Here is a 64012-nt window from a genome sequence, read left to right on the forward strand (position 1 = left end):
GAATGACCTGATCCCATCCCTCAAAACATATAGATCACTGGCTTCCTTTAAAAATGCAACTCTGATACATTATAACTCTCTTGCTTTTCAGCAGTGGCGTAATTTACATAGGGTTGCTGGGTTAAAACAGTGAAACCCCCCCCCCGTTGACAAAACGCCCGCCCCGTTGGCAAAATGGTCCGGGGGGTGGTGGACCGGTTCGGACCAACTGCCAAGGCTGGATTTTGGTCCCAGTCCGCCCCGCGTTATTATGATTCCCACACCGCGTCGTGGCAAACCCGCTGAGCGGGCGCTGTGATTGGTCAGTAGTCGCTGTGATTGACAGTTCTCGTTTTTGCTACTATGCCTAAACCTAACCCTAACCCTAACCCTAACCTCAGTAAAACTATGCCTAAACCTAACCCTAACCCCAACCTCAGTAAGACTATGCCTAAACCTAACCCTAACCCTAACCCTAACCTCAGTAAAACTATGCCTAAACCTAACCCTAACCCTAACCCTAACCTCAGTAAGACTATGCCTAAACCTAACCCTAACCCTAACCCTAACCTCAGTAAAACTATGCCTGCCGGGGAGCCAATCAGACACGTAAGGCGGGTCTAAATCCAGGACGCGGCGTGGGATTCATAATAACGCGTCCGCCCCTGCATAGATCACCAGTAAACATAGATCTACAACACCAGTAAACATAGATCTGTAGCACCAGTAAACATAGATCTATAACACCAGTAAACATAGATCTATAGCACCAGTAAACATAGATCTATAGCACCAGTAAACATAGATCTATAGCACCAGTAAACATAGATCTATAGCACCAGTAAACAGAGATCTATAATAGATCTAGGTTTACTGGTGCTACTGTAGATCTATGCTAGATCTTATTATTATTAAACGTGTTCTGTTCAAGAGCTCCAGTTGCCATACGTTCATACAGATTTGTCAGTAAAAGAAGCATGATGAATATATAAAATGCATTACATCAATTGAAATAGAATGCAGTGAAAAGCTATACGTTATAAGAAGATAAAAACGACACAGTTAAAAAACACAGCTATAACTACACTATAAATTAGCTGGCCACCCTCTTCCCTCATTTTCCACCGTGGGTTGAACCGTTTGTTTCCTTTTTCCCGCCTAAAAGTTTTGGACCGTTTCCACCTGACAGAGACCACATATAATGTTCGCTTTTCACAAAACTGTTAGGATTTAGAAGGTGTTTTTACAATCGGCCTCAAGGTCTTACAGCAGAGGAAACCATGCAAGTTAGGGGTTCAGTGTCTTGCTCAAGAACACGTAATAATATGCATTATAATAGCAATTTTCTAAGTACCCAAAGCCGCATTACAGTGTGTGTGTGTGTGTGTGTGTGTGTGTGTGTGTGTGTGTGTGTGTGTGTGTGTGTGTGTGTGTGTGTGTGTGTGTGTGGTGGGGGGAGAGAACAGCTTCATTAGGAAAAAACTCAGATAACCAAATAAGATGAGAATTAAAAGCAATAAAACACACAAAAAAAAACTATAGTTGAAATCAAAGGCAATTCTGAACAGGTGAGCTTTCAGGCGTCTGATATGTTTGGGGAGTGCATTCCAGAGGGAAGGGGAGGGGGGTGGGGGGCAGCCAGCAGTCACAGAGAAAGCCCCTGTCGCCCCAGCTAGCCTTGATACAAGCCTGTCATATAATATGATTAGGATCTTCAAAATAGTGTTTGCACTTTCTCCCTTGTTGGTCCGTACATCTACATAAATGTTCACATTTCAAATATAAAGAGCTGACCTCATGGCCACGGATGTTAACATGATGTACAGCCCCTCAGAAGTACCCGTATGTTCCGTATCGTTCAATAAAAAGTCATTTTAATCCGCTTTCTCATAGTTATAAATGTACCAGAGTGCAATACTCCCAACCGAGGTTGCATAGTTGAAAGCATACAGTACGGAGAAAATGGCCACCGATCGGATTTAAATGCTTTTTATTAAAGAATACGGAATATACGAGTATGTCTGAGAGGCCGTACATAATTGTAACATCCGTGGCCATGAGGTAAGCACTTTATATTTGAAATCTGAACGTTTATGTAGATGTACGGACCACAAAAAAAGGAGAAAGTGCAAACACGTTTTTGAAGATCCTCCAAGACTGTCATGACAGACGACCGTCTAGTGATCGAAGAATAGGGGGAGGAGCCAGCCTGCTACATACTACAGTATCTTTGCTCCTACCTCGGTATTCCTAGTCAGTGATGTAAAGTAACTAAGTACATTTACTCAAGTACTGTACTTAAGTACAGTTTTGAGGTTTTTTTTCATTGGAGTATTTCCAATTTTCAGTACTTTTACTTCTACTCCACTACATCTCGGATCCAAATATTGTACTTTTACTGTACTACAATTATTTGAAAACTTTAGTTACTTTGTAGATTTTGATTATTATTACACAACATACATTAACCACTTCAGCCCTATATACAGCTATTTTCAAAAGATTTTTATACATTTGAAAACCTGAAATGGGACATTCTGCATAAGAGTACTTTTACTTTTGGTACTTTTAAGTACATTTTGATGCCAATACTTTTGTACTTTTACTCAAGTCAATTTTGAATTCCGGACTTTTACTTGTAATTCTACATTGCAGTATTGATACTTTTATTTAAGTACAACATGTTTGTACTTTTTCCACCACTGTTCCTAGTCAATAAACCCTTTGTATTAGACCTGGCCTCTGCCCGACACTCGGTGTCCCACACCTCCCTGTCTAGAACCCTGTCAGTTCATCCTTGAGTTCCTAATCATAACAATATTACTTTGTAATCATTTACTGTCCAACACTGAGAATAAAATTACTGTAGCAAGTTTAAATTGGAACGACACAGAGGAGCGAAGCAGAAAACTGTTATGAGAGAGGTAGTACATCTCACATCCAAAGTGAAGGAAGACAAGACCTCATATTTCACTCATTTATTCGACTTACATCACAATATAATTGATACAAGTGTTTGTGCCACGTTTGGTGTGGAATGGAGTAACGGTGCACCTGTGACCCCTTAAGGACCCCTTTAGGGACCCCCTGGCTATTCTGATGGCAGACCCCTGAACAGGGTTGGTGCCACGTTTGGTGAGAATCGGCACAACCGCAATACAGTATAGGATAGCAGCACAGTTCAACAAGGCAATGAAACGGTTTCACATAAACCATTACAGTGATTCATTAAGACACAGAGAGTGATAAAGATACACATTATAAAAGGACAGAAAAATAATAAAATTACAGCATAGAATAAATTATGTTCTTTTTTTAAATCATCTCTGTAAAAGGGCATATCGATATTGAAGACACAGCAAAATAAAAGGCAATACAAAATTAGTTTTGGAAACAGTAAAAAAAATTAAAAGACGTACAGTTAAAGTATGTATCTCTAAAGGGCTTGTTCATAAAGGTACAACAGAATCTTAACCCTATGCTTACTGTAACTGTCTATGAGTCCTGCAACAGTGTAAACAGTTGTTACAGGTCCATGGGTTCTGAATCGTCTTGTGGACAGAAGAATTGTATGAATTCCATGATTTTCTCAGAGTCTCCAGCATATGTTTTAAGCTTGTTTTCAAATGCACTGAGAATCTGTCTTTCCACTATTCTCCTCACATCCTCCTTCACTTGGTTAAATGTGTCATTCTTGTGAATGGGCTCGGAGGTGTAGTGGAGGTATGCCTCCAGTACATCAAACCTCTGTCTTTCCACTAGTTTGATGATGATTCTGGGAAGAAAACGTGACAGGGGTTGGGCGTACTCAATGAAACTCTGGGGATGTACTTTCTGGGGCTGTCTTCCCTTGGTCTTATAGGCATAGCCCGCTGTGTGCATTGCAACAAGCTTACAAAACTCATCAAAGATAGGAGAGCCAGATGCTCCATAGGAAAAGCATGTATCATAAGCTAAACATGGGCTTTGATTAACCAGGTGAAAAAAGTTAAAGTGTTGACCAGTAATGAGCTGCATTGCAACCTCTTCATACCGCTCCTTTAGAACCTTTTTACGGTCATCAACAGGAATGATAAAGCATGGGTCTGTCCTTTTAACTCCTCCATCTGGGTGTCCAATAAGACAGATTCCACCCCTCTGAAGAGAGTTTGCAATGTCTTCTAACAAACCGCTTGGGATTGGGGTAGGGACTGAGTCAAGCTCCAACAAAGCCCAATCATGATAACATCCTGATTCATCCGTAAGCGTTTCAAAGACAACAACCTCAGGTTTCACAGGCACTGAATCCCTCTGGCTCTCTAGATCTTCTAAACAGAAAGAGACTGCGACCTTCTGCGTCAGCTGTTTAGTACCATGGTCATAAATGTGTTCAATCACATGAGCACATGTGAGGACGAAGTTAGCAAACAGGAGAAAACCACTCCCTGTAGGAATCCCCGCTACTCTCACCTGACAAACAGAGTCAGCCCGGACCATTAACTTCTTCTGCATTTTCACTGTATTGCATAGTTCGTCATTCTTTCCAAATCCCACACGGAGTAGCTCTTTGATAGGAAATGATTTTCCTTCTCTGTCTTTCTTGTGCTTTTCTAAATCTGGAAACTGTTTACGCAGGAGAGCTAGGATTTCCATAGTATCTGCAATTGGACGTGGTTTGGCCCGAGTAGGAGGGGTATTTTGTCTTGCTGTGTGCTCTGACATGTAAGTATAAACTGGCACATGTGTTGCTGACTGCTGTGCAGAACTGGTACTGGGACTAGTCATACTGGTATTGGTACTATAACTGGGAACTGAACTATTTGACTGCTTCTCCAGTGGAATGTTTTTTGTATCCAATACGACCTTGAATGTTTTGCCATCATGGTCGTCAACAAGACTGGAAATGTTAATGGTTCTGTTATGTTCTTTTACATCTTTGAGTTTAGAGAAAACATCACCTTTGAAGCGTCCGTCCCGTTTCAGAGCTTTCTCTATCGTTTCTCTTTTGTATGCATAAACACTAAGGAACTTGGCTTGTTTTGCTGTCAGGGCCGTGTTCACCTTAATTCTACCATCTTTTTCTACATGAAAAACGACGAGGTTGTTTCGGGTTGTCCCTGGACGGACACTTACACTGTTTGGGTGTTGAGGGTTTCCCTTAGGTTTTATGAATTTAATAATTAGATGCTCCTTCGGATAAATTAAACAACATGGACAGTGTGTGCTGATAGCTTTAAGACTTCCAGGTTTACCTCTCACAATTACAAGTTCCTTTCCTTCATTGTTTTGTGCAATAACTTTAAATATCGGGCATGTCATTAGTGTGTCCATGATGGTCTGGCTCCTGTCACAGGTTACCATCACCTCTTCACCTGTATGACTTCCACAGGTATAAAAGAAGGAATGTGGGGCATCATGTAGATTCTGTGCACAGTAGAGAACAGTCTTACAGTCTAATTCATTTAAGTACAGCTAAAGTACAGACACAAATACACAAAAAATCTGTCCACCTGCAACATCTGCCCTTTACCAAAAAGGCACATTGAAATGAAAATGCATATTAGCAAGAAACGTAAATGACACTTAAAGGACGACTTCACCCGTTTTCAACCTATCTTCATATAATTGGTTCTCACTAATGCTCATTACAATATGGTACCATTTGTGTCTACTCACTCTGTGTCTCAGAGGAGGGCTGTGGACAGTTCAGAAACCTGTCTTCCAGTGACCTCATCGATGGGGAATCCAAGCTAATAGAAACTGCAGGCTTTCTATTCATAAAAAGTTAGCATGCTATAATAGAAGCTATTGTTCTCGTGTTAATAAAAATCTAAATACAAAATGTGAAATATTGTTTGAAAAAAAAAACCCTGTTTAACGATGATGTTACTGTGTGTAGACAGATTTCTTAAGAGTCCACAGCCCTCCTATGAGACACAGGCTGAGTAAAGAAAAATGGCACCATGTTACAATGAGCATTAGTGAGGACCAATTATATGAAAATTGGTGAAGTCGTCCTTTAATGGGTGTTAAAGCAATGTTGATATTGCAGTATTAAATATAGTTAGCTACGCTATAAAAAAATAGTTCGAATCAACAGCATCGACCAGGAAAGTTCAGACGCTAGGCCAGGCCTGGATTTTTTTTTTCATTTTAGGGACAAGGCCACTTGGCCTTTGGTGTTGTACATTTTTGACGGCACAAGGCCAAATGCCAGGCAAGGAAAGACATCAAATAAAACAATGATTTTTAAGTCCACGGAGATTTTTTATTTAACTTGATGGTTAAGGATGATTTAACCTATGAATGATGCCTTGACTTTCAGAGAAGGATGGAACCAAAAATATAACCCTGTCGACTCCTATGTTATGATATTTAGAAAACATTTCTTCTTCCAGGCTGCGTTTTATGGCGAAAGCGAGCCGAATTCAACTACCGATAACAACAGAACGGACGAACGTGGTAAAAATGTTTTTGTTCCGGTGGAAAGAGGAGAGACTGTCAGGTTTATATAAGGCCTATATATGGTTCTGTACCAGTATATGAGTCAGTTTTAGCAGCTCTCTCTCTCTGGTCTCATCAGTAGGACATGAAACCAGGGCTGCTGACCTAAGAATTTAGAATCTCAACCAGACAACTGGAGTATTGTATTATATGGTTCTGTTATGTTTTTTTATATCTTTGAGTTTAGAGAAATCATCAGTTTTGAAGCGTCCGTCCCGTTTCAGAGCTTCCTCTATCGTTTCCATTTTGTAAGCATAAACACTAAGGAACGTGGCTTGTTTTGCTGTCAGGGCCGTGTTCACCAGAATTCAATATATACGGTTATATATATTGTTATATATAACTGTATTGACAGGAAGACAGAGCAGAGGGGAAACTGGGGCACCACGGCCACTGTGGCCGTAGGTGTAGGGCATATCATTTTTCAAGGGGCACACGGCCAAAGGGAGGGGCAACGAGGGCCATGGCCGTCGAGGCCGCTGTGAAATTCCTGCCCTGCGCCTAGTAGAGGAGAGTAGGCCTACATAAAGGTTCGTCATCATGACTGGAATACTTTTTGAATAACTTTTAACTGATCGCTGTGATCGGCCGAGGAAATGCTTCTGAATTGCACACAGAGTGTGCAACAAGTTACAATAAGTATTATCCTGGACCCACATGATCTTAATAATGCTAATGAAGAGTTTTGGATCATACTATAGAAAAAGATTACCGTGGAATATTGAAAAACTATTTCAGACTTACAGTCATTTTCTCTGCGTCCATTTTGATGGGAGGGGTTCCACCTGTAGAGGTGAGAAAATGTGGATTGTTAATTTAGATTAATATATAAATCCTCCAATAATTTACCAAAGCTCTGTGCGTTGCCTGTGCGGTGTGCCCAAACACCGGTTCTCCTCAGTAGCTGGAGCAATTCATCTGCATTTGCACACAGCCATTGACCATTACCATGTGCACTTTTTTTGCTTTCCCCAAATGTCAGCTGTTCATTGGCGTTTTAATGTAAAAGAATGTCACCATGGTTACGGCTGCCACGACTGTGGGATGGCCCCGCGACCTATGGGATGAATGATCAAACTGTGCATGTTTCAAATACATACTGTAGACCCACTGTGTTACACTGTTGCCGTCTGCCACAAGCACACACAGGGAACGGGCTTAAACCAACGTGTGTGGGGGTCCGGCCGTGTGTGTGTGTGTGTGTGTCAGGAAAGTGCTCATGTGGCCCATATAGTGTGGCTTCTTGTGGGCTTGATGTCATAGGCCAGGGGCCTGTTTCCCGAAACCTAGATTGGAGAATAAGCCAGGATGTATCAGATATCCTGGATTAATTTATCCAGGATCAGCCATGAATCATGAAAGCTGAGTTATCTCGCCAGATTAACTTAGCCAGTAAACCTGGATATGTTTATCCATGACTGGGCCCAGACCAGGCTAACAGCCAGGTTTAACTGATCCTATAGCCTTTACTGTTTATTAAGCATCAATCTGATCACAAACCAATATGTTTTTCCACACTTATTCAATTCTTATGCGAAAATCGAAGATCTACAAGCCCCAAAAAAACTTGCCTTTTGGCGGCCAGGGGTCACCAGGGGTCTGTGTGGTGGTCGAGGGTCCACAGGGGTCGCCGTGTTCACGGCGGTACCTGGGTGGGTCGGCGTGGTGCCGGCTGCCAGTCTGTGGGTCGCTCCCCGGAACAACTGCGGCCGAAACACAGAGGTATCAGAGAGAGAAATTAGAAAATTATTCAAATGTTTCAGCAAATCTACCTAGTAACAATTCTAGCCCAATGATATGTTTTCAAAATACCAATCGCAGCTTGTGTAAACATGCCCACTTGTGACGGCACTTGGTGTGAACATGCCAATTGGTGTAAACACGCCTATGTTCCAGCACCATCTTTGCCTGCAATTACCCATGTCTCCATTTCAGGATCAGTAAATCTGTGCTCGACCTCATGGTCTTTTAAAGAAATACGAGAACGTGCATTCAGCCTGGCTTGACCATCCTGGCTCCACAAAGTCACTCCTTCTCAGCCTGGTTCGTGGAACAGAATAAACCAGGCTGCACTGAGCAGGCTTTGTCAAACCTGGATTTGGCTTTATGTGCAGGATGATTTAATTCTGCCTTTGTGAAACTGGTTGCTTAACACATCGGGTGCCGAACACGGTCTGAACCGTGTTTTCACAGAGTAGCGCTTTGGTGCCGAACACGGTCTGAACCGCGTTTTCACAGAGTAGCGCTTTGGTGCCGAACACGGTCTGAACCGCGTTTTCACAGAGTAGCGCTTTGGTGCCGAACACGGTCTGAACCGTGTTTTCAGTCTTTTTTTTCTTTCTCGTTTTTCTCCACACGGGCGGGGCTGGAGCAGCTCTGGGAGTACTATACCAATTGTGACCAATTGAGAAGGAAGGGCCAGATAGATCACCGGAAACAAAAACATGGCTCCCATCCGCTGTCTGTCTATTTCCTTCTTTAAAACGCCTATATCTCCGAATCTGTTTCCGGTGTGGAAAACCGGTCATGCGCGATCCGTCCCCGTTGTAACTTGCGAGTGAAATGTTATCGTTCCAGGCTGTAGCCAGAGTCATGGCGCTACATGAATGGATGCTTTTTTTTTTCGTGGATTTGCTCGTGGCGGAGTCTAGAGCTTTAAACAGCAAAGCGCAGTCAATGGGGAGAATGCTGGCAGCCACGGTAAGTTGTTATGAAAAAATGCTGGCACCCGATGTGTTAATACTCTCCCAACATTTGGCAACACTGGTTTCCATGTACCTGTGGGTTCCTCTGAGCTGTCACTGGGTAGAGTGGTCTCTGCCTGCACCTCTATCCCGGAATCAGCGCCACCTGCTGGTAGTGCTGCTGGACAGGAAGAAATGGTGTCATCATTACATTAACAAAGGAAGTAATTATGAACCCAAATGGTCCCATAAGGTATGCTCAAGAGTGTACAAATGGAACCACATGGATGTTGTTAATAAAACTGCTTATTAACAACAAATGTAAACAAATCACAGCAAAACCCATGCAAAACACAACACATTGAGTACAAATCACAGCAAATCCAGCGCAAAATGTATACAAACTAAGTGTTCATCGGAGCACAGGTCTCGGCAAGGTAAGGTAGGTTTTTGTGGCCTCCTGGTGGCGCTATAATAGGCCAATGTGAAAAGGGTGGTATTTCTTCTGAGGCCTTTCACGGCAATCGGACACTGCATTCATGATTTGAGGCATTTTGTTCCAAAATTTTTTTTTTGCTAAATTAAACCTGCTGGTGGCGCTATAACACGCCGAGGTTAAAAGGGTGGCATTTCTTCCTCGGCCTAGTGGGAATGTGTGTGCAAAATGTAGTGGAAATCGAATGCTGTGTTCATGATTTGAGGCATTTTGTTCCAAACGAAACAATCCTGCAAACTTTGGAAGCCAATCTAATCAGGATGGAATATGGAAAAACGCACTGCTCCGTGTTGATCACATGACTATAGAGATACTGTGTACAGATTGGCGTGATGTATGGACAAAATCTGTAGGAGTAATATCAAAAAAAATGTTTTGCAAAAATCTGCTCTGTACAGTACCTGCCAGTTCCTCTGAGCTAGCACTGGGCTCTCCTGCTGAAGCAGCAGCTCTGGTATTATTTCCACCTTTACACAGGAAACATAGAACAATATGAAGGAACATATTCCATTTTACAATGTCTACCGGGCTGGTTATTGGAACTTATTATAGACTAGCAGAATGAAGAGGGTTTATAGTAGTTGTGAACACACACTTCAGACATTACACATATTTAATATTAATGAGTTAATCAAAACAAGCATATGAACAGCACAACCAGATGAACACACTGACAAAGAGCAAGTGTTTAAAATGGAAGCAATTAAGTTGTGTTCATAGTGGCCCAGTTATACATAAAGCTGCCTTTGAAACATCATCCTCCCTATAGCTTTGAAGCTATTGCGGAGGGTGAAGATCCAAACAGGCTTGTTTTCATTGCTTATTTCTCTCCCAACATTTGGCAACACCTGTGGGTACCTGTGGGTTCCTCTGAGTTGTCACTGGGTAGAGAACAGGAAGAAATTGTGTCATCATCCTGCTACCTAATTCAAGCAAGTCTGTACAAAAACTAGGTCCAGATCAGTGCCAAAGCAGTTCTCCAATTCTCTCCCTACTTGCTACAAAAATCATGCTCTGGCTACAGCATCATCTACTTTAGTTTCAGCCTTTACATGTGTCTCCACTTCTAATAATCACAAAATGTTTGCTATTTTTCCCCATATTGTTTACTTCCGCATGTGATCCAATGTCATTATCGTCACCATTTTACTAAACAGATCTGCGAGCGACGCACTGTGAGCTTGAAGATCTGTCCTTTTCCTCATGCATGCCGCTCCCCTTTTACTAATCTCCTCACGCTGAGGTAGCCTGGTAAACCCTCCCTCCAGAAATCTCATTTCCATTTGATTTCAAGAAGGAGTCTGACCTGAAGGCTTGTCTGGGCGTTTCTAACCCGTTCACCTAATGGACGAGCCTACCAGCATCGTCGCTCATCGTTCTGTGATTGACAGCGACAGTTGGCCAATCAGGTGGCGAGTTCGAGGGCAGCCTGCGTGCTGCCGACAAAAGACGAACGGCAGCCATTGTTGTTGTGCGAGTGCCTTCACTTCTTACTTTCATTTTTAAAACGGTCTCAAACTTCATTTTTGAGGCACGGAATTTACTATTAAGATATCGTTTGGATAGAATTTAGTTGTTTAACTTCATATATGTGGTCAATTAATGATGACAGAGCCTATTTAAAAATAAAAATTTAGAGACCGGCAGGGGCGGGGAGTGACAGGCATCTATCCGAATAAGGCAACCTATTTTGGGCATGGCCGTCTCAAAAGTCCTGTTGCGTCACATAGTCTGGAGGTGGTAAAAATGAACTGCTGATTGGCTGAAGGGGAAAAACGATCAATGGCTTAACCCTGCAAGGCCCAGATTCTTTTCAAGTTGTGATGATTCCTGGCTCTGTGGGGGGTATTTATATGCAAATATCCTGGCCAATGGCATTGTAAGACTAAACAATAGGACCCAATGAGGATTTAGAGGTGAAAAAAAAAAAGAATAACAGAAAAGAAAAATTATTTAAACTCATTTCTTTATAAAACATACATGTGATCGTGCGATCACACTGGGCCTTGCAGGGTTAAGGGGTTGTCAGTCAACGGTATTACTCCCGCCCAACTCCAGCCCACAGCCAATATTGTAGAATGGGCGATCAGGCCAGACTCACTCCAGCAATCAAATGGAAATGAGATTTCTGGAGGGAGGGTTTACCAGGCTAACGCTGAGGTGCCATAAGCATTCCACTGTTGCGTTGACTAAAACTCATGGCATGCTACGAACAACACGTTGACTGGAGAAGCACTATTTTCTTATTCAAACTAATCATCATGTCACGGAGAAACCCAACACCAACATCATTCGCTTGCATCGCACTACAGCTGCAGAAACAGATCGTCATTATGTTACATGTGTGCGTTTGTTTGCACGCGCAGATCCGTACACACACACACACACACACACACACACACACACACACACACACACACACACACACACACACACACACACACACACACACACACACACACACACACACACACACACACACACACACACACACACGGTGGCAGAACAAGTCAAAGCCAGGCCGGTAGGCACAGCGCATGAACAGGCCCCCCAATGTAGCCTATATTTTGGGGGTACTTACACATTCAGTCTATCCACCATTAACCCCCAAAGTATTCTCTCAGTCTCAGTTGTATTACAGCAGCAGGTTTTATTTTATAAGCTTTACTTCCTCGAATTAAAGTGCTTCTTCTCCATTTCAGGATCAGTAAATCTGTGCTCGACCTCATGGTCTTTTAAAGAAATACATGAACACTCATTCAGCCTGGCTTGACCATCCTGGCTCCACAAAGTCGCCCCTTCTCAGCCTGGTTCGTGGAACAGAATAAACCAGGCTGCACTGAGCAGACTTTGTCAAACCTGGATTTGGCTTTAAGTCCAGGATGATTTAATTCTGTCTTTGTGAAACGGGTCCCAGCGGCCTATTTCACAAAAGCAGAATTAAACTAGACGCGTCGCAATTCCGGGGAAATTGCAGAGTGTGGTTGCGCCGACGCCGGTCGCGGGTCGCGGCCGCCGGGACTCGAGGAATACGCTGGGAGGAATAACGTCGGAGGCTGCGCCAATTACATTGTGTCGTCACTCCTGAGATGGCTTGCGTTTCATTTTGAGAGGATCGATCCCCCCAAAATAAGGTTTTTGCATCAAACGGTTACATTTCGAGCATTCGTGGCGCCCCCTATGGATCAAAGTAGAAATGCTTTTGGGGATTGGTTTAGTATACCACCCTCGACATGTGATTGAAATTTGGGATTGACCGGACGTTTCGTTCGTGATTTATGGCATTTTTGGTCAAACGGGCCCCTCCCGCTAACTTTGGAAGCCATTTACGGACGGACGGTACGGACTATCAAAATTCCGCTTGGATAGGTTTATCGCATGGGTCCATAGATCACGTGTACCGATTTGTGTGAGATTTGGAAAAAAATTTAAGGAAAAGGAGCAAAAAGTGTGTTTTGAAGAAAATTCAAAATGGCGGAAAATCTATCCTGACGCAAATGGGCGTGGCCTATATGGGAAGATGCGTCGTGACCCAAGGAATCCAGGGAAAAAGACATTTTGATTTTACGACCTACGGTTCAAGAGTTATAGGCCAAAAGGTAAAGGGGGCTGTTATAGCGCCACCATGTGGCCGACTGGTGTGATTATTTTCTTAATAATTTTTCAAAAAACTATTAACCTCCCCTCCAAATCTTGTAACTGTAGCCCTTACGGTTTCCGAGAAAAAAATACTTGAATGGGAGTTTTTGCAATTCCCATTAAAGTGGATGGGGAAATTTAATGCAGAAATAAATCAATATCAAAAAATCTATCCTGACGCAAATGGGCGTGGCCTATATGGGGAGATGCGTAGTGACCCAAGGAATCCAGGTGAAAAGAAATTTTGATTTTCGGACCTACGGTTCAAGAGTTACGGGCCAAAACGTAAAGGGGGCTGTTATAGCGCCACCATGAGGCCGAATGGTGTGATATTTTTTTCAATAATTTCGGACAATATTATGAATTATCCCTCCAAATCTGATAACTCTAGCTCTTACGGTTTCTGAGAAAAAAATACTTGAATTTGAGTTTTTGCACTTTTCCATTAAAGCGGATGGGGACATTTAATGGCACTAATAAATTAATATCAATTAAACTATTCAACCAATCTCTTAGCCCTATACAAGCGCACGATTCCCGTTCAAGACGGTCATTTTGATATATGGCACAACATTAGGGGATAAAAACTGTGGGAGGAGATGCGTCTGAAAAAAAGTTTATCTATAAATAAATAAAGAGTATAGAGTACTATAGTCTGGTTGCCCTGTTGGGCAACCACACTAATAAGGCAACACTGGTTCCCATGTACCTGTGGGTTCCTCTGAGCTGTCACTGGGTAGAGTGGCCTCTGCCTGCACCTCTCCCCCGGAATCAGCGCCACCTGCTGGTAGAGCTGCTGAACAGGAAGATATTGTGTCATCATTACACAATCTAATGTCATTTAGATAGCATGTCATGTAGACAGATGACAGGTTCATTTGTTGACCTGGCATCCAGATTATTTATTTATTGATATCATACTGTATAGACTCATGATAGGTTGTTGATTTACCTATAGATTACTATGTCTATGTATTTGATGCATTACCTCGTGTTTACCTTGCTTACTGTAAATCACTCTGCATTAAGAGAGTCTGATAAATTGTAAAGGCAATTGTGAACACATATTTAACCCATTAGCACCAGGAAAGCATCCGTGTCATTTTGGGGATTTAGAACAGTGGCTCTATAAAATAGTAGATCTACAAGCTCTGCAATTCTGCCTTTGTGAAATGGGCCCCTGGTTGCTTATTTCTCTCTCAACATTTGGCAAGAAAGAAATGGTGTCAACATTACATTAACACAAGAAGTCATTATGAACCCAAATGAGCACAGGTCCAAATGAGCACATTATGAACCCTCGGAGCACAGGTCTCCGCCAGGTCAGGTAGGTTTTTGTGGCCTCCTGGTGGCGCTATAATAGACCAATGTGAAAAGGGTGGTATTTCTTCTTAGGCCTTTCACAGAAATCGGACACTGCATTCATGATTTGAGGCATTTTGACCCAAAAAAGTGTTTTGCTAAATTAGACCTGCTGGTGGCGCTATAACAGGCAAGGTTAAAAGGGTGGCATTTCTTCCTCAGCCTAGTGGGAATGTGTGTGCAAAATGTTGTGGAAATCGAAGGCTGTGTTCATGATTTGAGGCATTTTGTTCCAAACGAAACAATCCTGCAAACTTTGGAAGCCAATCTAACAGGATGGAATATGGAAAATCGGACAGATCAGTGTTGATCACATGACTATAGAGATACTGTGTGCCGATTCGCAGGATGTATGGACAAAATCTGTAGGAGTAATATCAAAAAAAATGTTTTGCAAAAATCTGCTCTGTACCTGCCAGTTCCTCTGAGCTAGCAGTGGGCTCTCCTGCTGAAGCAGCAGCTCTGGTATTATTTCCACCTTTACACAGGAAACATAGAACAATATGAAGCAACATATTCCATTTTACAATGTCTACCGGGCTGGTTAATGGAACTTATTATAGACTAGCAGAATGAAGAGTTGTTGTGAACACACACACACACACACACACACACACACACACACACACACACACACACACACACACACACACACACACACACACACACACACACACACACACACACACACACACACACACACACACACACACAGCAACATACGTTTTTGGGCTTGACCATCCTGGCTCCACAAAGTCACTCCTTCTCAGCCTGGTTCGTGGAACAGAATAAACCAGGCTGCACTGAGCAGGCTTTGTCAAACCTGGATTTGGCTTTACATCCAGGATGATTTAATTCTGTCTTTGTGAAACGGGTCCCAGCGGCCTATTTCACAAAAGCAGAATTAAACTAGTGTAGTATCGTTTCAAACATGGACACGGCGTTTCTCATAATTGATCATAATACATCCTGTGTTATAGAAACTCCCAAGCTTGACGGCTGCAATAATCAATTTGCATTTCCCCTCACCCTAACTCTTATTTTTCTATAGGATAAGCTGTTGTTCACCTCCAGGAGAGGGGCTTTGTTCTATTGTGTTTAGATCTTTTGAAGCTCAAACTCTCACAGGGCAAGAGATGTAAATCACTGGAGACCAGGTGTTGACACCTTCAGTTGAGAAGTGTCCTTCTTTGTTTTTATTTAACCTAATCAGAATAACCATTGTTCCCTCGTGAGGAGGCAGCTGACCCCCGACAGTGAATGCATAGTGGTTGGGTAGGACAGAATGTCTACAGAAGACCTTTAAGTTTAATTTTAACTCTGTTGAATAAGACTAGGTACATTGAACACAAAACGAGTCTTTTAAATGAGTATTTGAAATGAATAAAGTGGATAACTATGATCTGTGCTGTTAACCAAGAGAAATGCCATTTAAGGAAAAGATTCAGTCTGGAGTAAATGTGGCTTTTATTTGACTCATTGTATTTCTAACTACTGTTTGAAACCATAAAGTTTAAAGTGTGTGGATTCATTTTAAAGCTTGAGAGATGTTGAACCAGAAATACTAAACCAGCCTTTGTGTAAACGTAAAGTTTGATAAATAGAAATAAGACAAGATTGTTACACTGTATAACTGCTAAATGTGGGATACCAAGATGTAGGCGGGGACTCGGCCCGACAACTGTGTTAGAATACATGTATGTGTGTTGGGGGGCTGGGCTTAAACCACCTAGCCCCTCCTTGTTGTAGAAGGTGAGCTTTGTATAAATAATGTGCTTTGTATGTGACTGGGCGCGCTGCTGATCGGAACCCACATGGCAGACGTCCAGTCAGGCTGAAATAAACGATGCTTGACCTGAAACCTTGGACCTCTGGACTTCTTTCTACTTTAAAGCTTCTTTCCCAGGAAACTGTTATTAATAGCCCGCTTTTGGGATCGAAAATATACTACATATAATGGCGTCGTCGGCAGTCGTTTTTAATATTCTTTTCTTCTTTTTGGAGAGAAGGGTATACGAAAAGAACCTGATTTTTTGTGTGGTTTTATTTTTGATTTTAAGGGCGAATGGCTGGTTTCCTGAGGGGGAGGTTTTTTGGGGGGAGAACCCGGGGCCTAAGGTAAGTGTTTTGTAACACAGGAACGCTTCTGAAGCCGTTGAAGGCCTGAAGGGTGATGTTCTGATCGTACTTATTATAACGGTGTAATGGCCCTCCGTGTTCTTGACTCATTTAGTGGGTCTGGGAGCGGGGATGGGTTTATTGTATTTGTTTTTGGCTGCGATTCGAACATCTTTTCAACATTCAAGATCATTTAACTATGGCTAAACAAACCTATTATTTGATTTTGGAAAAGTATACGTACAAGGCCGCTTACAATAAAACAAATACCACTGTAACGTTAGGAGAAGTATAAGTAAAAGGCCGCTTACAATAAAACAAATACTACTGTAACGTTTGGAGAAGTATAAGTAAAAGGCCGCTTACAATAAAACAATTACCGCTATAACGTTTGGAGAAGTATGAGACAAGGAATCTTAAGGTAAAACAATTACCACTATATCGTTTGGAAAAGTTTGAAACTTACATGTAATTATACAAACCTCATGTTCTACATTTAGAGCCACAGTGGTGGGCTTAGACTGGGCCTGGGATCCGATTATACACTGGAAGTACGTGTACAAGTACTTTTCAGATATCGGCGCGCGACGGACTTCGAGAGCCCTAGCCCGGAGAAAAATCCTGGGTTCAGTTTAAAGTATATAAGAGTAAGCCTTGTACATATCTTGGGAACATTGCAAAATACTTGTAATTATGTAAATTACTATCGGCATAAGTCTAACAATTAGTCGAATCAAATCGTTGAGTAGTATAGCAGAATATGGTTTCTTCCTATGAGTATGTATTTTGTAGTGTTCTACCGTGTAGGGAGAAAAGAGATACATTTAGGTACAAGGCATTGTTTATTTTGTGATCGCATGGGAGTTTTTTTTTGGGGTTGACTTTTTTATGTGTTACGTTCGTAATGCGAATTTCTTTGTGACCGTTTTGCAAGCGGCTACTTTCAGGTTTATGGATGGACTTAATTATGTAGGCTTTTCGGTCTGCTTGGAGATGAAAACGTCTTTGTGGGGTCATGGCTTTTCGGCTGTGTAATGATATCTTAATTATCACATTCGTGGTGATGTTACTGTTCTTTTAATGTTGGTCTTGTGAAGGTATGTGATGAGTCTTTGTTGTAGGGGCGAGTGGCATGTCTGTGGGTATGTGTGTTGGAGGTACAAGGAGGAGATTTAGATGATCAGAGGCTGCGCGCGCTGGACGCAAGGGGCGTGTGATCACTCATACTTTGAGGTTACTTTGTGGCTTTTCGGCTGCGTACTGCTTTCTTAAATTATCACTTTCGTGGTGATGCAATTTTTTCTTGGACTGGACAATGGAGATGTGAGTGTGATTCTGTGTCTGTGTTTGTCTCGTGCGTGGATTTTTGACGAATGGTCTGTGATAGAGCGTGTGTGTATGTTGGGGAAAAGTGTGTGTGTGAATGTGTGTCGGCGAGCGGTCGTGTGTTTGTGGCGCATTTTGCGTTTTGGGGAGGTAGTTTTATTTTTATTTCTTGTTGGACTGGATGTTGAGAGTTTTTCGGTGCTTCTGTGTGCTTGAGATAGATTGGTGGATTTCATTTTTGTACAGCACATCTTCTGCAAAGAGTGCTGTAGAGGGGTGAGATGAAATGATTGTTTCAATATTTTGAACTGATATAACGATTTAGTCTAAATGATAGTGAAAATAATCTTTGAACTGTTAAAGTAATCTACAAAAGAGGACAGTAAAGAGTGAATTTAGGAGAAGAAATTGAGATGTAATTGGAATAATATGAGTAAAGGTTAAATTTGATCAACTATAGATTTGTAGATGTCCGTGTGAAGATATTTAAATATTGAGAGTTAAGGTTTTATTATTTAGGATTGATTCGGTTTGATTTGTGCTTTATTAATGGCGGGTTTAATTATTTGGCTGGTCTAGTGTGTTGTTGTGGTCGTGGTGTCCCTGTCGGTGTTGGATCGAGGCTTTTTCCAGAGAGGTTGACTCAGGAGTGCACGCCTGAGAGATATGCGTGACTTTGGCCAAGACACGCAGTCGCTCATATTCTTTCTGGGGAGACGCTGAGGTTGAACACGGCTGGAATACCATGACATAGCAATGTATTGGATCGGTTAAAAGGTGCCTAGAAGTTAAAGAACGGATGTCTTAGCTACACAAACGTGCTTTGATTGATAGATACCTTATTCATTTGTACTAAGCCATGATGCGCAGCTGATTTTAAAAGTAATGGTTTGGATATAATTGAAGGTTAAAATGGAGAAACCATAAAGTAGAGGTTTCACTGGCTTTCTGATTACAGGAGTTTGGGGGTTCATTCCAAAAAACACCTGAACTACTGCAACAGGGAGATATTTGTGATTCTTATTTTGCTAAAGTGAATTGGATTTTAGTTTATTAAATAGGAGATCTTAGGACAGAGTCATTGGTGGCCTTTGAGGGCCAAGAGAAGGGACTACATTTTTTCGTTCAGGTTTTTAAAAGGACATAGACCTTTCTCTTTTGTGCTAAAATGTAAACTGTAAATTTGCCTTAATTGAGTGACAGCGTATAGACAGTTCCCGGTCTGGATCACTATCCTTTTTAATCTCACAGATCGAGTATAATATTTAGAGTTTCGATAAGTGAACTAAATACTTAATTCAGTGGTTCACCACTGGGGCTAAAAATAGGCTGAAATTCGTTTATATAAAGGTAACAGAACAATATACAAAATCCAAGCATTTAATAGGAGATGTCTGTGTCTGCTTTGAAATTACCACATTTTGTTTGTTTGTTTTTGTTAGGAACCAGGGAAAGAAAGAGAATCTGACGCAGTTTTAAGGTAAGTGTTGGTTGATGTGAGTTACCAGGGGTGGAAGAAGTCTTTTTCTGGTGCAGACCTAATAATTAGTATAGTTTTGGCAGAACCTTGAGGGTCACAATTAGGTGACTGGAGGGGAGTTTATCCTCAGGCTCGAGACGCCAGGATAGGAAAAGGTAGACAGATTAGATAGAAATTGACAGACAGATAGGGTGGTCTGCTTCATCTTGTTTAAAGAGACGTCACACCCTTGTGACGAAACATCACCCAGCACTGATCTTACACTGATCTTTGTAGATCTGTACTTAAGTAACATAGATTTATTAGGCTCTAAGGAGTGTACACATTTTGAAAATATTGAGAGAAAAATTCTGGTATTACTAAATCTAGGACCAAGAGGGGAATGCTTGTACAGAGAGTACTATAGTATAAATTTTGAATTATCGTGAGGAAAATAGGTTAAATAGTTGCTAAGACAGTAAATAGGACTTAAGTGTTAAGTGGTTTATTAGAATCATTAGTTTGAAAAATATAACAAGGAGGAAAAATTTGAAAAAGTATCAAGAGGATTGAAATGGAAAACTTAGCGAGTATAACTTATGTAGGAATGAATTGACTGAGACATACAGTAGTTAAAATGTGTCATTTGTCTGGAAGCACCTAGTGTCATGGATGAATGGCTGGTTTATTAGGAAAAGAGTAGGGAAAAGTTTTTGTCAAGTATTTTCCTGCCAGGATCTGTTGGAGACAGTTGGAGAAAGTTGGAGAAGTTGTTGTCCAGAGGGGTCCAGGCCAGTGAGGAGGAGTTGGTGAAAAAGTGACGGGCGCCAGCAGGAGAAAGGAGCGTCTACTCAGCATTAGCGGAGGACAGCAGGAGGTCTATCAATCGTCCCAGGCTGAGAACCAGGAGATGCAGCAAACGAGGGGCGGTGTGAATCTTCCTCAGCTCGTCACTCATCAGAGAGAAGGGCCAGACGTGGGACAACTTCCCATCTGTCTACTCATCAGAAGAAGGGTTTTCAGAGTCGCTACAGCACAGCAGGAGCACAGCAGGACACCAGGAGGTGCAACTCTACAGACCAGGAGATGGCGTGAATCTTCGACCAGAGGGCTGTTAACTACTCGTCAAAAGCAACACGGCAGGACGACAGATGACAGATATCGGGCAGACGGCTAGGTGTTACAGTTTGACAGCAGGGAGCCATGGGGGTTAACTTGTCGACTCAGCTCTACCAATCGTCCCAGGCAGATAGCAGGAGGTTCCAGAGATCAAGGGGCTTCTGAGATTCTACAAAGTTGCTTTGTCAAGATGAAAGACAAAACCCCCTCAGTGGAAAGGTGATTCCAGCAGGTTTCACACGCCTTTTGTCAAACAAGAGAAACCGTACCATTGTCATGGAAAGGATGACAATCATCCCCCCTTCATCATTTACACAAAACCCCCTCTTTTCCCCTTGCCCAAGAGCTGTGGACAGCTTGACTGGAAATTCCCCAGTAAGCGGACATGGACATTCGAAAAAAAGAAGAAGAATTTTGCGGTTTATTAGTTTAGGCGAAAAAAGAAAGAACAGAAGAACATTTCTGTGCGCGTGGAGAATGAACATTCCTTGTTAAAGTGTGTGTTATGATGTGTCTTGATCAAGTAACCAAATGATTCGTTTCACAGGTTCAGTGGTATGCAGAAGTAGCTGCTGAGTGTTAATTCTTTTTAGGTCGAGCAGATGGCTGGAGGAGCGAACAACACTGAGTGTTTTAACCAGTACTTTATTATTTCACATGTTTGAAAGTTCCTTTGTGGGAGACGTTATTAAGTCTCCCAAGAGGGGATTGTAGTATCGTTTCAAACATGGACACGGTGTTTCTCATAATTGATCATAATACATCCTGTGTTATAGAAACTCCCAAGCTTGACGGCTGCAATAATCAATTTGCATTTCCCCTCACCCTAACTCTTATTTTTCTATAGGATAAGCTGTTGTTCACCTCCAGGAGAGGGGCTTTGTTCTATTGTGTTTAGATCTTTTGAAGCTCAAACTCTCACAGGGCAAGAGATGTAAATCACTGGAGACCAGGTGTTGACACCTTCAGTTGAGAAGTGTCCTTCTTTGTTTTTATTTAACCTAATCAGAATAACCATTGTTCCCTCGTGAGGAGGCAGCTGACCCCCGACAGTGAATGCATAGTGGTTGGGTAGGACAGAATGTCTACAGAAGACCTTTAAGTTTAATTTTAACTCTGTTGAATAAGACTAGGTACATTGAACACAAAACGAGTCTTTTAAATGAGTATTTGAAATGAATAAAGTGGATAACTATGATCTGTGCTGTTAACCAAGAGAAATGCCATTTAAGGAAAAGATTCAGTCTGGAGTAAATGTGGCTTTTATTTGACTCATTGTATTTCTAACTACTGTTTGAAACCATAAAGTTTAAAGTGTGTGGATTCATTTTAAAGCTTGAGAGATGTTGAACCAGAAATACTAAACCAGCCTTTGTGTAAACGTAAAGTTTGATAAATAGAAATAAGACAAGATTGTTACACTGTATAACTGCTAAATGTGGGATACCAAGATGTAGGCGGGGACTCGGCCCGACAACTGTGTTAGAATACATGTATGTGTGTTGGGGGGCTGGGCTTAAACCACCTAGCCCCTCCTTGTTGTAGAAGGTGAGCTTTGTATAAATAATGTGCTTTGTATGTGACTGGGCGCGCTGCTGATCGGAACCCACATGGCAGACGTCCAGTCAGGCTGAAATAAACGATGCTTGACCTGAAACCTTGGACCTCTGGACTTCTTTCTACTTTAAAGCTTCTTTCCCAGGAAACTGTTATTAATAGCCCGCTTTTGGGATCGAAAATATACTACACTAGAAAATGTACTCCTCAGAGCACAGGTCTCCGCCAGTACTGTCCCTGATTAATCCTGTCTTACCTATTTATATTACATATTGTCACGTGTCACTTGACAAGAAAACCCCCCTTTGAGGGTAAAACTCTCCTGGCAGAGACAAAAAAATCACACCCCATTCATATTTAGAAACAACAGTTGTCATCACAGTGATGGTCACTTCAAAAAATATAGATGATTTTTTTAAGTAATTTTGCTATTTATAGGTTTTTATTTCGTCATGCGTCTCGCTAGCCAATCAAAGCCAATTAACGACAAATGTAAACAAATCACAGCAAAACCAATGCAAAATGTACAAAAAATAGAAAGACAAAAATCACAGCAAACTGTTTACATGTGGTGTGGGGACTTTCCAGTGTAAACTCAGCATTATACAATGAATGTAGTTGTTGTACTGTAGAGTGTTTGCTCTGTACCTGCCAGTTCCTCAGAGCTAGCACTGGACTCTCCTGCTGAAGCAGCAGCTCTGGTATTATATCCACCTTTACACAGGAAACATAGAACAATATATATATATATTGTTTGAAATTAAAATTGAAAAATATAGACAGGAACCCGCGACACACTGTCAAGTTGGATTACTAACGGATGTGGTATGTGCCTGGACCGCTAGGCCAGCAGGCGCCCCAACATAGAACAATATTAAGCAACATATTCCATTTTACAATGTCTACTGGGCTGGTTATTATCCTTATTTTAGACTAGCAGAATGAAGAGGGTTTATAGTAGTTGTGAACACACTTCAGACATCACACATATTTAATATTAATGAGTTAATCAAAACAAGCATATGAACAACTGTAACCACATGAGAACAGCACAACTAGATGAACACACTGACAAACAGCAAGTGTTTAAAATGGAAGCAATTAAGTTGTGTTCATAGTGGCCCAGTTATACATATAGCTGCCTTTGAAACATCATCCTCCCCTAAAGCTTTGAAGCTATTGCAGAGGGTGAAGATCCAAACAGGCTTGTTTTCATTGCTTATTTCTCTCCCAACATTTGGCAACACTGGTTCCCATGTACCTGTGGGTTCCTCTGAGTTGTCACTGGGTCAAGAACAGGAGGAAATTGTGTCATCATCCTGCTACCTAATTCAAGCAAGCCTGTACAAAAACTAGGTATAGATTTGATTTGATTTGATAATTTATGGTACAAATTCACCGAGGTGCACACTGCACAGTACAGTATATATCAGGATATCACAAAAAGTCCAAGGACTTATTTCCGTTGAGGTCCCACATAAATGATTACATCATGGTTTCTAACTATCAACACATTTGCCATTTTACCTTAACTAAATTAAAATCATTGCAACAACAGCACTCAACACCATAGGCATTCATAAAAAAAACAAAGCACAATAGACCAATAAATAAATAAATAGAACATTACATTTATCGCATCCAATACCAGTCATACAACAAGACCAATGCAGACCAACAGGGGTCCCTGACTCTAATTTAATTTGCCCATCAGCCAATTTTTCAACATATTTTTAAAACTATTTAGTGACTGGGCAAATTTTATTTCGTGTTGGACTGTGTTCCACTCCTCCGCCCCTGTGTATTGGAATGAGCTCTTACCTACCTTGTTTTTTAATTTGGTTGGTTGTTTAAGATCTGCTACACTGGCCCTTGTATTCACACTATGGTAGTAACTAACGTTCTGAAAATAACCTTTAAAATAATTTGGACATTGGTCTTTTAAAATGTTATAGACCATTATAAGTCTCAGTTGTTTTATTCTGTCTTCTACGGGGAGCCAATTTAATTCTTTAAACTGGTTTTGGCCAATGTGGCTTCTTGGAGAGAGATAAAGGACTTCCCTCATTAATTTATTTTGTGCCGTCTGTAGTTTGTCTTTTGTTTTTTTAGATATACCACTGTACCATGTTAGACAGGTGTAATCAAAATGGCATTGGACTAATGCTGAGACCAGTGTCCTCATGGTGGATTTATCAAGGAATTTAGCTATCCTAGCTAGGAACTTAGTCCTTGCATGGATCAGTGCCAAAGCAGTTCTCCAATTCTCTCCCTACTTGCTACAAAAATCATGCTCTGGCTACAGCATCATCTACTTTAGTTTCAGCCTTTACATGTGTCTCCACTTCTAATAATCACAAAATGTTTGCAATCTTTCCCCATATTGTTTACTTCCGCATGTGATCCAATGTCATTATCGTCACCATTTTACTAAACAGATCTGCGAGCGACGCACTGTGAGCTTGAAGATCTGTCCTTTTCCTCATGCATGCCCCTCCCCTTTTACTAATCTCCTCACGCTGAGGTGCCATAAGCATTCCACTGTTGTGTTGACTAAAACTCATGCTACGAACAACACGTTGACTGGAGAAGCACTATTTTCTTATTCAAACTAATCATCATGTCACGGAGAAACCCAACACCAACATCATTCGCTTGCATCGTACTACATGCTGCAGAAACAGATCGTCATTATGTTACATGTGTGCGTTTGTTTGCACGTGCAGATCCGTACACACGTACACACACACACACACACACACAGGCAGAACAAGTCAAAGCCAGGCCGGTAGGCACAGCGCATGAACAGGCCCCCCAATGTAGCCTATATTTTGGGGGTACTTACACATTCAGTCTATCCACCATTAACCCCCAAAGTATTCTCTCAGTCTCAGTTGTATTACAGCAGCAGGATTTATTTTTTAAGCTTTACTTCCTCGAATTAAAGTGCTTCTTCTCCATTTCAGGATCAGTAAATCTGTGCTCGACCTCAAGAAATACATGAACACTCATTCAGCCTGGCTTGACCATCCTGGCTCCACAAAGATAGCATTTAATTCCTCAAGATTTGAGGAATTTTGTTCCAAACAAAACAATCCTGCAAACTTTAGAAGCCAATCTAATCAGGACGGAATATGGAAAATCGGACAGATCAGTGTTGACAAAATCTGTAGGAGTAATATCAAAATAAATGTTTTGCAAAAATCTGCTCTGTACAGTACCTGCCAGTTCCTCTGAGCTAGCACTGGGCTCTCCCGCTGAAGCAGCAGCGCTGGTATTATATCCACCTTTACACAGGAAACATAGAACAATATGAAGCAACAAATTCCATTTTACAATGTCTACTGGGCTGGTTAATGGAACTTATTATAGACTAGCACAATGAAGAGTTGTTGTGAACACACACACACACACACACACACACACACACACACACACACACACACACACACACAGCAACATACATTTTTCAGAAAACTCTTAAGATTTAGAACAGTGGTTTTCAAAAATAGCAGATCTACAAGCTTGGCATCGTGCAGCGCTGCCGAGCTTGTAGATCTGCTATTTTTGAAAAATCTTGAAAGTGTTGGAAAAATCTTTGAAAAATCTTTTTTAAACACAAATCTTCTCTTCTAGGGGTCCCTGGTACTAAGCATTCAGCCTGGCTTGACCATCCTGGCTCCACAAAGTCGCTCCTTCTCAGCCTGGTTCGTGGAACAGAATAAACCAGGCTGCACTGAGCAGACTTTGTCAAACCTGGATTTGGCTTTACGTCCAGGATGATTTAATTCTGTCTTTGTGAAACGGGTCCCAGCGGCCTATTTCACGAAAGCAGAATTAAATAAGGCAACACTGGTTCCCATGCACCTGTGGGTTCCTCTGAGCTGTCACTGGGTAGAGTGGCCTCTGCCTGCACCTCTCCCCCGAAATCAGCGCCACCTGCTGGCAGAGCTGCTGAACAAGAAGATATTGTGTCATCATTATATTAACACAAGAAGTCATTATGAAATAACATAAATATATACTATTGTCATCAGATATGTTTGTATTCAGCTGTTTCATACTTTCTGTTTCATAAATCTCACACATTCATTAGTCAATCTTATGTTGGGTTTCTATACAGCAGCCCAGCACCCACAATATCTCCTGTTTCCATAGAACAGTAGTTAGTATCTCGTCTCAAATCCACAGGTATGAGCAGCAGACTCTGTTCATTGACACTCCTTTGTAATGCAAGGACATAGGTGGAGGTCATTGCTTCTTGCCTAACTATGTAATGTAGACCAGTGGTTCTTGACCTTTTCAGGCCGTGACCCCACAAAATAATCATATTTAAACTGGGGACCCCCCCCATCCTGACAAGCACTTAAAATTGTTGGAGTTGAGGGCTTAAGAGAGATATGTTCCAAACCGGCCCCTCAGGTCTTCAAGTGCTGACCTGCTCGAGGTGCCTACAATGACGTATAAAAAATACGGTGAAGCAGCATTCTGCTTTTACGGACCGACAGCGTGGAATAAACTCCCATTAAACCTAAGACAGGCAGCCTCTGTCGATAGCTTAGAGCACAGCTCTAAGCTATCTATTTCTTCACTCTTGCTTTTAGCTGATTCTTTGGTTGATTTTTAAGTCCTCACTGTATTGCCTATTTTAATGTTGTTTTATGCTTTTGCTTTTATTTTATTTTATTTTATATTTGTTTGCTTTATTGTTAAATTGGTTGTAACTGTAATTGTATTCTTGCTCTGTAAAGCACTTTGCGCTGCATTTCATGTCATGAAAGGTGCTCTACAAATAAAGTTTATTATTATTATTATTATTAAGGCATTACATTTTGTTAGACTCGGTTCCACAGCTAAACATTGTGAAAATAGCCGATCTACTGTAGATTAGAGAGATTTCCATTTCTATGCATTTGATGTATTACCTCGTGTTTACCTTGCTTACTGTAAATCAATCTGATTAAGAGAGTCTGATCATTTCTAAACACAATGGTGAACACACACTCCAGACATCACACATATTTAACCCATTAGCACCAGGAAAGCATCTGTGTCATTTTGGGGATTTAGAACAGTTGCTCTATAAAATAGTTGATCTACAAGCTCTACAATTCTGCCTTTGTGAAATGGGCCCCTGGTTGCTTATTTCTCTCCCAACATTTGGCAACACTGGTTCCCATGTACCTGTGGGTTCCTCTGAGCTGTCACTGGGGCGTTATTATGATTCCCACACCGCGTCGTGGCAAACCCGCTGAGCGGGCGCTGTGATTGGTCAGTAGTCGCTGTGATTGACAGTTCTCGTTTTTGCTACTATGCCTATACCTAACCTTAACCCTAACCCTAACCTCAGTAAAACTATGCCTAAACCTAACCCTAACCCTAACCCTAACCTCAGTAAGACTATGCCTAAACCTAACCCTAACCCCAACCTCAGTAAAACTATGCCTGCCGGGGAGCCCATCAGACACGTAAGGCGGGTCTAAATCCAGGACGCGGCGTGGGATTCATAATAACGCGTCACTGGGTAGAGTGGGCTCTGCCTGCACCTCTATACCGGAATCATCGCCACCTGCTGGTAAAGCTGCTGAACAGGAAAAAATGGCGTCATCATTACATTAACACAGGAAGTCATTATGAACCCAAATGGACCCTTAACACATTGACTGCCAATCGTGTAGATCTACGCGAACTGAAAAACCCATGTTAATTCGAAAAAGTGCACTTTCCGGATTTTTTTTTTTACCCGTTCCGGTTCCGGGGGCCGACCGGAAACGAAATAAAACTGGTTCCGGTTGTTTCGTTCCCATCCGTTTCCTGTCTAGGCATCAACTTTGGAGTCGGTTATCTCGGCTGTGGTTTTTCTCACCGCATCGCTCGCTCTAACGTTAACGGCTGTAACTTCAAAATGGCGGAACGGATAGGATCGCAGTTTTCACTGTTTACTTCACACGGATCCCGTGTTTGTGTCGAACCAAATGAACACGTTTTTTTACCGTGTTTAGCGGGGTCTATGGCGACATGAAGAAAACAAAAAAACAACAATAAACACTTGGCACTGGTAAGTACATTATGAGATTAACCTCTGGCGTTCAATGATGTGTTAAAGGTCTGTACACTCAGAGTGTAAAAATTGAACCAAATGGAGGTTGTTAATAAAACTGCTTATTAATAACAAATGTAAACAAATCACAGCGAAACCAATGCAAAACCCAACACATTGAGTACAAATCACAGCAAATCCAGCGCAAAAAGTATACAAACTAAGTGCTCATCGGAGCACAGGTCTCCGCAAGGTATGGTAGGTTTTTGTGGCCTCCTGGTGGCGCTATAATAGACCAATATGAAAAGGGTGCCATTCATCCTGAGGCCTTTCAAGGCAATCGGACACTGCATTCATTATTTGAGGCATTTTGTTCCAAAAACGTTTTTCGGTAAATTAGACCTGCTGGTGGCGCTATAACACGCCAAGGTTAAAAGGGTGGCATTTCTTCCTCAACCTAGAGGGAATGTGTGTGCAAAATGTTGGAAATGTGGAAATCGAATGCTGTGTTCATGAGTTGAGGCATTTTGTTCCAAACGAAGCAATCCTGCAAACTTTGGAAGCCAATATAATCAGGATGGAATATGAAAAATCGGACAGATCCGTGTTGATCACATGACTATAGACAGGGGTGCATATAACAGGTGCACATGTGCACCCAAAATAAATAATGCGCGGCACATCAGACGACGCGAGGCGCTTTCGCGTACCAACAGCTGGGACAGGAATTTCCAAGCTTTTATATTTTAGCAAAACTAAAAAATAAAAGCCTGGAGATCGAGGCTAGGAATTTACTTCCTGAAGCCACACTCACACAATCACGCTGAAGCATGCGTCGGCCCCATGTACAGCCATAAGGCGCAGGGGGAGGGGACGCATGCTGCACGTGATTATGTGAGTGTTTGCCTCGCATCGCCTCGCTGCGTGCTGGCAGCCAGCAGCGGCTGTTAGAGGCACTCGTCACCGATGATGAACGCACCGTAATGGTGCAAAATATGCCGTGAACGTCCCAATCTGGCGGATAAAAGCAGCGCAGGACAGGGCACCAACCTTGGGGGCTTCACCTAACAGCGTTTTTTCTCGTGCAGCCCCCCCCAGAATTAAATAAGGCAACACTGGTTCCCATTCACCTATGAGTTCCTCTGAGCTGTCACTTGGTAGAGTGGTCTCTGCCTGCACCTCTCCCCCGGAATCAGCGCCACCTGCTGGTAGAGCTGCTGAACAGGAATATATTGTGTCATCATTACATTAACACAAGTAGTCATTATGAAAGAACATAAATATATACTATTGTCATCAAATACATTTGTATTCAGCCGTTTCATACTTTATAAATCTCACACATAGTCAATCTTAAACTGGGTTTCCATACAGCAGCCCAGCACCCACAATATCTCCTGTTTCCATAGAACAGTGGTTAGTATCTCGTCTCAAATCCACAGGTATGAGCAGCAGACTCTGTTCATTGACACTACTTTGTAATGTAAGGACATATAGGTGGAGGTCATTGCTTCTTGCCTAACTATGTCAATCTTATACTATTTTTGAAAGATTTTAAAAATGCTATTAACACATTGTGACCATCATCATTTTTTATACTAATTATTTGTGAAGTCAGACTATGTGAAACCATATTTATAGGTGATCTATTTTGCTATGCCTGTAGGCCTATTTGTGGAATATATAACTGGAGTTAGGCTACACACAGGATTATCTATCAATGAGTCATTAAACCAGTAACATTTTTATTTTCGCTGCTGAGTTGTGGATTAGCTTCTGTCAGATTATTGCCTGGACTATGGATTCTTTATTGATCTATCCTGACAAGTTATTGGATTACTTTAGTTCATTTGGATTGACTTAACAACGGGGAGACACAAATGAATGCATGCTCGTGCCTTGTACATTAAGTACAGTAAGTACAGTAAGTATGTACAGTAAGTACAATATTGAGCCAAGCGTTGCGGAGATGCCGCTTGAATGTAATGAACGTTAAAAGTAGTAGTCTACTGTGCACGTTGGAGTGATATATTCAAATTAATGTATACAAAACTAGGCTTGATCTTCAGAGCTTGATCGTTTGTCCTTTTATTTTTCAAAGCATGCAATTCAATATGATTTAGGAAACATAGCCTACTAGTTTAATCTGAACCACTTAAACCCTCTATAATTAGTATTAAAACGCACCTTATAACTATAGCCTTGGTACGCTCTTTTATAACTTTACACCTACAGCCAATCTACAAACTCACAACACTTCTGAGCTTGTAGATTGGCAATCTTTGGATGGTTCCCCCAGAATAAGTTTGCAGGGGTTCAAGTGGTTAACTTGAGGAGAATCAAATACTTCCCGTATGTTTTCTTTTGTGAACATTAATACTTTACTAAATGTTACTGTAATTGATTGTTACATTTCATATTATGCTTACAGTGAGTATGAAGAATTATGTTAAATGAATTATATTTATTTATATGACAATTGTATCATTGTATCATGAAGTTCAAGTTAATACAGTGGTTAGTAAATGCAGCCTATATTTTGGGGATCCTTACACATTCAGTCTATCCACCATTAACCCCCAAAGTATTCTCTCAGTCTCAGTTGTATTACAGCAGCAGGATTTATTTTTTAAGCTTACTTCATCGTATTAAAACGCTTCTTCTCCATTTCAAGATCAGTAAATCTGTGCTCAACCTCATGGTCTTTTAAAGAAATATGTGAACGTGCATTCAGCCTGGCTTGACCATCCTGGCTCCACAAAGTCGCTCCTTCTCAACCTGGCTTGGCGTTCGTGGAACAGAATAAACCAGGCTGTACTGAGCAGACTTGTCAAACCTGGATTTGGCTTTACATCAAGGATGATTTAATTCTGCCTTTGTGAAACGGGTCCCTGGTTGCTTATTTCTCTTCCAACATTTGGCAACACTGGTTCCCATGTACCTGTGGGTTCCTCTGAGCTGTCACTGGGTAGAGTGGTCTCTGCCTGCACTTCTATCCCAGAATCATCGCCAACTGCTGGTAGAGCTGTCATCATTACATTAACACAAGTAGTAATTATGAAAGAACATAAATATATACTATTGTCATCAAATATGTTTGTATTCAGCTGTTTCATACTTTATACATCTCACACATTCATTAGATAATCATTTTAGAATTTCTTTAAACAAATCTTCTCTTCTGGGGGTCCCTGGCACAAAACATTTCCACATGAGAACAGCACAACCAGATGAACACACTAACAAGCGGCAGAAGTGTATAAAATGGAAGTAGTTTAAGTTGTGTTCATAGTGGTTAGTTATACATAAAGCTGTGTTTGAAACATCATCCTCCTCTATAGCTGTGAAGCTATAGAGGAGGAAGTTCCACACAGGGCTAACTACGGTAAGTGAACACAGACTAATGTCATTTAGATAGCATGTCATGTAGACAGATGACAGGTTCATTTGTTGACCTGGCATCCAGATTAATTATTTATTGATATCATACTGTATAGACTGATGATAGGTTATTGATTTACCTGTGGTCCTAGATGACTATGTCTATGTATTTGATGCATTACCTCGTGTTTACCTTGCTTACTGTAAATCACTCTGCATTAAGAGAGTCTGATAAATTGTAAACACAATCGTGAACACACACTTCAGACATCACTCATATTTAACCCATTAGCACCAGGAAAGCATCTGTGTCATTTTGGGGATTTAGAACAGTGGCTCTCAAAAATAGCTGATCTACAAGCTATACGATTCTGCCTTTGTGAAATGGGCTCCTGGTTGCTTATTTCTCTCTCAACATTTGGCAACACTGGTTCCCATGTACCTGTGGGTTCCTCTGAGCTGTCACTGGGTAGAGTGGTCTCTGCCTGCACCTCTATCCCGGAATCATCGCCACCTGCTGGTAGAGCTGCTGAACAGGAAGAAATGGTGTCAAGATTACATTAACACAAGTAATTATGAACCCAAATGGACCCTTAAAGGTCTGTAAACTCAGAGTGTAAAAATGGAACCACATGGACGTTGTTAATAAAACTGCTTATTAATAACAAATGTAAACACATCACAGCAAAACCAATGCAAAACACAACAAATTGAGTACAAATCACAGCAAATCCAGCGCAAAATGCTTGTGCCGTGTACATTAAGTACAGTAAGTACAGTAAGTACAATATTGAGCGTCGCGGAGATGCCGCTTGAATGTAATGAACGTTTGGTAGTCTACTGCGCACGTTAGAGTGATCTATTCAAATGAATGTATACAAAACTAGGCTTGATCTTCAGAGCTTGATCGTTTGTCCTTTTATTTTTCAAAGCATGCAATTCAATATGATTTAGGAAACATAGCCTACTAGTTTAATCTGAACCACTTAAACCCTCTATAATTAGTATTAAAACGCACCTTAGAACTGTAGCCTTGGTACGCTCTTTTATCACTTTACACCTATCTAGCCGATCTACAAACTCTCAACACTTCTGAGCTTGTAGATTGGCTATTTTTGGATGGTTCCCCCAGAATAAGTTTGCAGGGGTTCAAGTGGTTAACTTGAGGAGAATCATATACTTCCCGTATATGTATGTTTTCTTTTGTGAACATTAATACTTTACTAAATGTTACTGTAATTGATTGTTACATTTCATATTATGCTTACAGTGAGTATGAAGAATATGTTAGATGAATTATATTGATTTACATGACAATTGTATCATTGTATCATGAAGTTCAAGTTAATAGCAGTGGTTAGTAAATGTAGCCTATATTTTGGGGATCCTTACACATTCAGTCTATCCACCATTAACCCCCAAAGTATAAGCATACTGCTTATACTTTGGGGGTTAGCATAAGCATACTACGAAACACTGGTTCCTACGTACCTGTGGGTTCCTCTGAGCTGTCACTGGGTAGAATGGGGTCTGCCTGCACCGCTATACCGGAATCATCACCACCTGCTGGTAGAGCTGCTGAACAGGAAGAAATGGTGTCATTACATTAACACAAGAAGTCATTATGAACCCAAATGGACCCTTAAAGGTCTGTAAACTCAGAGTGTAAAAATGGAACCACATGGATGTTGTTAATAAAACTGATTATTAACAACAAATGTAAACAAATCAAAGCAAAACCAATGCAAAACACAACAAAGTGAGTACAAATCACAGCAAATCCAGCGCAAAATGTATACAAATAAAAAGACAATATTCACAGCAAACTGTATAAATGTGGTGTGGTGTAGGGACTTTCCAGTGTAAACCCAGCATTATACAATGAATGTACAGATGTGCCACTTCAAAACTTCACATGTCCTGCCATCGCCAAGACAGTACATTTTCAGGGGATTCCCAGGGCAATAAGAGGGACAAAGAAGGGCATTTAAAATGCTGAATTATTTTGATGATCACTGCTTTTATGATGCTAATTAATTTGAGCAACTGGTCAAATCACCTTTCGCCTCATAATGAGTCTGACACCTTATTCAACACACATTCTTTTGTTATCATGTATATGGATGTCTGTTGAAGGGAAAAACGGGGGTGTGTAGTGACAACTTCTTTTCAGGGGCAAAACAGTGCATTTTAAGGGCAGAAAAGGGAGGGAAAAAATGCATTCTGCAAATGCAAAAAATGCACTCTACAGTACTTGTCGTACTGTAGAGTGTTTGCTCTGTACCTGCCAGTTCCTCTGAGCTAGCACTGGACTCTCCTGCTGAAGCAGCAGCTCTGGTATTATATCCACCTTTACATAGGAAATATAGAACAATATTAAGCAACTTATTCCATTTTACAATGTCTACTGGGCTGGTTATTGGAACTTATTATAGACTAACTATGAATAGGGTTTAGAGTAGTTGTGGACACACAAATCTGAAAATGACACAGATGCGTTCCCGGTCTTAATGGGTTAAGTTAACTTACTTGTTGTTGCAGCATCTTTCTTTGACTTCATGCTGTGGGCTTTGAACATATCATCCACTCTATGATATTTGGCCGCATTCTGATCAAGGGCCCTTTTTTTTATCTCTCTCACCCTTTCAGCTCCACCTTTCCTCTTCTTCGCAGTGGGATTGGGGCTGGGAACCATGGTAACGTACCGTTGGTTTAAGTTTGTTGTCAATGAATCAATCTGTTCCATTCTGCTCCTCTCTCCGCCTCTTCCTCAGAGGCCACTGGTCTTGTGGCGGGGTGGAAAGTGAAACGAACCAATCACGTATTGGTTCTTCTAAAAAACTTTGATTACTGTCATTTTCAAAGATCCCTAACCCCTCTCCTCACAGACCACGCTGCTTTCCGTGTGACTGACTTCGGGCGGGTTCTCTTATTTTTGACTGGCAGCCAGGCAGGCCACTATGGGGGCAGGCCACCGGGAATCGCCCCTCCGCTCCCCTTCCCTCCCCTCCCGTGGTCCAGTCAGGGTGTGGAAAGTACCGGCGACTCGCCGGATGTATGGAGGATGGAGATGACCGGAGACACCGCCTCAGGGCTCGTTCTAGGACGACCTAGAGAGACAATAGTGTTAAATCGCTTTTGCCAGCATGCTGCTTTGTTACATATCATGCTGCTTTGTTGTTGTAAGTGATATTTAACCCACTGCACTTTAAGTCCCCAAACACGACAAAACAACGAGGTCAAAAGTACAATATAAGAATGTATTTCCCAAAATTGCACTGAGGTCAAAAGCACATTATAACGATGTTTCAAAGTACAATATAAGAGTGTATTTGCCAAAAAAATAAGTACCGTTAAAAAATGGGGAAATGCCAAACAATGGTCAATTGATCAATGTTAAGATCATACATCAGATCAGAACATAGAGAAAACATAGCTAAACAGTACACTATGAATGATAGAAGAAAATATAGTAGCCTACAGTTAAAAAAAATAGAACAGTTAACTATAAAATGAGAGGGAAACCGAGAAATAGCAGCTTACTGTTAAAAAAAACTACAATTGTGTCACAGATTAAACCTTTTCGTAGATTTCATAGATAATTGGATTCAAGTTAATGTGTATTTTCAGATGGTTAACTTTTAAACCCTCAACTTGACTATTGGCTCTGTACTTGGTCTGGTCTTTTCCCCGACTCAGACTCTCGGAAAATAGCCGATCTACAAGATCACAACGCCTCACAGCGCGAGGCGTTGTGTGCTTGAAGAGCGGCTATTTTCGGGTAATGTTCCCACCACACAAAGATATGGTGGACCCCCTGTAGTAACCCTGAGGACCCCCTAGGGGACCCGGATTCCCTGTTGAAGACCCCTGGTGTACAGTTCTATTTTTTTAACAGTAGGCTACTATATTTTCTTCTATCATTTATAGTGTACTGTTTAGCTATGTTTTCTCTATCTTAACATTGATCATTTGACCATTTTTTGGTGTCCACATGTCCCTAGTGCCCGGATGTCCAGGTGCCCAGTCGTACCTAGTGCCCACCTGACTTGTATTGCCCTGGAGGCATGCAGGCTTTATAGACAAATATACAATGTGTAAATGGATTGTAGCTACATGACAAGCAATGGTTGAATTGTATTGTTTAATCACAATCAGTTTGTGCAAAGATTTTAAAATGACTACAATTCAGAGCAGATCCAAAAACCCTTTCTGAAAACTGGCACTGCAGTAATGCAGAGATATTCAACATGTGTCTGTTTTTACAGTTTACATTGTTATAGGCATTGTTATAATGTGTGATAATTAATTTAATTAACTACTAAACTAATTTGATAAACATCTCCTAGACATTTTTGCTTATTGACCAAATGAACCCTGGCGTCCCTATTCTGTAGCATGTCATAATAGGCCGCTGTTAAGCAAAAATTGCAGATCTACAAGCTCACAATGTGAGCTTCAATGTGAGGATTCAAGGGGCTAACATATCTGGTGAATGAAAAGCCAAGGGAAGCTGTACTTTTTAACTTAAATACATTAATAAAATGACTCCTACTTCACACAAATATAACAGCATAGAGCTCAGAAAGAAAACAGCTCAAACACACCAATAAACTATGTCGTCACATACTACAGTGGTGCAAAGTAACTAAGTACAGTTACTTAAGTACTGTAGTTACTTTGTAGATTTTGAGTATTATTACAAAACATACATTAGCCCACTACAGCCCTATAACCATTTTGGCCTTTTGAAAATAGCAGATCTACAAGCTCACAATGCAACACATTTTGAGCTTGTATATATTTCAAAAAATATTTTGTATACATTTGAAAACTTGTGAAATGGGACATTCTAAATATTGAGTTACTTTCTACTTTTGGTACTTTAAGTACATTTTCATACCAATATTTTTGTACTTTTACTCAAGTACATTTTTCACTCCGGACTTTTACTTGTACCAGAGTATTTCTACGTTTTCCACCACTGCTCTCCACTATAGAGAGAGTGAGTGAGGTCCCAACAACACAGCTAGCCCCGGGCTAATGTTAGCTAAGATGCTAAGGTGCACCATAAGCTACAACAAGCAGGCGCTGCCGACATGTATTTGAAACTCATTTATGTTCCGGCGTTCTGTACATTACTTTGAACCTAAACAACTGTATTGTGTGTAACATGTAATATAGTGTGTTTGTTTTTATCCTACCTTTATCCTCTGTCAGGATGTTCCGTGTTTATTTTCGCTGCTGCTGCTGTCAGTGAGAGAGTCAGGAAGAGATTTGAACTGAGTGAGAAGTTGAATATGGCGCGGCGCGTTCCTCCCGAGTTTGTGGTTTGTATTCCTGTTTCCGGTTTGGTGTCCAATAGCGTTGGACGTTTGGTCGTAGAGGCGGGCCCACTGCCGAGCCACATCCAATGAGCTGGCCACGCGTAGAGTCGGGCCCGTGCTCCCTGTCAGTCTGTGTGTGTGTGTGTGTGTGTGTGTGTGTGTGTGTGTGTGTGTGTGTGTGTGTGTGTGTGTGTGTGTGTGTGTGTGTGTGTGTGCGCGTGCGCGCGCGTGCGTGCGTGCGTGCGTGCGTGCGTGCGTGCGTGCGTGCGTGCGTGTCTGTGTGCGTGTGCAGTGTGTGTGCGCGTGCGCGTGTGCGTGTGCGTGTGCGTGTGCGTGTGCGTGTGTGTGTGTGTGTGCGTGTGTGTCCGTCGCCCCGTCCGTCTGTGAACAGCTAATCTCCGGCGCCGTTGGCTTGATCCCAGCGAAACTGTGCACACACACTCCCTGGATGCCAATTCAGAACCTCTGGACATTTTTTTTCACATGGGCCTGTTATAGCGCCACCAGGAGGCCACTTTTTGCAAAACACATTTTTTAACAGTACTCCTACAGATTTTGTCCAATCGTCACACAAATCGGTACACAGTATCTCTATAGTAATTAAACGAAAAGGGTCATTCAGATTTTTCATATTCCATCCTGATTGGCTAAGAACGGCTTCCAAAGTTTGCAGGAGTGCTCCGTTTTGAACAAAATGCCTCAAATCATGAACGCATCATGCAATATCCGTGACATTTCACACGCACATTCCCACTAGGCCGAGGAAGAAATGCCACTTGAAAATGTTCAAATCAGCCTCATGGTGGCGCTATAACAGGCCGATGTGTTTTTACCTATAACTGCACTGATATGAGTAAAACTTTGAATGCACTCTCTCTAGAGGCCAAGGAAAAACCTTTGCCCTGCATTTTTCACATTTGCCTTTTATAGCGCCACCAGGAGGTCGACTTATGTAAAACATTAAGCCTTTAGATTGTATCCAAATTTCACGTAAATCGGTACACATAATAATAAATAATAAACTTTATTTATATAGCACTTTTCAAAAACAGGTTTACAAAGTGCTTAGCAATACAATTACAATACATGATCTCTATAGTCATGTGATCAAAACGGATCTGTTTAGTTTTTCATATTCCATCCTGGTTGGCTAAAATTGACATCTAAAGTTTGCAGGAGTGGCCCGTTTTGAACAAAATGCCGCAAATCATGAACACAACATCCGATTGCGCGCACATTCACGCATTTGTTCCTCAACGTAGTGTTGAGGAACAAATGCCACCCTTTCAGCATTGCCCTATTATAGCGCCACCGGGAGGCCAATTTTTGCCAAAAAATATATATAGTGTAACGATCCCAGGAAGTGGAGGCTGAGACGTAATCCACCGTTTAGGTTCCTTCTTTATTATGATATCTCACAGTACATCCAAGGCTAACATAGCCACTTGTTTCTCTCTAGGCAGAGACAACAACATGGTCACGTCACTTCCTCTACTAGTCCCGGAAGAGGGAAGACCCTATCATTGGCTGACAACCTCTTAAGTGCAATACACACAATCCGTAGAAGGGCCGCTACAATATATTACTCCTACAAATGTTGTCCAAACATCACGCACATCGGTAAATATAATCTCTTTAGTCAAGTGACCAAGATTTTTCACATTCCAGCCTGATTGGTGCATTGCGAACATTGTTGGCCCACACTAACCTACCCATCCTGTCGGAGATCTGTGCTCCGAGGAGCACTTTTTCTAGTTCCATGTCTTTTGTTGTCTTGTTTTGTTTATAGTTTTACTTATCTTTTTATATAAATATCATCAAATCAAAACGGTCCTAAACCATGAGGGCAGCTCAATGTTAAATTCACAGTTTTCATTTCTTCCAAAAAAAATATAATAGAAAATAAAGGTATGCTTTGGAAAATGGTTTGAAGTATATATGTATGATGATTTGAACATGCAGGTAGATCATTATCAGACATAAATAAACCCAAAATGACTGGATGACTTTAGTTTCAATTTGTAGCATTTGTAGAAGTATTGGGCCTTAAATGTCATTTGAAATGTATTTGGCCCCTCATTTATAAAATAATATGAATATAAAATCAAATATGAAATTGAAAAACATAAATAAACAAGACCAGGAGACCTGGTTCTGCCAGAGCCAGGCTAAGCCGGACTTCACATGTGACGTGTCAGCCTGTGTCTATGCCCATGTATGGACGAAAGGGGGACAGACTTTTCTGGCTGGGACCTAAGGACAAAGGGGGCATGCCCATGTATGGAACAGGTACAGAGCCTCATGTAAGCCAGACAGACCCCTTGGGTCTGGCAAAAAGAATGTGTCCTTTTTATGCCCATATATGGAGATCTCTGTATCTGTCAGTCCTTGTACCTTTTATTCCCATATATGGAGATTATTGATGTCATTAGTATATGCCCATATTGTCATGCCCATTTATGGGCATATCAGTTAGATTGGCGGCTCTGGACAACTGAATATTCATTTATGCCTATATCACAAAGTACAATGTGCTGCACAAAGGAAACAACAAGAAAACACAACACACAAAACTAAAAGAAAAGGTTCTTAGTTAACGGCGAGCAGTGGTATTTTTAATTGGAATACGTCTATGACATTGGTTCTCAAAGTGGGGTCCGGGGACCCCCAGGGGTCCTTGAGGGAGTTCCAGGGGGTCCCCAGCTAAATGATGGATAATTAGGAGGGACCAAATGGACCCTTATGGGTCTGTAACTCTGAGAGTGTACAAATGGAACCAAATGAACCCTTACAGGTCTGTAACTCTGAGAGGGTACAAATGGAACCAAATGGACCATAACGGGGCCATTTGGTTCCATTTGTACACTCTCAGAGTTACATTAACATTGATTTTACAATATAAATTGGGGTACCAGAGATAGAAATGCCATTAAATGGGGGTCCGTAGCCCTAATGCATGTCAAACTGGGGATGCTTGAAATTAAAATGGTTGAAAATCTATGCAAGAGACGTAAAAATCTTCTCTTAAGGGAGTCCCTGGCATATCTTTTCAAATGGGGGTCCGTGGGCTAATACGTGTCAAGTTGGGTGTCCTTGACATGAAGGTTTGAGAACCAATGGTCTATGACAGTGGTTTTCAACCTTTTTTGCGTCAAGGACCCCCAAATTGACACATATTAGCCCAGGGACCCCCATTTGAAAAGATATGCCAGGGACTCAACCATTTTGATTCCTTGGGGGTCCCAATCTACACAGTAGTATCATCATCAGTGTTCATTTAACTCTGAGAGTGTACAAATGGAACCAAGTGGACCCGTTAGGGTCCATTTGTACACTCTCAGAGTTACACACATATAAGGGTCAATTTGGTTCCTAATTATTAATTTGGCTGGGGACCCCCTGGAACCCCCTCAAGGACCACTGGTGGTCCCCGGACCACTGGTTGAAAACCACTGGTCTATGACATTCATGTTGCCATGTTTGGTAATGGTTTCCGAAAAGCAGTAAGCCAAGGTCACGGTTCCTACGCCCCTTTAGCGGTTGCCTACTCAAGGTTAGGCTGCACCAGCCCTCCTGTTTTCGTACCTAGAGGGGCGGGTTTAACATCTCCGGCGAGAGAATGCGTGTGATCCCATTGGTTCACCGATCTGTCCGTCAGCCCCCGCCTCGTCAACACAACATTACGAGAGTCGAGCGACGCCCACTGCACTCTGGTTGGTTAGGGAAATGAAACACTTCCTATGTCGGGTACACCAACGCGCTGGTACAGGCTTTTACTTTTTAGCAAAAATAAAAAATAAAAGCCTGGAGATCGAGGCTAACTCAAGGTAAACCGCGTCCTCCTGTGGCGTATTGCTTTATAATGTTCCTGATCCCCGGTTACTTGGAATGTTACTCTGAAATGAAATAAAACATCCTATCGGCACAAAAGAAAAACATATGTTTTTAAACCGGCCTTGAAAAGGCAAGTCTGCACGAAATGATAAGAAGCCTAGGCATTAGCCAGAGCACTGATCAATAGAATGTGGCAAGTTTGGAGGAGTGGAATGCTCGTGTGCTGGCCAACCCCGGACGTACAGCACAGCGCGGGCATTTCAATTAAAGTAGAAGGATAATAATAATAATAACAATGGATTGCATTTCTATAGCACTTTTCCTAGTGCTCAAAGCACTTTACAATGGTTCATTCATTCATACAGGTGGGGGGGGGGGCATTGGGAGTTGAAGTGGCGAACAGTCGACGCCAGCGTCCTCTCCATTCCCACATTCACACACCAAATGGTGGCTAGCTAGCGCCGACCGACTCATCGGAGGCAATGTAGGGTTCAGCGTCTTGCCCAAGGACACCTCGAAACACCAACTCTGGGGGAGCCCGGGATCGAACTGGGAACCTTGCGGTTGCTATCGGGCCGCATTACCGACCACTCTACCCCTGAGCCACTGCCGCCCAACTGGTGTGAGATCGGGAAATGGAAAGGAATCAAGAAACTACATTCACAACTTGCCTTTGAGCACCGACTGGATCTGTTTGACGTCTAGAGTTTCGTGGGTTAGCAGGGCTTCGGCTAGCATCTTGTGCTCCTTACTATACGTCTTCAAGATGCTTTTAGCTCGCTCGTACGAATCCTTCAGCAGAATACTGACTTCCTGCTCGATGGCGGCTTGCCTCTCGGGGCTCAGCCTGCTCGGGTCGGCGTAAGTCATGACGCCGAGCTTGTCACTCATTCCGACTTTGGTCACCATCATCTCTGCGATTTTCGTCGCTCCGTCAAAGTCACTGGACGCCCCGGTGGTGACGTAGTCCTCTCCGAAAATAAGCTCTTCAGCCACACGACCTCCCATGCAGACGTCCATATCAGCCAACAGCTGGGCTCGTGTCAGGTGCCAGCGGTCGTCCTCTGGGAGCAGAGACACGTGGCCAAGGGTCGGGCCTCGGGGCATGATGGTGGCTTTATGGATGGGTGTTGCATCCTTGGTGTAGAGGGCGACGATGGCGTGGCCAGACTCATGGTAGGCCGTGATGGTCTTGTTTTTCTTGTCGATCTGTACACTCTTCCTCTCAGGGCCCATGAGGATCCTGTCCTTGGCGAACTCCAGATCCTTCATCGTAACCGTCAGCTTATTTTCCGCGGCTGCCTTCAGGGCGGCCTGGTTGACCAGGTTCTGCAGCTCGGCGCCAGAGAAGCCCACGGTTCCCCGGGCGATGATATGCGCGTCCACCTTAGGGTCTGCTATGACCTTGGACAGGTACCACTTAAGAATGTCAGTGCGGCCTCTCACGTCAGGGATGGGGACCGTCACCTGCACATCAAATCTCCCAGGCCTTACCAGAGCTTTATCTAAAAGCTCTGCCATGTTTGTAGCACCAATAACAATGATACCTTCATTTGGTACGAACCCATCCATCTCTGCCAGCAGCTGGTTGATGGTTTGTCTGGAGAAGCTAGGCTCTGATGGAGAATCAATCCTTTTGCCCCCGACACTGTCCAACTCGTCAATGAAAATTACACAAGGAGATTGAGCTTTTGCCTTTTTAAAGAGTCCCCTGATGCGCTTAGCGCCGACACCCACATACACCTCATCAAACTCTGATCCAGAGGCGTAGTAGAAAGGCACGCGGGCCTCCCCCGCCACGGCTCGAGCCAGGAGAGTCTTCCCCGTACCCGGAGGGCCAACCAGGAGAATCCCTTTAGGAAGTTTCCCACCCAGCTTACAGAATTTGTGGGGATTCCTGAGATACTCCACAACATCTTGAAGTTCATTCCTTGCTTCATCCACTCCTTTCACATGATCGAATGTCACATCTGGGATCTCGGCGGTGTTTACTTCATGGTCGAAAGAAATTATCTTAATGTGTGTCGACAGACTGTAGATGCCAAAGCAAAGGAGGAGGAACAGGAGTAGCCTGTATCTCCTGGTTTGTGTTCGACTGAAGTCCTGGGACTTTAGGAAGCCCTCAATGAAGCCTGTCTTGAAGCCATCCTGCTGGCTGTCTGGAATGTTCTTCTGTTTCAACACTTGGTCCAGTGACGGGGTCTCTACAGGACCATCACGACTAGAACCCAATCGGCTTATCCTGGACGACAACATCGTCTTGAATCCACGATGTTGGATCCATACAGGAAAGCGCTGTAGTTCTGAGCAGACAGCACTTGGTGGACTGTGGTATTGTCTGTAGAATGTCGGCGAGCCAAATAAACCTAATGTTCTGAATGAAAAGCCATGTTTGTTCTGGAAGAAGGTGTCTGCTGAGACATGGGTGGTCCGCCACGCTGCTGGGATGTGATGGGCTTCCTTTGCTCTCAGTGTCGGCATCAACCTGCTGACCAGCTCCTCAAGCTGAGTGCTTCCCAGCTCCCTCAGGCTCACACTGGCTGTTTGGAGCGAAGGCTTTGGTTCGGCAGGGAAGTATTTCTGCAGCCTCTGCAGCGACGATGTGGCTGCAGAGTTGACCAAACTCTTCAAGGAATGAAAGGCATTATTGGAGAGCTGGCTGAGAGGCAGCGTCACCTGCTGACGCTGGAATGAAATCATTATATAATAGAGAACTGTATCTTCTTCTCTCTCTCTCTTTGTCTCGTGCGGTCACAGACTCTCTTTATCGCCAACTGACATTTCAAGTCTTTGCCCAAAAGAGTCATTGCATCAGATGATTTCATAGATGACTGATGTCGCCCAAATATGGAGCCATACGTCATACATCTGTATCAGGGCTGATTTATGACGTATAATCTCTGAAGCGTTTGTGGCCCACCCATCTGGTTACTTAACACGGCAGCCGAAAGGCGTGTTTGTTCTAATGATCGATCAATCGATTGTGTTCCGGCTTGAATAAATGGCACGGACGTAGTATACTTCCCTTTCCTGTTCATCGTTATCACAAAGACACCCCATTTCTAAAAGGTTTTAAAGGGAAAAAATAACACGACTGGACAGGTGTCCCTTATTTGGAGGTCAGATATTTGGATGTCAGATAGTTGGCAACCCTACTTCAAAGGCTCTTGCGTAAACCGGCGTCGTTAGACATGCATTGTTGTGTGTATGACATCACACCAGAGCGCTAATCAGTCTATAAAAGGTAAAAGACGTCTTTAGACTTAAGTCGACAGAAGGCAGATCAAAAGGAGCGAACGGCTCCAAGGAAGACATAAGAGAAGTCGGTTTCTGATACATACACAACCATGAATATCTTTGGGAAAAACCCATTCGATAAAGATGTGGAGCAAGCGACCAGCAAGACGAATGTGACAGAGGACTGGAGCCTCTTCCTGAGCATCTGCGATAAAGTGGGCAAGACGCGCGGCGGGCCCAAGGAATGTTTACGCGCCATCATGAAAAGAGTCAACCATAAGAATCCCCAGGTGGCAGCGCAGGCCCTGACGCTGCTGGCCTCATGCGTCGCCAACTGCGGCAAAGCGTTCCACCTGGAGGTCTGTTCCAGGGAGTTCGCCAACGACATCAACGCCGTCTTGAACAAGGGCAACCCCAAGGTCGTCAAGAGACTGAAGGCGCTGATGGTGGAGTGGGCCGAGGAGTTCCGTGACGACCCGCAGCTCTGCCTGATCTCCGCCGTGATCAAGGATCTACGCGAGGCGGGATTCACCTTCCCCCCCGTCGCAAAAGGCTCCTCCTCTTCCTCCTCCCCCCAGGCGGCTGCTGCTGCCGAGAAGAAAGCCAAAGCGAGCCCGGCTGCAGCGGCGGTAGCTCCTGCCATCTCGGCGAGCAGAAAGGAAGAGGAAGACCTGGCCAAAGCCATCGAGTTGTCTCTGCAGCACAAGACATGGTCTCAGTCCGGCCTCTACCCCGTCACCACCTCCACCAGCTCCACCTCCAGCCTGATGTCCTCTTCCTCCTCCTCCATGCACAAGGCGTCGGCGGCCGTTCGGAGGAAGATGCGAGCCGTCTACGACTTTGAGGCGGCCGAGGACAACGAGCTCACCTTCAAGGCCGGGGAGATCATCGCCATCCTGGACGACAGCGACCCCAACTGGTGGAGAGGGGAGACGTACCGGGGGGTCGGGCTCTTCCCGTCCAACTTCGTCAGCGCCGACCTCACCGCCGAGCCCGAGACGACGAAGACAGAGAAGTGCTGTGAAGATTGTTCTCCTCAGACGGGGTCCGTCGTCAAGCCCGACCCAGGGCCTACGTTCGTCGATGAGGAGAAGATGGACCGGCTCCTGCGGATGATCCAGGGCGCCGATCCAACGGACGCCCGGTACGACGCCGACGTGGAGTTCCTGCGACTGGAGGCCGCCTGCGGCCAGATGGGACCGCTCATTGACCAGGAGCTGGAGGACATAGACAGGAAACACTCGGAGCTGTCGGAGCTCAACGTCAAGGTGATGGAGGCCCTGTCTATGTCCGCCAAGCTGATGAATGAAGACCCAGCGTACGCAGGCTACTCTACGCTACAGAGCCAGGCAGAAGACCCAGCGTATGCAGGCTACTCTGGAGCCCCAGCGTACGCAGGATACTCTAAACTACAGAGCCAGGCTGGAGACCCAGCGTACGCAGGCTACTCTGGAGCCCCAGCGTACGCAGGATACTCTAAACTACAGAGCCAGGCTGGAGACCCAGCGTACGCAGGATACTCTAAACTACAGAGTAGTGAAGATTTCTATGAATCACAGCGTTACTACATGCCGCAACCTGCTAACCCTCTGCCAACCGTGCGGCTCAACAGGCGTATCTGGGCCGGCCCAGATGCAAGCCCAGATGCAGGCTGTTATAATTATGCGGCAAGTGGCGGCGCGGGGCCGTGGGGTTACCGCGCCCCCGCCGAGCAGCTTCAAGGCGGTGTTCAAGGCCCCACGCAAGAATTCCTTGGCAACGTGCACATTCCGCAGCCAAATCTTGCTACTATATCAGTGACAAAAGCTCCGAAGCCTATAGCTTGTAGATCTGCTAATTCGTAACCCGACCTCTGCGGACCGGTAGGCAGCGGTTCCGGTAGGAGACACAAAGGAGACTCTTCGTGTCTCCTACCGGAACCGCTGCCGGACAAAAGATGATTGGCTTAGGAATGAGACAAAAACTAAAACTAAAATCCATGAATTCAAGTCTCCGTGGGGTGACTGATACATAGAAAAACTATCCATGGGGTGAACTATCCCTTTAAGCAGGAGTGGGCAACTTCGACGATGCAGAGGGCCACTAAATGCAGGCCTTATGTGTATTTTGTGTGTATTTTAAACTTGCTTTATTGTTTGTATTTCTTTTCTGTTTTGTTAGGCGACCTTGGGTGACCTGAAAGGCGCCATATAAATAAAATGTATTATTATTATTATTATTATTAAATGTCTCTGTATTTGAACTTTTTTCGCCATTCTATGTCACACAAAAGTAGCAAAAAATAGCAGATCTACAAGCTCAAAACGCGTCGCAGTGCGACGTGTTTTGAGCTTGTAGATCTGCTATTTTTTTAATCGGAATCCTGAAAAGTGACATTTCTATTTAATTTCAAATGCATTTAGTTATACTTATGTTCACCTTATGAACTTAAACACACATACATTGGACGTAAAAAAGACAATAGAATGTTAATACTAGTCATTAAGCTACTAATATAGACTGAAGTCATTAAAGCGGGTCATGTTTACACGTTTAGAATCATAACAGCAGAAATCAATAATATATCACTATTCTGATATTAACCTGGGGGCCGCATTAAGTGAAGGTTGCCCATGTATCCCTTGAAGTCTAGCCCAGACCAAACATTCACAACAAGCTAATCTCGGAAACTAATGTTTATAAAGTTGTTGTTAAAACTGGACGAACTGAAGCCCAATGTCAAGGTCAACGGGTGGAGATAGTTTACCGTTTCCACAACGCCTCAACTTACTGTACTTATATTAGGCCAATAGTGGGAAAATGTACTCAAGTACAAAGAGGTATTTTTTACTTTACTGGAGTACTTTGAATTTTCAGTACATTTACTTCTACTCCATTACATCTCAGAGGCAAATATTGTATCAGGCATTTCTATCTCTGGGACCCCAATTTTTATTATAAAATCAATGTTAATTTAACTCTGAAACAAATGGAACCAAATGGACCCGTTAGGGTCCATTTGGTTCCATTTGTTACACTCTCAGAGTTACAGACCCATAAGGGTCCATTTGGTTCCTATCTATCATTTAGCTGGGGACCCCCTGGAACTCCCTCAAGGACCACTGGTGGTCCCCGGACCACTGGTTGAAAACCACTGTACTTTATCTCTCTGCTGTCCGGCAGGAACCAGCTAACTCCAAAATGTTCATTTTTCAGGAAATGAAAAAAAAAGTTAGGAGGTTTTGTTCATCATTGATAAGAACAGCTGAATGGACCTCCAAGCTCACAATGAGGTTGGTGGTCAAAAGGGGGTGGAGCCTGGAGTCAGCTAAACCAGCTAACTCCGGTGGAGTTAGCTGGTTTAGCTGAAAGTTTGAGGATCCAATGGAGTTAGCTGGTTTTGTTAGAAGCACTTTTTAATGCTTTTCGTTGGTTCAATGTGTTTTAACCAACACACAGACAGTAAAGGGTGTTCCATAGCACTGATTTATGGGGGGGGGGAATTCAAAAGCATCAAAATGGAGTTAGCTGGTTCCTGCCGGACAGCAACGATTGTCTATGGCATGGGGTCTTCAATGTGTCCAGGCTAAGGACCCCCTAGCTGAGAGAGAGATGAAGCAGGGACCCCCTCTTTGCCCCCAAAAAATAGCCGATCTACAAGCTCGCAACGCCTCGTTGCGAGCTTGTAGATCGGCTATTTCTTTGGCTAAAGTTCTTCTCAGAATAGGAATGCTAAGGGTTCAAGTGGTTAATGTAAAACATAAAAATCATATCACACAAAGATAAGGTGCCCCCCCCCCCCCCGTAGTAACTCTGAGGACCCCCTAGGGGTCACGGACCCCCTGTTGAAAACCCCTGGTCTATGGTTTGTCTATGAGCAGCAGCAGCGTCACAGACAGTGTTAGGTAGCTGGAGGAGGGATTGAAGGATTGGCGATAAGGAGACACACTTTCTCTCTCTCTCTCTCTGTGTCTCTCTGTCTGTTCAACATCCAAGACCTTACTGTCCTTCACCTCCTGCCATCTCCTCCTACAGTCTGTTCACCTCCTGCTATCTCCTCCTACAGTCTGTTCACCTCCTGCTATCCTCCTACAGTCTGTCTGGTGAGTTTGAATTCATTCTATTAAGATATACAGTCTATTATTGATCAGTTTTAATTAATGACCCCCCCAAAATAATCATATTTGAGCTGGGGACCCCCCAAAATAATCATATTTGAGCTGGGGACCCCCCAAAATAATCATATTTGAACTGGGGACCCCCCACCCTGACAAGCACTTGGAATTGTAGGAGTTGAGGTATTCGACTCCACAGATAAATATTGTGAAAATAGCAGATCTACAAGCTCACAACTTCTGAAATGCGAGGCGTTGTGAGCTTGTAGATCTGCAATTCTTTTTTTCTATTATTTGACAATTTGGCCAATATTTCATGTGATTTTATGGTATAGTTTGTTGATTACTTTTGAAGCAGTAATGGCCTTTCTTATAAAGGTCTTAAATGTCCTTAAAATCTCACTTTACTGTCATCAGGGGACCCCCCCAAAAAAATCATGTGGGGACCCCCCTGGGGGTCCCGACCCACATGTTGAGAACCACTGTTTTAAAGGTCTGTCAGATCTATGTTCTGATGCTCAGTATCAGTGTATAAACTGTCAGTGGAACGAACGGGTCCATGACATTACATTAAACTAGTGGTGGAAAGTAACTAAGTACATGTACTCAAGGCCATGTAGCGACCTGAACAGCTATTATTTAAATTTTTACCAATAAGTGACTTTTACCAGTCTGTGCAAAACAAAGATTTGATAAAAGTCACCGAGTGAGTATTTTCTTCATCGAGTAACGGTTGCCGGGCAGATTAGAACAGAACAACCCAAACATCTTTATTTAAATGAGGAGGTTTGATGTGTCAGAGGTGAAGACCTTGGTTCCCAACGCATTATTATGAACACATGCTGCCTGTATCTCTGCCTCACACACACACACACACACACACACACACACACACACACACACACACACACACACACACACACACACACACACACACACACACACACACACACACACACACACACACACACACACACACAGGCCTTGAATGAGAGGAGAGTTTATCTTTCAGCAGATTTCACTGCAGGCTGCAGCTGCTCTGCCTTCATCCAACACATCCAACATCCAACACATCCAGCACAGCGTTGTAAGCAGTGGTGTAAAGCAACTAAGTACATTTACTCAAGAACTGTACTTAAGTACAGTTTTGAGGTGTTTTTTACTTTACTGGAGTATTTCCACTTTCCGGTACTTTCACTTCTACTCCACTACATCTCAGAGGCTGATATTGTACTTTTACTCTTTTGCTCACAATGCGACGCATTTTTGCCAAATCTTTGTACACAATAATAGTGCTGTCATAATAGTGAAGCTATCTATTAAATCTATATGAATAGAAGTTTCATCTGAGACAAAATTCGATACAATATGTAGTGGGGGGGTCCCTGCTTCATCTCTCTCCCAGCTAGGGGGTCCTTGGCCTGAAAAAGGTTGAAAACCCCTGTTGTAGAGCAATGGTTCCCAAACAGAGGTCCAGGGACCCCCATATCATCAGGTGATCAGCTTAATGTGCAACATTGTTTTCTCACTCAACAATAAACAAACCTACGTACAGGTTAAGTGTATACGGGGTATCTACACATTTATATAAAGTGACACTATTTAAGGACTTTTAAGACCTTTTTAATACCTGTAAAATTCCACAGATAAATATTGTGAAAATAGCTGATCTACAAGCCCACAACGCCTCGCAAACCAGGGCCGCATTGCTCATGGGAGGCATGGTACGCCGTGCAGGAAGGAACCTATTTGAACAGGAGCACGCATAGATTTAAAAACGACTTTAAATTCACACCTCAACAAAGTTAACAAATTAAGGCTGCCGACCGCCGGTTGTCACACCGGCATGAATTAGGATTAAGAATGAGCCCAGGGACGTGCACAGATAGACTCTAGGTGGTGCTAGAGCACCTGCCCTTTGCCCTCTTGACCAGAAGTGCCCTTTTGAAAAAAAGAAGAAAAAAAGTTTTTTTTTCCAGTTTACAGCAGGGGTCTTCAACAGGGGGTCCGGGACCCCTAGGGGGTCCTCAGAGTTACTACAGGGGGTCCGCCAAATCTTTGTGTGATATGATTTTTCTTTTTACCATAACCACTCGAAACCTAGCATCCCTTTTCTGAGGAGAACTTTAGCCAAAAATAGCAGATCTACAAGCTCACAACGCCTCGCGCTGCGAGGCGTTGTGGGCTTGTAGATCTGCTATTTTTTGGCAAAGAGGTATAGGTGTAGAGGGAAAAAAGAGCAGACCAAGTAAACAAAAAAAAGTATAATTTACTTGAGCACCTGCCCCTCAAAATGTCTGTGCACGCCACTGGACATGCACGTCACGTCATTAAAATAGCGCGCAACCACTTAACCAGGTACCAAATCAGCATCAACACTGCTCGCAACGGTTTCACAATTTGCATCTGTGGACACAAACTAAATGTAATGCTTCAACTCCTACAATTCCAAGTGCTTGTCAGGGTGGGGGGGTCCCCAGTTCAAATAGGATTATTTTGGGGGTCCCCAGTTCAAATAGGATTATTTTGGGGGTCCCCAGTTCAAATAGGATTATTTTGGGGGGTCCCCAGTTCAAATAGGATTATTTGGGGGGTCCCCAGTTCAAATAGGATTATTTTGGGGGTCCCCAGTTCAAATAGGATTATTTTGGGGGGTCCCCAGTTCAAATAGGATGGATTATTTTGGGGGGTCCCCAGTTCAAATAGGATTATTTTGGGGAGTCCCCAGTTCATATAAGATTATTTTGGGGGTCCCCAGTTCAAATAGGATTATTTTGGGGGGTCCCCAGTTCAAATAGGATTATTTTGGGGGGGTCCCCAGTTCAAATAGGATTATTTTGGGGGGGGTCGCGGCCTGAAAAGTTTGGGAACCCTTGCCGTAGAGGAGTGGCTCTCAAAGTGGGATCCGGGGACCCCCAGGGGTCCTTGAGTGGGTTCAAGGGGGTCCCCAGCTAAATCTGTTGTCTCTTCTAGGTGTTGTAGACATGGGTGAATGGGATCTACTGGGTCGTCTACTCGATAAGGTCCAGTCTCATTCCACGGTCATCGGGAAGGTCTGGCTCACCGTTCTGTTCGTGTTCCGCATCCTGATCCTGGGGGCCGGAGCAGAGAAGGTACTTTTTTTTTAATGTTAAATATACAACGTACAACTTTTGTTCACGTCATGAGCTTCTAGATCGGCAATTTCATCAGCGAATATAATTAATGTAGTAAAAACTGAAGACAGCCTGAGGTGCCCTGAGGCAGTGGTTCTCAAACTGTTTCATGTCAAGGACCCCCACATTGACAATTATTAGCCCACGGACCCCCATTTGAAACCCATAAGAGAAGATTTTTACGGCTCTCTAACAGTGATTCTCAACCATTTTAATTTCAAGGACCCCCAGTTTCACATACATTAGGCTACGGACCCCCATTTAATGGCATTTCTATCTCTGGGACCCCAATTTATATAGTAAAATCAATGTTGATTTCACTCTGAGAGTGTACAAATGGAACCAAATGGACCCCATTTTTACACTCTCACCGAGTTACAGACCCATAAGGGTCCATTTGGTTCCTATCCATCATTTAGCTGGGGACCCCCTGGAACCGCCTCAAGTACCCCTGGGGGTCCCCGGACCCCACTTTGAGAACCAATGCCCTGAGGGACCCAACATGGGTGTTAAAGGGATAGTTCACCCCAAAAAATAACTTTTTTTCCCCCATGGATTAGTCACCCCATGGAGACTTGAAGTCATGGAGATTTTTTTTTTTTTTTCATTCCTAAGATCAGGGGTCTTCAACGTTTTCAGGCCAAGGACCCCCTATAGCTGAGAGAGAGATGAAGTAGCTAGGGACCCCCTACTCTATGTTGTATAAAATTGTGTTTCAGATTAAAACATTTTTTTTTACTTAGTCTGCTCTTTTTTCCCTCTACACCTATAGCCTCTTTGCCGAAAATAGCCGATCTACAAGCTCTCAACGCCTCGCAGCATGTTCCCCTCAAAAAAGGAATTCTAGGGTTCAAGTGGTTAATGTAAAAAACAAATGTAATCCTATCACACAAAGATTTGGCGGACCTCCTATAGTAGCTCTGAGGACCCCCTAGGGGTCCCGGACCCCCTGTTGAAGACCCCTGCCTAAGACAATAATTTGATGACCAGTGGACCGGTAGGAGACAGAAAGAGTCTCCTTTGTATCTCCTACCGGAAACCGCTGCCGGTCATCAAGTTATTGTCTTAGGAGTGAGACAAAAAAAACAAAACAAATCTCCATGAATTCAATGATTCATGGGGGTGTGTAATTGATAGAAAAATAAGTACCTTTTTTAGGTGAACTACTCCTTTAAGATTTAGCCTTTCCTTTCTCATATTTGTCTGTCTGTCTGTCTGTCTGTCTGTCTGTCTGTCTGTCTGTCTGTCTGTCTGTCTGTCTGTCTGTCCTCTGTAGGTGTGGGGTGATGAGCAGTCAGACTTTGTGTGTAACACTCAGCAGCCCGGCTGTGAGAACGTGTGTTACGACAGAGCGTTCCCCATCTCTCACGTTCGCTACTGGACGCTGCAGATAGTGTGTGTGGCCACGCCCACTCTGCTCTACCTGGGCCACGTGCTGCACGTCATCCACGCTGAGAAGAAGGTACGCGCACACACACACACACACACACACACACACACACACACACACACACACACACACACACACACACACACACACACACACACACACACACACACACACACACACACACACACACAGTGGCGTGCACAGACATTTTGAGGGGCAGGTGCTCAAGTAAATTATACTTTTTTTGTTTACTTGGTCTGCTCTTTTTTCCCTCTACACCTATACCTCTTTGCCAAAAATAGCCGATCTACAAGCTCACAACGCCTCGCAGCGCGAGGCGTTGTGGGCTTGTAGATCTGCTATTTTTGGCTAAAGTTCTCCTCAGAAAAGGGATGCTAGGTTTCGAGTGGTTATGGTAAAAAGAAAAATCATATCACATAAAGATTTGGCGGACCCCCTGTAGTAACTCTGAGGACCCCCTGTTGAAGACCCCTGCTGTGCCCTTTTTTCAAAAGGGCACTTTTGGTCAAGAGGGCAAAGGGCAGGTGCTCTAGCTCCACCTAGAGTCTATCTGTGCACGTCCCTGCACACACACACACACACACACACACACACACACACACACACACACACACACACACACACACACACACACACACACACACACACACACACACACACACACACACGCAGTCATATCGGAAAGAAAGGGGCCTCTTCCTTATTTCCTTCACATGTTGTTACCAATGATACTAATGAAGGCTCTGTTCCATTCTGGCTGTTTCTAGATGAGGAGGAAGATGAAGCAACAACAGGCCACGGTGGATGAACAGACCAACATATTTCTGCGCTGTGGTTACAAGGTACACCTATTACTTTAAGTATTAATACTGTGGATACAAGGCACACCTATTACTTTAAGTATTAATACTGTGGATACAAGGTATACCTACTAGTTTAAGTATTAATACTGTGGATACAAGGGGGATTTTACCCACCTCTTCAGGAAACACTACCCTGACCCTTCCTCTTTGCCTTGCCTATTTGTACGAGCTCTGTTTAAGCAACCCGATCTCACACAACTTAGTATACATTGCACGGAGGTGTCATTCCGTGCATATATAGACAACTGGAAAACTCGGGAAAAAAATCACAGAGTGAGCTAAAGCGAGCGCGTTGCCGTCCCGAGCGTTGTGACGTTCCCTTGGGCCTACTCAGCGCCGTTTGAGTTACGTACCGATAGGCACAGAATGGTACATTTTGTTGTGGGGACTGCTCTGCTTCTGCAGGTTTTTTCCGGGTTGCAACTGGTTACGCCCACCGCGGGACTCGCCGTACATATGCACGGATTTTCGGGTTTTCTAGGCCAGTGGTTCTCAAACTTTATCATGTCAAGGACCCCCAAATTGACACTTATTAGCCCGCGGACCCCCATTTGAAAAGATATGCCAGGGATCCCCATAAGAGAAGATTTCTATGGCCCTATAGCAGTGATTCTCAACCATTTTAATTTCAAGGACCCCCAGTTTAACATGCATTAGGCTACGGACCCCCATTTAATGGCATTTCTATCTCTGGGGCCCCAATTTATGTTGTAAAATCAATGTCAATTTAACTCTGAGAGTGTACAAATGGAACCAAATGGACCCTAACGGGTCCATTTGGTTCCATTTGTACACTCTCAGAGTTACACACCCATAAGGATCCATTTGGTTCCTATCCATCATTTAGCTGGGGACCCCCTGGAACCCCCTCAAGTACCCCTGGGGGTCCCCGGACCCCACTTTGAGAACCAATGTTCTAAGCGACTATGCACGGAATGACGTGCACTGGGTCCGTGCAATGTATACTACATTCTGTGAGATCAGGCTGGTTTAAGACAGTAGGAAGCTGATATATTGCACTTTTACCTCAGCACTAGGTATGCTATTAGTTGCTTGTTTTAGAAGAGAATGCTCTTCAGACTTCTGGTGATTAGTAGTTTTTGTTCCCTACCTATGTTGAATGCACTTATTGTAAGTCTCTTTGGATAAAAGCGTCTGCTAAATCATTGGTTCTCAAAGTGGGGTACGGGGACCCCCAGGGGTACTTGAGGGGGTTCCAGGGGGTCCCCAGCTAAATGATGGATAGGAACCAAATGGACCCTTATAGTTCTGTAACTCTGAGAGTGTACAAATGGAACCAAATGGACCCTAACGGGTCCATTTGGTTCCATTTGTACACTCTCAGAGTTAAATCGACATTGATTTTATAATATAAATTCAGGTCCCAGAGGTATAAATGCCATTAAATGGGGGTCCGTAGCCTAATGCATGTCAAACTGGGGGTCCTTGACGTTAAAATGGTTGAGAATCCCTGCTAGAAAGCCTTATAAACCTTCTCTTATGGGGGTCCCTGGCTTATCTTTTCAAATGGGGGTCCGCGGGGTAATAAGTGTCAATTTGGGGGTCCTTGACATGAAAAAGTTTGAGAACCACTGTGCCAAATGACTGTAATGTAATGTAATGTAATGTAATGTAATGTAATTGTGATTTAATGGTAGGTTCCTAAGTACAGCTCTGACGAGGGGAAGATCAGCCTGAAGGGACGTCTACTACGGTCCTACGCTCTGCACGTCCTCGCTAAGATCCTACTGGAGGTAGGCCTACTGTACCACTGATATATAGATCCTACTGGAGGTAGGACTACTGTACCACTGATATATAGATCCTACTGGAGGTAGGACTACTGTACCACTGATATATAGATCCTACTGGAGGTAGACCTACTGTACAGTACCACTAATATATAGCATGCTGACAGCCAAAATAAGTCTTAAAATGACACAGATGCGTTCCCGGTCTTAATGGGTTAAACTTGGCCACGCAGGCGGGTTTGAAAGTGAATGGTGTGTCAGCCTCTTACTGGGTCTGGTGGTGAGGCGTGTTGCAGCCTTCTTCCACCTCAGCGTCTGTTGTGTTCAGAGCCAAACAGAAAGCATTGGGGCTGAGTGATAACATGCTCCTCATCGATGTCACAACGCGCTGGAACAGCATGTCTGGATCTGCTGAAAGATATCTGTGAAGAAAAAAAAAACACAGAAAAAAACAGAACATGTAAACTCCAAGGAACAAGTGGGCTCAGACTAGTTTGTTAACCCATTAAGACCTGACGTTCCGATTCTACAAAATGTCTTCTAAATCCTAACAGTTTAAAAAAAACAACGTATGTTGCTATCTAATTTATGTCAGTGGTTCTCAAACTTTTTAATGTCAAGGACCCCCAAAAATGATATGCATTTGGCTGCGGAACCCATCTCAAAATGTTTTGTTCCAGGGACCCCCCCAAGAAGCAAAGATTAGAGTTGACAATGTTCGCTTTAAAACATATATATTCAAAGAAAATGTCTTGCATAAAATGTCTCAATTTTTGAATAGCGTGAGTGTAAAATAATGCTTTTAGGGCTCAAATCAAAAAACAACACGGATGCGTTGCAGGTCTGAGTTAATTTACAAACGTATTTATTTGATCTGTTTTATTTGTTTTGAAATGAATTACATTTTTTGCTAAGACAAACTATATTTTAAGTTATTCTTTATGTTATCAGTCATTTGTTTTAAAATTGTATTTCATTTTTGTTAAGACAAATAGAACAAATAAACATGGCTTAGTGTGTGCCTGATCTTACAGTACAGTTGGCTGTATGTACCTCAGGAATAAAAAGGCATTCTTTGATACAGTATTGAAAAGAGATGTGTAGAGAAATGATGAAAAAAAGTCATTTGCTGCAGTTTAAAGAGGATAAAAGAAAACAAACAGTATTGTAAAAAAAAAAATACTGGATTTATGTAAGAGAAGAAATATAAAAAGATGTTTTTGTCATTTTCATGGAAAATAATTTTGGGTTTAAAAGATCGTGGAAAATCGTATCGTGAACCTAGAATCGTAAATCGTATCGTGCGTTGAGTGAATCGTTACGTGTCTACCACTAATATATAGAGTGTTGTCAGTCAGTGTAATGAAGAGATGATTTAGGCAAAACAATAATAAATACATGTTCCTACTGACATACTGTGGAGGCCATTATTTTAGGATAGAATGTTAATATTGTAATATGATATTTGTGTACTAGGTGGGCTTTATCATAGGACAGTAATATAATAATATATGTTTATGATATTATAATATGATATATTTATAATATTATAATATGATATATTTATAATATTATAATATCATATGTTCATAGGTAGGATTCATCGTAGGACAGTACTTGCTGTTTGGATTCACGCTCCAACATCGCTACATCTGTGACCACACCCCCTGTCCTCACCAGGTGGACTGCTTCCTGTCCAGGTGGGTAGGCCTACACTTCAACCATTGATCACGTTAAATACACGTGTTTCAAATCAAGGACATTTTCTCTATGACTTTAGTTAGTAAAGTTTGTAAGCACACGGTGCAGTTTCAGTTATAGCGCATTTTTTATCAAAAGGCATGGCGAGAGTGTGTTTTTCCCCCTGTCCGTCTGTCCGTCTGTGTGTCATTCTGTCTGTGAACAGCTAATCTCCGGCACCGTTGGCTTGATCGCAGCGAAACCGTGCACACACACTCCCTGGATGTCAGAGCAGAACCTCTGCCCCAAATTTTTCACATGGGCCTTTTATAGCGCCACCAGGAGGCCGCTTTGTGCAAAACAAATGTTTTGACCGTACTCCTACTAGTTATTAGGCTAAGCAAAACGGGTCTTTCAGATTTCTCATAGTCCATCCTGATTGGCTAAGATTGACATCTAAAGTTTGCAGGAGTGACCCCGTTTTGAACAAAATGCTGCAAATCATGAACACAGCGTCCGATCGCGGTGACACTTTGCACGCACATTCGCACTACGTTGAGGAACAAATGCCACCCTTTTATTATTGCCCTTTTATAGCGCCACCAGGAGGCCGATTTTTGCAACACTTTTAATTTTCATATTACTCCTACAAATTTTGTCCAAACATCACGCAATTCGGTACACATTATCTCTACAGTCAAGTGATCAAGATGGTTCTGTCCGATTTCTCATATTCCATCCTGATTGGCGAATTCAGAACATTGCTGGCCCACACTAACCTACCTGACCTGGCGGAGACCTGTGCTCCGAGGAGCACTTTTTCTAGTTTTTAACTTTACTTAACTTTATAACTTTAACTTTAATCAGATTGTTGTTGTGTTTTCAGGCCCACAGAGAAGTCCGTCTTCATTTGGTTCATGCTGGTGGCGGCCGGGGTCTCTCTGCTCCTCAGTGGGGCGGAGCTTTGCTACCTCAGCGTGCGCGCCGTCAGGCTATGCTCCGCCCAACGCCAGGTAGGGGGGGGGGCGGGACCAGTAACCCGTTTTTTTTTAACCACCGTTTAAAATAATCACAACTAACTAACCCTGTAGAGCAGTGTTCATTGTCAATTTAGAACAATGACATAAAATATACGTTGACTACCTTTTTTTTCACTGACAAATAAAGACTGTAGGTAGATGTGGAGCAGTGGTGATTTTGACAGCAAATTTTGATTTAGTTTTAGTCATAGTCTTTTGAATAAAATTCCATTTAGTTATAGTCATATTTTAGTCATCTGAAAAGTTTTAGTTTTTGTCTAGTTTTAGTTGACTAAATATCATAAGATTATAGTCGACTAAATCTACAGCTGATTTAGTCGACTAAAATGTTTGTTGGCGGTGCCTTGATGGTGCCGTAATGACTGATTTTACACTTGGTTGCATGCTGAAAATAGCCGATCTACAAGCTCGCGTCGCGCTGCGACGCGTTGTGAGCTTGTAGATCTGCTATTTTCAGAGCGCAACACCCGAACCAAACACAAAATGACTTGTCTTCTAGTTCTACTGGATCTCTTCTCCACTAGATCCCTCACTAACGTTTTAGTCTAGTTTTTTATTTGTTGACGAAATTGTCAATATATTTAGTCTTAGTTTTAGTCATCGTAGCTTAGTTTTTATTTAGTTTTTATTTAGTTTTCGTCAGTGAAAAAAGGTAGTCGACGAACACTTTTCGTCATAGTTTCAGTCGACGAAATCAACACTGATGTGGAGCATCATTTAAATAAAGACTGTACTAGATGTGGAGCATCATTTAAATAAAGACTGTACTAGATGTGGAGCATCATTTAAATAAAGACTGTACTAGATGTGGAGCATCATTTAAATAAAGACTGTACTAGATGTGGAGCATCATTTAAATAAAGACTGTACTAGATGTGGAGCATCATTTAAATAAAGACTGTACTAGATGTGGAGCATCATTTAAATAAAGACTGTACTAGATGTGGAGCATCATTTAAATAAAGACTGTACTAGATGTGGAGCATCATTTAAATAAAGACTGTACTAGATGTGGAGCATCATTTAAATAAAGACTGTACTAGATGTGGAGCATCATTTAAATAAAGACTGTACTAGATGTGGAGCATCATTTAAATAAAGACTGTAGGTCTAGATGTGGAGCATCATTTAAATAAAGACTGTACTAGATGTGGAGCATCATTTAAATAAAGACTGTAGGTCTAGATGTGGAGCATCATTTAAATAAAGACTGTACTAGATGTGGAGCATCATTTAAATAAAGACTGTAGGTCTACATGTGGAGCATCATTTAAATAAAGACTGTAGGTCTACATGTGGAGCATCATTTAAATAAAGACTGTAGGTCTAGATGTGGAGCATCATTTAAATAAAGACTGTACTAGATGTGGAGCATCATTTAAATAAAGACTGTACTAGATGTGGAGCATCATTTAAATAAAGACTGTACTAGATGTGGAGCATCATTTAAATAAAGACTGTACTAGATGTGGAGCATCAATTCAACTGTTTTGTAAGCTTGACTGTTTGTTTTTTACTTTTTTTGTTTTGTTTTTTAAATGAAAATGTGTTTGAAAATAGCAGATCTACAAGCTCGTTGTGAGCTTGAAGATCTTCTATTTTCCAAACATTTTAGTAGGCTACTTTTACTTTTGATTTTGATACCAATACTTTTGTGATTTTACTCAAGTAACATTCTGAACGCATAGTATTTTTGTATATTGTGGTATTGCTACTTCTACTTAAGTAAAATATCGGACTACTCCCCCCCACCTTCTCCCCCCAAACGGCAGGACTACACCGTCACCCCCGTGACTCCGCCCCTCCAGGAGAGGCAGGCCTTCGAGGAGAGGGATCACATGATCCAGAACTGGATCAACCTGGAGATGGACCTGCAGCGCCACAAGATGATCCACCACGCCGAGGGGGGGGTCACCGCGGGAGGGGGGGGTCACCGGGGGGGGGTCAACGAGGCGGAGAAGAGCGTCTCTGAGGACAACAACAACGCGGGGGAGGTGCATATCTAAAGGTCCAACGGTGGGGTCAGCCCTGTTTAGAAACTGTTTTTACTGTTAATGGGCTAGACCAGTGGTTCTCAAACTTTTTCATGTCAAGGACCCCTAAATTGACACTTATTAGTCCGCGGACCCCCATTTGAAAAGATATGCCAGGGACCCCCCATAAGAGACGATTTTTACGGCTCTAGCAGTGATTCTAAACCATTTTAATTTCAAGGACCCCCAGTTTGACATGCATTAGGGCTACAGACCCCCATTTAATGGCATTTCTATCACTGGGACCCCAATTTATATTGTAAAATCAATGTTAATTTAACTCTGAGAGTGTACAAATGGAACCAAATGGACCCGTTAGGGTCCATTTGGTCCCATTTGTACACTCTCAGAGTTACAGACCCATAAGGGTCCATTTGGTTTCTGTCCATCATTTAGCTGGGGACCCCCTGGAGCCCCCTCAAGTACCCCTGGGGGTCCCCGGACCCCACTTTGAGAACCAATGGGCTAGACCACTTGGGTCTAGAGGTTTGGCTTGTGTAGTTACCTTGCCATGATGTAACTCCAAAGGTGGACAAGAAAAATGCTATAACACTCTTTTAGCACATTAAACCCAGTACTGTTTGTTTTTTTTCATTTATAAGTAGACATGAAATGGTTCCATTTTTATAATGAGCACATGAGGACCAATTATATGACGATAATGGTTGAAAATGGGTGAAATGGTCCTTTAACTATAGGCTACTTGAAACCTACCGCAGTGCTTCTTCAGATGGGGATGTGTCTGCCCCTAGTGGTACACGGAGGACCTGCATGACAGAAAGTGGAAAATAGAGACACATATTTCATGATCAAACATTATGTTGTTTAATAACATTATGTTTAATAACATTATGTTTAATAACATTATGACTAATCATAAAACATTATGTTTAATAACATTATGACTAATCATAAAACATTATGTTTAATAACATTATGACTAATCATAAAACATTATGTTTAATAACATTATGTTTAATGATCATAAAACATTGACAGACTGTGTGAGCGTGAAGCTGCTGACCTATAAAGTGTTAAACCATACATAATAAATACAATAAGACAAAAACTTGAAAAGCACAACTGTTACTGAACAGAAAGCAATACATATTGATGTGTTATGGCCATCGTTCAGATAAATACTCAGAGACATTAATTAAACGTTTTTTTTTAACTCCCATTTCTCATTTGTAATGAATTATTCTTCAACATGTGGCTTATCATTCATAGCATCAAGTACTGTACTTACAGTAAGTACAATGTTTAGGTCTTTTTTTTACTTTCCTGGAGTATTTCCAAAGTTCAGTACTTTTACTTCTAATCCACTACGTCCAGAGCTGCATTGCTCATGGGACGGCCTAACACGGCATGCAACAACAGTACTGTGTCCCTCACTGTTTAACAGATCTGACAATATGCACAGTGCTGTGTCCCTCACTGTTTAACAGATCTGACAATATGCCACAGTGCTGTGTCCCTCACTGTTTAACAGATCTGACAATATGCACAGTGCTGTGTCCCTCACTGTTTAACAGATCTGACAATATGCACAGTGCTGTGTCCCTCACTGTTTAACAGATCTGACAATATGCCACAGTGCTGTGTCCCTCACTGTTTAACAGATCTGACACTAAAATAACCACTAAAGTGTCTTTCTGCCGCTCTCCTGACAACGATACATACATTAACTTACTGTTTATCTATGATATCAAGCATCAAGACCATTTTTAACCCTCAATGGTTCCTTTCTGAAAAAGGAGGTTCAGACATGTTTGTTTACACTGGGTACAAACACACTTGTCCGTTTGCAACCGAACGAACGGCCGGAAGTCCCATCCACTCCCATGTTAAAAGAAAAACGGAAAAACGGGCGCGATCCGGTCCGGAAAAAGCACATCCGTGTTCCGCTTTTCATTGAGTAACAGACAGAAATGGCCGGATCCGGAACAAGAGCTTCCGTTTCGTAGCGACCCGTTTTCCGCCAGCAAACGGACAAGTGTGTTTGTACCCAATGAAGAATATCTGTTCACTTCCTCCCTAGCAGACTACAGGTGGAATGCAGGCAATCAGTGTGTTGCCAGATTTTGCAAGAGAAACAAGCGGCCAGGTCTATGAAAACAAGCCCCCCCCCCCAAACGTTGACTATAGGCTAAGTTTTACCACTTTACATCAGCTATTTGAAAATAGCAGATCTACAAACTAACATTTGTGCCTCATCGTGACATGTTGTGAGCTTGTAGATCTGCTATTTTCAAAAATATTGGGGGGAAAAGTGAGATTTTTTGAATATTTAGAAACATTTAAACAACACAAATCTTGTATGGGGGTCCCATGGCACCACATGTTTTCATATGGGGGTCCGCGGACAAATACGTATTAATCTGGAGTCCTTAACATGAAAAAAATGTGGGAGCCACTGGTATAAAAACATTAGGAAGCAAGCCAAAAGAAGCAACTACACTTAATAATCAAGCCCAAAGTCGCTTATTATAGGCAAACATGGCAACACTGGTAAACAGGAAACCACTTGATAAGGGGCTCCCCTACCTTCCTACATACTTCCTGGGCGTGGCCAGGAATAAGGTGTGTAGGAATGGTGAAATGGAACCTTTAAGGAATGGGATGCTCAGAGGGAATTGTTAAGGAACTGGAACCCTACAGGATGCTATATTAACTAATTTAGCTGGGGACCCTTGCAACCCCTTCAAGAACCAGTAGGGGGCTCCCAGACTCTGAGAACCGTTGTGAAAGAGTGTACAGTATATTCAGGCCAAGGCCAAGTGTGTGTGTGTGTGTGTGTGTGTGTGTGTGTGTGTGTGTGTGTGTGTGTGTGTGTGTGTGTGTGTGTGTGTGTGTGTGTGTGTGTGTGTGTGTGTGTGTGTGTGTGTGTGTGTGTGTGTGTGTGTGTGTGTGTGTGTGTGTGTGTGTGTGTGCCTCTCTCTCTCTCTCTCTGTCTCTCTCTCTCTTGCAGTATCTCCATAGCAACGTGATAAAACAGTCTTTTATTCATACATTGTTGTGTGTGTGTGTGTGTGTGTGTGTGTGTGTGTGTGTGTGTGTGTGTGTGTGTGTGTGTGTGTGTGTGTGTGTGTGTGTGTGTGTGTGTGTGTGTGTGTGTGTGCGTGTGTGCGTGTGCGTGCGCATGTGTTGGCTGAGACAGAAGACCTTGGCTGATATCTTCAGACACAGATTCAGGTCAAAAGTACCAATCTGACACAAACTGCCTCCTGCCATAGCGTGGTGCACTGCTTCTCAAAGTGGGGTTCGGGGAACCCCAGGGGTCCTTGGGGGGTACCAGGGGGTCCCCTGTAAAATATGTTAATATTAATAATAATAATAATAATAATAATAATAATAATAATAATAATAATAATGAATTGTTTTGTTAAAGTACTCACTTACTCAAAGCTCTTTACAATGGTTCATTCATTGGGAGGTGAATCGGTGAACAGTCGAGGCCTCACCTCCCACATACAATCACCATTCACACACACACACACACACACACACACGCACGCACGCACGCACACGCACACGCACACGCACACGCACACGCACACGCACACGCACACGCACACACACACACACACAGTAAAATGACTTCATAGAGCATCAACATCTGTTCAACTTGAACCCCATCTATCTGGGCTATGTGAAAATAGCAGATCTGCAATATTCACGAAATCTTATTTTTGAAACATCCCCTGACACTAAATATTTTCAGATGAGGGTCTGTGGACAAATACATGAATTAATTAACATGAAAATGTTTGGAAATAATCCCAAAATAAGCAACTATACACTTCAGAAACAAGCCCGCTGACTGGCTGACTGACTGACGACTGTGAGGTTCAATTCATAAAGGTCTCACAGGTAGTGTGTGGTATTACCCGTGTAGGCCCTATAAAGAGAAGAATGCATTCGCCATCTGTTTTGAATAAGGG

The 64012-nt window shown here is 42.7% G+C and overlaps 4 protein-coding genes across 49 annotated transcripts; 2 read left to right on the forward strand and 2 right to left on the reverse strand.

Annotated features, from left to right (window-relative positions):
- Positions 1 to 2952: 2952 nt before the first annotated feature.
- Positions 2953 to 36894, reverse strand: LOC311063267 (serine protease FAM111A-like). Of its 46 annotated transcripts, none has more exons than XM_084082625.1 (17): positions 36848 to 36894; positions 34173 to 34753; positions 33928 to 33993; positions 33135 to 33218; positions 32086 to 32172; positions 31204 to 31287; positions 29393 to 29479; positions 26090 to 26173; positions 25444 to 25509; positions 22871 to 22936; positions 15056 to 15121; positions 13991 to 14077; positions 10044 to 10109; positions 9241 to 9327; positions 8034 to 8165; positions 7207 to 7247; positions 2953 to 5382 (listed from the first exon to the last, which is right to left on the reverse strand). In XM_084082625.1, exons 2-17 carry the CDS (start codon positions 34387 to 34389, stop codon positions 3505 to 3507), a joined length of 3198 nt encoding a protein of 1065 aa, XP_083938751.1. In that variant the 5' UTR covers positions 34390 to 34753; positions 36848 to 36894; the 3' UTR covers positions 2953 to 3504. The 46 variants fall into 46 exon arrangements, with proteins under 46 accessions (XP_083938751.1, XP_083938720.1, XP_083938750.1 ...); XM_084082594.1 differs by having other exon boundaries at positions 32086 to 32169; positions 33135 to 33221; XM_084082624.1 differs by having other exon boundaries at positions 29393 to 29476; positions 33135 to 33221.
- Positions 36895 to 41464: 4570 nt separating this feature from the next.
- Positions 41465 to 43504, reverse strand: LOC311063073 (ATP-dependent zinc metalloprotease YME1L1-like; the record flags this gene model as incomplete). The annotated part of the gene is made up of 1 exon (XM_084082283.1): positions 41465 to 43504. The coding sequence occupies one exon, from the start codon at positions 43502 to 43504 to the stop codon at positions 41465 to 41467; it is 2040 nt and encodes a 679-aa protein (XP_083938409.1).
- A 647-nt stretch (positions 43505 to 44151) lies between these two features.
- LOC311063074 (signal transducing adapter molecule 1-like) lies at positions 44152 to 46234 on the forward strand (the record flags this gene model as incomplete). The annotated part of the gene is made up of 2 exons (XM_084082284.1): positions 44152 to 45801; positions 46202 to 46234. 2 exons carry the CDS (start codon positions 44152 to 44154, stop codon positions 46232 to 46234), a joined length of 1683 nt encoding a protein of 560 aa, XP_083938410.1.
- A 4885-nt stretch (positions 46235 to 51119) lies between these two features.
- On the forward strand, positions 51120 to 60041 carry LOC311063075 (gap junction Cx32.7 protein-like; the record flags this gene model as incomplete). The annotated part of the gene is made up of 7 exons (XM_084082285.1): positions 51120 to 51248; positions 52567 to 52752; positions 53469 to 53543; positions 55223 to 55318; positions 56909 to 57015; positions 57882 to 58008; positions 59808 to 60041. The coding sequence occupies 7 exons, from the start codon at positions 51120 to 51122 to the stop codon at positions 60039 to 60041; spliced, it is 954 nt and encodes a 317-aa protein (XP_083938411.1).
- Positions 60042 to 64012: the final 3971 nt, after the last annotated feature.

This window comes from Gymnoscopelus microlampas (genome assembly GCF_963454915.1).
Source record: "Gymnoscopelus microlampas genome assembly, chromosome: 16".
Lineage (NCBI taxonomy): Eukaryota > Metazoa > Chordata > Actinopteri > Myctophiformes > Myctophidae > Gymnoscopelus > Gymnoscopelus microlampas.

Coding starts and splice junctions, on each gene's coding strand:
- LOC311063267 (XM_084082583.1), bottom strand. CDS start 34,389: ATGGAACAGATTGATTCATTGACAACAAACTTAAACCAACGGTACGTT. Junction 26,174..29,392: donor CAGCTCAGAGGAACTCATAG/GTGAATGGGAAC, acceptor CTTGTTCAGCAG/CTCTGCCAGCAGGTGGCGCT. Junction 14,078..15,055: donor TAGCTCAGAGGAACTGGCAG/GTACAGAGCAGA, acceptor CTTCCTGTTCAG/CAGCTCTACCAGCAGGTGGC.